Source organism: Prionailurus bengalensis, chromosome D3 (genome assembly GCF_016509475.1).
Source record: "Prionailurus bengalensis isolate Pbe53 chromosome D3, Fcat_Pben_1.1_paternal_pri, whole genome shotgun sequence".
NCBI lineage: Eukaryota > Metazoa > Chordata > Mammalia > Carnivora > Felidae > Prionailurus > Prionailurus bengalensis.
The window spans coordinates 29,153,089-29,214,036 of NC_057356.1; the positions used below are offsets into that span (position 1 = coordinate 29,153,089).

Here is a 60,948-nt window from a genome sequence, read left to right on the forward strand (position 1 = left end):
TCTCCAAGAAGCAAGACTCAAAAACTGACATTCCTCCGAAGACGGACCTGGAAGAGAAGACCCCAGCTGCTGCCCTGTTTCACAACAGCAAGCGGGACCAAGCCCCAGGGGTGCAGGGGCAGGCCAAGTAAGGGCTCACCTGTACCCTGTGGGCCCAGCGTTGCATTTAGTAGGTTCACATTCTGGAACCAGCCAGCTGCCTTGCCCTTCCAAATGGGTCAGTCTCCAGGGTGAAAGCAGACTCACTCCAGGCAGGCCCATCTGGCGGGCAATGCCCTGTGCTGACCTGAGCCCACACGAAGGTGCCAACAGCAGCCCAGAAACTAATTTCTCACAGAAATGAAACAAAGTAACTTGGCCTTCACATTAGTTTGCTTCTCACCAAGACAACAAGCAAAAGAACAACAGTAAGTTGGGTTCCTGGGCTCACCCTGGGAAATGTGCTTGGCCTCCGCAAGGCACAGAGCCAGCAGGCCAGAGCAAGACCAGGGTTGACACCTGTTTCTGGGACTTCCTGGAAAGCAGCAGTGAACCCGGACTTTGCATCCGAAGAGACCCTGTTGTCCCCTGGGTAGTTCAGCCAGCAGGACGGGGTCCTGCTTCTCTGCACGGTCCTTCCTTAGAGTCCCTCTCAACCAGCCCCACAGGTGTGGGGTCAGGACTGAGGGCAGTCACACAGCTTGAACCACATCTGACCCTCAGTGCACCTTGAGGGGAGAGGAAGGGATACGCCCAGGTCACAGCTGGCACCAGAGATGGCCCCCCACCCCCGCCACCTGGTGTCTGGAGCACCCTGGCCAGCAGAAGGGAACCAGACCCCGACGAGGCTGTGTAGACACACCCTTCTTCCCCACACCAGCCACACACTGGTGTGGATGCCGCCCTCAAGAGAGGTGGTGGGTGGTTAGACCAATCCTGGCAGGCTAGCTCTGGGCTGCTGTAGTGCCTGTTCCAGAGATGAAGAAGTGGAGACGTCCAGTGCAGCAGCCCCCTGGGTGGCAGGCAGCCAGCACAAGGGCAAGCAGCCCCCCGTGATGAATCTGCCCCTGCACCTGCGCAAGCCCACCACGCTTCAGCAATGCGAAGTGGTCATCCGCCAGCTGTGGAACGCCAACCTCCTGCAGGCCCAAGAGGTGAGGCTCAGGCAGCGGGGACCCCAGTGCCTCCGCAGACCCCGCCCACTGCCCCTCTTCTCCCTGCCTTCCAGCTGCAGCACCTCAAGGCCCTCCTGGAAGGGAACCTGAGGAGGCCCAAGGCTGCATCTGAGGAGGCCGGCCCCAGCTCTCCCAAGTGAGTGATTCGGCGTGGCCCCCACCGCATCCCAGTGAGGTCTGCTCTTTTGGGGCTCACTACCGACTCCTCTTTCACCAGGGACCAGGAGGCCCTTCACCAGGGAGCCATGCAGCTCCCCAAGGTCCCCACCAAGGGCATCCCCAAGAAATGGTGAGTCCCACCGGCAGGGGGAGGGTGGGGTGGCCTGAGCCCAGTACATAAGGGGCAGGGACAGCTCAGTGCCTTGCCTGGGGCCCTGCTGCCAGCCAAGTCTCCGCTCCTGCTCCCGGGGGCACCTGTAGTGACCTCCCTCTGCCCTACCAGCCTGATTCTGAGCCCTATGCCCGTGGCAGAGCGCCCCATCCTGCCCGCGCTGAAGCAGACCTTGAAGAGTAACTTTGCTGAGCGGCAGAAAAGGCTGCAGGTGGTGCAGCGCCGGCGGCTGCACCGCTCTGTCCTTTGAGGCGGGCGGCACGTGTCGGCGTCTGCATGCCAGGTCAGGGCCAGGCCAATGCCCTACAGCTGGAGACGCTAACCCTCTCTAGATAGCACTTCAAAAGAATTCGACCACGTTTAGGCCGCACGAAATTCCAGATAAGCAAAGTTCATGGCAGATAAAGTACTTGGTTGCTCTCAGAACCGAGACACTATTTTCTTGCTCGGTATTTTGCTATTCTGCATTTACACAAAAACACATTAAATAAGTATTACCCTACCTGTTGAAGACTGGAAATAAAGCTCGTTTCTCCACTTGTGAACCTCATCCCTCACCGCTATCTGACATGGCTGCCCTGCCCTGTGCCCCCAGCTCTGCTCCCTGCGGTGGGAGGGGCCCACTGGGGCAGTCACCAGGACTTGTCCAGGGCCTGGTGGGTGCCCTGCGCCACGGGCAGGCACAGCATGCACCCTTCTTTGAGTGCAGGGGGTTTCCTGGCCCTTGGCTGGGCTGGGACTGCCTTCCAGGCACAAGGGCAAGTCCCGTCACCCTGCCACAGCGCCGTCCAGCCTCCATACTGACAATCCCAGCTAACGAGCCATCCTACCGAGCTGCCTTCTGCTGTGGAGGGCCACGGCCATGGGAGAATGGTCCTCTCCAGGGCGCTAGGGTCCCACCCTGAGATTCCCACCCAAGAGCTTCACCACCCCTTTACTCAGCAGAACCGGAGCTTCCTATGTCTCATGGGTGTGGTCAGTTTTAGTGTCGACCCTCCCCTGGCAGGACAGGGCTACTGGCCCCACTGGCCATTTCCTCAGTGCTGATCTCTGCCTCTTCTTTGGGCAGCAGGAGCTTTGCCAGAAACCTCGGGGTAAACCAGGATGAGGCACTGATACTGTCAAAAAAGGGTGAACTAAGGTCTGGGCATCCACGGCCATCTCCAAGGTGAGGAATCTGGCTCGGCCCTGAAAGCATACCTTACTGGATAGTGGTCCCAGACTTGTGGGAGGGGACACAGTGACAAACTCATGACAAACACAGGAATAATAAATTTATTATAAGAACCACAGATGACACGGTAGTGCACATACAAAAGGGGAAGCTTCTCATGGCCAGAGGGCTGATGCCCTGTCAGGGAGCTTTCACTCTCTGGAGCAGCTCTGATGACGCCAGGTCCTGAGGATGCTGCCCTGACCCAAGAACAGGCCCAAGTGCCCAGTGAGTGGGCACGGTGCCGGGTACAGGATCCACTCAGGTGTCCCTGCTCCCTAGGCACCCCACAGTGCTGAGCAGACCCCCATGGCTTAAAGGGAGAATGCCATGAGGTATGAGTCCCAGGTGATGGCAGGGGATTCGCAACTGCCTGCTGGCCGACTTTCCTTCTGAGACGCAGCCAGCGGCCCTTGGATCCAGGAGCTTCCCAGTGGCGTGCCCCCCACGGCAATGGTGGAAGGGTCTGAACCCAAACCCGTGACCAGAGAATTCCGTGTGTGTTTTCAGGGTTTCCTATGCTCTCCATGTTCCCCTACAGAAACAAAAAGTTTTCTGGCACACACACAAGAGGCTCTAACGAGACCTGGAGTTCTCCCCCAGGCTGCTGAGGAAGGACATGGGCCCTGGAGAAGCCAAGGGGACAGCAGCCCAAGGAGGAGCACACAGGGCTGAGGCATGTCCGACTCCCGGGGGGGAGTGGAGGTGGGGGGAATCCCAACCCCACCACGAAGCAGCCAGCTCCACAGCCACCTGCCTAGTCATGTACAAGTATGGGAAAATGTTTGGCAGGTCCCCAAGGCAGAAGATAAAAGCAGGAAAGCTAATCTAAGCCCAGGTTCTCTAAGGGAGCCAACACCTAGAAATGTCCAACGTGAGGTGCATGTCCGCTGTGGCCCTGACAAGGTTGCCGGCTATCCCCGTGGTCCCCAGTGGGTGGGTGGCTAGGTGGCGGAGAGGCAGGCCTGGTGGATGCTCTGCACCCAGGTGTTGAGCAGGGCTGTGACCGAGTGCTTGTCCGGGAGCTGCAGCAGCCTCGAGGTCATGCACCGGTGCACTGACTGCAGGAAGGGGTTGGCGTCTGCAACAGAGCAACGGGCCATGAGTGCTGCTGTGACCTCCGCGGGGACAGCCAGTGCTGGGCCTGACCCTGGGCTGCACAAGCAACTCTTTATGAAAGGCCGCCCCACAGACACAGGGCTGGCGTCTGGGGCATCAAAGCCAGTCAACATGACCAGGATGCCATCTCCCGCACACAGTGGGGCGGCCAACACGGTCCCCTCCCAGGCCCATGCATCAGTGGAGAACTGGAATGTGAACAGGTCTGGAGCCCAGGGCTTTCTCTCAGGGACAGCCTTGGGATCCCAGCGCTATGCACCAGCTCTGCACTGCAGGGGGACTGGCCACCATCAACAGGGGTCTCTCTGGGCCTCTGGTTTGAAGCCATGTCACCCAGGTGGGTCTCCATAAACCCAAGCTCCTTCTGTACTCCCGTAACAGCCTTGCAGAGGCCCACAAAGGCGGTTGGACCTGCTCGCCTCTCTCTCACTACAGGTGACCGCCCTGCAGACACAGGATGGACCCCTTTCTTCCCAAGTGACTTCTGGGCAACCCACTCCTGCCCACAAAGGGGCAGCAGAGAAAGGGGAGGAGGGGCCTCAGCTGCGAGGCACAGAGCAAATCTCGGTTGCCCTGAGCTGATGCCCCCTACCAGGGTCCCTAGATGGCAGCCATGAGGCCTCCCCAACGCTGTCCTCTTGGCTCACCGTACTGCCACTGCCTGTCAATCCACAGTGGGCTCTGGGCGGGGTAGTCGGCAGGCACACTGAGCTCCAGCGGCAGCACGCTTGGGAGATCCTTGTCATCTGCAACACATGTGTCTATGCCTGTGACCTGGCCCAGGCTGCCCTGCCTCATAGCCCTGCTCTAAACAGGGCTCTTCATATCCCAAAAGGTTCTGGTGAGGCTTGCTGCAGTCTGGAGGTCACTCTGATTCCCACTTCCACATCTCCCTAAGGCCTCAGGCAAGCACAGCCATATCTGGTTGGGAGGGAGGGGCTTCCCTGGCAGGCCGGTGAGAGGTAAGAGTCTGTGGGCTCAGGGCTCTGCCCTCAGAGCACCTCCTGGGCCAGGTATGTGTGAGGATCCAGGAGGACACAGGGATGGTGGGCTTCAGGGTGTGGTGTGAGCATGCCTGTTTATGGGAGGCCAAGTGCCTGTCCACATGGATCATGCGGGCCTGTGCTGGGCCTGCTCTAGGGCCTTGGGCTGTAGCTCAGGACTCACTCTCCCATAGCACCAGCCCCGCCCGCCCTCCCCTGTACGCACCCAACTTGCATATCAGGTGGACGGTGCCGTTGTTACTGCAGTGAGATGGGTCCAAGTTCACCAAGAACTTAGGGTCTAATCTGGCCACCTCCCCCTGGAGCACGTTAGGAATGCTCTGCCGTTCATCGTCTTCAAACCTACGCTTCCGAGTGCATACCACCGGGGCCCTGGAAGAGACCACCACGGTCACCACACCACACTAGGCTGTGGCCCGTGGCCCACGGCCCACCACCCACTGCGAGGCTGAACCCTGGACTGTACGTACGTAATGGGTGGGCCGTGGATGGCCGTCATGGCTGGCACGAATGTACGGTACAGGGAATGGTTGAAGACAGGTGAGCGGATATTGGCCAGGACGGCATCCAGGAGTGGCTGGCACAGGTACTGCTGCTTGGTTGGCGGCACCGGGGGTGGTGGGGGCGTGGGCTGTGACAGGATGGGCAGTGGGGACGTCAGCAGCCCACTCTTGGGGAGGCTTTCCAGACCCTGAAGTCCTTATCCTTCACAGCCAGACTTCTGTGGCTTCCCCACAACCTCTGCCCCCCTGGAGACAAATACAGCTGATCCTGGATACATTCTCCTGCCTTCTGCAGCCTTGACCTTCCCCAGAGTTCCCTTCCCCCAGGGCTTGGACTGGGGCTGGGCAGGGCTGGCTGGAGGCCTGATGGTGGAGATGGGCATACAAGAAAGCCCATGCACCTGGGGGCTGCAGAAAGCACCCCAGGACCACAGCCACAGGGTGACTTCTCCCATGTTCCCACATATACTCTCCTTCCGCACAGCAGACCTGACCTGGCAAAAGACTCCTGGGCAAGGTCCCCAGGCTGAGCAGCATGGCCCCTCTGCCCACTCCTGACTGTGAAGGCTTCTCTCAGCTTGTGGTTCTGAATTCTCCCCACAGATGCCTGTGGCCCTTTGAATACCACCAGGCCATGGTGCCTCACTCACCACTGCCATGTCATTCTTGAGCTTCTCCAGGGCAATCTCACACTTCTGGAGTGTTTTCAGGGGGCACCTATGGGGAGAGGGGATGTGACTGATTCTGGGTGCTCAAGGATGAGGTGTCAGCGGCTCTTGAGCACTCATCCCAACCGCTCCCTGACTAGCTTGTCCTGGTGTGCATGGAACCAGCCTTGGCCACCAGAACCCTCCACAGGAGCCCCAGTCATTGAACTATTCCTAGACCCAGAGTATAAGGCAAGATGGTCCCACGTCCAGGAGCTGTCCGGTCCTGCTCATCAGAAGAGGGCATAAAGGTGATGGGTCAGGGGGAGAGACAGAGGCCAGGTCCCTGCCCCAAGCCCTAGAGTCCCAAAGAGGGATTGAGCCTAGAGGCTTGAGTGCTGCCCAGCTCCAATACATCTAGTTCTGCAGTTTCTAGCATTTTGCACGGTAAATAGAACAGAGAAGATCTTCTAGAAGGGAGCATAGCCAAACTGATGCAGAAATAGGGACAGAACCCAAAGGCCAGTCCATGTGCACAGTTCTGCAGAGCTGGCCCGTCTCTGGCGTTCAGAGCAGCACAGCTGGCAGCTGGGGGCAGGGCACGTGTGCCATGTTGTGAACCAGGGCTCCAATGCCTTACAAGTCCTTCTCAAGGCGATGTCTTGTTTCATTTTCACAGCCAACCCGGGTGAGCCATAGTCACTCCTTTTGCAACGGAGTAAATGAGATGCAGTCATTTGCCCAACGCCACTGGGAAGTCAGGGGCAGGGCAGGGGCTGGATACTGGCAAAGACAAGGGGCCAAGGGCTTGGAGGCACCTGTGGAGGCCCGAGACCCCTTCTCTAAACTCCGTCTCACCACCAAAGCCCTACAATCCCAAAGAGGGATCGAGCCTAGAGGCTTGAGTGCCGCCCAGCTCCAATACATCTAGTTCTGCAGTTTCTGGTGTCCTGCTCAGATACTCAGTGTAGCTAAGTCTGAGTTCCACCCCAGGCCTGAATGGAGGGTCACAGTGCCACTGTGGCTTTATTTCCACTCCTGACTGGGGGATACCGTTGTGGTCTCATCTCTGACTCATGCCTGGGTTCTTCATTGGCTGAGAGAGAATTGCCTCAGAGGACACTTAGCTCACTGTTCACTGATGTTTGGATTTGAAGGTTCAGTACTTACCCACCTCACCCCCTGGTCTGTTCTGCTTGCAGGTGGATATTGGTGCTGGAAGTTTCACTCGTTGGCTTTGAGGGAGATTAAGACTCCTTTTCATTCAGTTGTGGGTTTTTTTTTTTATTTTTAGGGGAGAGGGGCAAAGGGAGAGAGAGAGAATGAGAGAGAGAGAGAGAGAGAGAGAGAGAGAGAGAGAGAATCTTAGGCAGGCTCCATGCTAAGCATGGAGCCTGATGCAGGGCTCAATCCCACGACCCTGAGATCATGACCTGAGCTGAAATCAAGAGTCAAATGCTCAACCATCTGAGCCACCGAGGCATCTCAATGGTGCCTTTTTAATATAGAAAATTCAGGGCACCTGGGCGGCTCAGTTGGTTAAGTGTCTGACTCTTGCTTTTGGCTCAGGTCATGATCTCATGGTTCATGAGATCAAGCCCCATGTTGGTCTCTGCATTGAAAGGAGGGAGCCTGCTTAGGATTCTCTCTCTGTCCCTCTGTGTCCCCCTCCCCTGCTCGCTCGCTCTCTCTCTCTCAAAATAAATAAACTTAAAAATATATAGAGAAAATTATATAAGCAGTAAAACATTAAGGAGAGAATCCCCAAACACGTTATTAAACTGAAGTCTAGTCACAAATCACTGCTTATTCTAACCCTCATTTATTTAAAACCAGATTTGTGTCAAAGTCTTTCCAGAGACGTTTTTACAGTTCCAATCCTTCAGGCTTGGGACAACTGATGCTTCCTTCTTCTTATTGCTTATTGCTTCCTTCTGCCTGCCCAGTTTCTACAGCTCCAAAGCCAGAGAGTAGCATGCCTTGACCATCTTCCGCTTGCTCTGAGAATTCCTGTCAGCACTGGATTCCATCGTTAAAAAAAAAAAAAAAGGAATTATATATGAAACTTCTGCAAAAATACATGCTTATTCAATATAATGTATGGTTATTAACAGAAGCTTTTAGCATAACAGAAACACCACAGACTTTGGAATCAGGCCTGGGACCAAATCCTGAGTCCATCAACATGGGATCTTCTGAATTGGAGAGCAACACCTGTCTAGATGCAATGTTCCGTTTTCCTATTCCTTGACTGTTATTAGTCTAATCTCCCTAGCCTAGATCTTCTCAGTTTTAAGGGAAATACTTCGGGGCACCTGAGTGGCTCAGCTCGTTGAGCATCTGACTTCGGCTCACGAAGTCTGACTTGCATCTCACGGTTTGTGAGTTCGAGCCCGGCGTCGGGCTCTGGGCTGACAGCTCAGAGCCTGGAGCCTGCTTCGGATTCCGTGTCTCCTTCTCTCTCTGCCCATCCCCTGCTTGTGCTCTGTCTCTCTGTCTCTCAAAAATAAATAACTGTAAGGGACATACTTCTAAATCCTTACAGTTCTTGTAAAACCATTCCCAGGGCTCAGCCTAGTCTTTCTGTGAAATGAGGCTAAAATCTCTCACCCAGAATGATTGTGAAGATGGGATGAGGTAGCAAACCCCACAGAAAAGGCCTATGTAGAGAAAGACACTATTGGTGCTAGTATCCTTCCCTTCACTCCCCGTGTCTTTTCATTTGTTATTGAGGAATAACGTTTATGCTGAAAAGTGCACATGGATTGGAGTGTGAATTTCCACAAACAGCACAGACCTATGCAACCAACCCGCAGGTCAAGAAATCACAGACTCCAAGGAGCTCCCCGGAGCCCCTTCCCTTCCCTATTTTCATAGTTTGGGGACTAATGACATTGTCATCCATAGGAGAGAAGCTGCCCTAAGGATTTTCTCCAAAACCTTGTGTGTACCAGCAAAAACCAGCGAAGTTCTCAGAAGGTGGTAATGTATTGCCTTGTAATGGGTTTCTCCTCAGGATATCCAAGTGGACAGAGAGTTTGATGACCTCGCTATCTCAGTGAAGGTAATTCTTCCAGCACTTTATATCAAGACTGCTGCCCACAGAGTGGAGTACAAAAGACTTGCCTCCAGTCTACACCCCGTCCCTACTGGCGTCTGTCCCTAAGTGACTGTGGTATGTGGCTTCCTCTCACATTGGCCACTTCAACTTCCATGTGGAGAGTTCTTGGCCTCATGATGCTTTATTATCACTTGAGTCTGCAGTGAGTCCCCATGTCAGCTGGGTGGTAAGTCCTGTGGAGCCTGTCTTCATGATGATTCAGACACTTGTACCCTCCTCTCCATCCCATGGCCTCTGTTAACGCAGAGCATTAATGCAGCCTTCCTTTGCTCACGCTAATTTCCGTAACATGAACTTGTGCTGTGTGCTACATGTTGAGCTGGGTATGGGGTCAAAGATCTCCAAAGTTCCTGCCTTGGTGACTTCAAGAGACCATGAAAATATAAGGTGGTGTGTGACTGGCATTCCCAAACTCAACTTGCCAGAGCGCAAACTGACACAAGGTTTTTGGAAGGTTTTATGTACCAAGAGCCTTAAAACTGCCTATGCCCTTTGATTCAATGGTCTGACTAATCTGCTCTTCAGAAATAACCAGAGGTGCATAAAAATATTGATGCCCAGGGGTGCCTCAGTGGCTCAGTAGGTTCATGTGTTCGAGCCCCGCATCGGGCTCTGTGCTAAAAGCTCAGAGCCTGGAGCCTGCTTCAGATTCTGTGTCTCCCTCCCTCTCTGCTCCTCCCTCACTCGTGCTCTCTCTCTCTCTCACACAAAAATAAATAAATATTTTTAAAAGTTTCACAAAAAAATATTGATGCCCAAAAATGCTCACTGAAAGGCTGTTTATAATATGAAAATTGGAAATAATCTAGATGCCCAATAACAGGGGACTGATTAACTAAGAATTGGAACTCTGCAAATATTAAAAGCCAAGTGTTCAAAGAACATTGAACAATTTAACAGTTTATGAAAAAGCACATGGTTAATGTTAAGTGAGAAAGTCAGGATTGAAAAAAAATCACATGGTTTGTCTGGCAATTCCTTAAAAGGTTGAACCTGTAGTTTATCACAGACCCAGCAATTCGTGTCATAGAGAAATGAAAACATGTGTTCACAGCAGCTTTATTCATAATATCCACAAAGTACAAATGTCCACCAACTGATGAATGGGTAAATAAAATATGGTATAGGGGCACCTGGGTGGCTCAGTCAGTTGAGCAACTGCCTTTTGATTTCGGCTTAGGTCATGAGCTCACGAACCTGGGGATGGAGCCCTGCATCAGGCTCTGTGCTGTGCGTTGGTGGAGCAGAGCCTGCCTCGGAGTCTCTCTCTCCCTCTCTCCCTTGCTCTTTCTTTCTCTCAAAATGAATAAAATAAACATTAAAAAATAAAATAAAAATGGTATGCCCATACAATGGAATATTATTTGGCCATAAAAAGAAATGAAATTTGAGGTGATGATAGCATTCTAAACTTGCTTGTGGTAATGGCTGCACAACTCTGTGAATATACCAAAAGTAACTGGACATTTTAAATAGACGAATTGTAGAGTATGTGAACTGTATCTCAATAAAGCTGTTTACAAGAAACAGGAGTGAAGGATCATGCAACCACAGGAATGTATCATGTAACAGGAGGAATGTGTCATGCTACAACATGAATGAACCTTGAAAACATGATGCTGTGAAAGAAGCCATTCACAAAAGACCACATATTGTATGATTCTGTTTATAGGAAATGTCCAGAATAGGTAAATCTACCAAGACAGAAAGTAGATCAGAAGTTGCCTAGGGCTGGGGCGCCTGTGTGGCTCAGTGGGTCGAACATCTGACTCTTGATTTCAGCTGATTGTGATCCCAGGGGATTGAGTCCTGTGTCCTGTGTCTGCATGCTGAGCATGGAGCCTTCTTGGTATTCTCTCACTCACTTGCTCTGCTCCTGCTCTCTCTCTCTCTCTCTCTCTCTCTCTCTCTGTCTGTCTCTCAAATAAAATTTAAAAGAAGTTGCCTAGGGCTAGGGAGATGGGAGGGACTGGAGGTTGGCAGCAAAAGAGCATGGGTTTCTTTGGAGATGATAAAAATGTTCTAAAATGGATTGTGAAGGGGCACCTGGGTGGCTCAGTCAGTTATGCATCCAACTCTTGATTTTGGCTCAGGTCGTGATCTCACGGTTTGTGGGTTTGAGCCCTGCTTCAGGCTCCCCGCTTACAGTGTGAAGCCTGCTTGTGATTCTCTCTCTCTCTCTCTCTCTCTCTCTCTCTCTCTCTCTCCACCCCTCCACCACTCATGCTCTCTCCAAATAAATAAATAAACTTAAACAAATAAGTCAACTACTCTAACTTTTCAAATGGATTGTGGTGATAGTTGCACAACTCTGTGAATATACTGCAAACCACTGGATTGTACACCAGTTTAAATGGGTGAGTTGTGGGGCACCTGGCTGGCTCAGTTGGTAGAGCATGTGATTTGATTTCAGGGTTGTGGGTTTGAGCCCCACATTGGGTGTAGAGATTGCTTACAAACAAAAAAACATATTTTTTAAAAAATGAGTGAATTGTATGGTATGTGGATTATATCTCAAGAAAGTTGTTACTAAACAAAAAATCATATTGTTGGATCCAATTTTGTAAAACCCATGTATAAGTATATACACAGGGGAAAAAAAACTAAGAACACCTTGACATATTAATAATGTTTAGCTATAAGGTGTGGGTTTGGGGATGATTTTTATTTTCCTTATGTTATTCTTCATTTCCTACACTTTCTACTCTGAGTATGTGTTACTTTTAAAACCAGAAAAAATAAATAGTACTTTAAAATGTGATACAGGCTACAATTCAGTTATGTATGTGGAATGATTGGAGCCGTGAGGGTGGAGGAGGGTGCTATAGACTGAATTGGGTCCCCCTGCCAAATTCCTACGTTGAAGCCCTAACCCCCAATGCGACTGTATTTGGAAATAGGAGGCAATTAAGGTTACATGAGGTCATAAAGGTGGGACCCTGATCTGATAGGATTAGTGTCCTTGTAAGAAGAGACACCGAGAGCTTGCTCTCTCCTCCCACCCCTATAGGCAGACACAGCAAGAAGGGAGCCTTCTGCAATCAGGAAGAGAGCCCTCGTAGAAACCAACCCTTCCAGAACTTGACCTTGCATTACTCTCCTAGCCTTTAGAACCGCCAGAAAATAAACTTCCGTTACTTATGCTACCCAGTCCATGGTGTTCTGTTATGGCAGGTGACCTAAGATAGAAGGATTCACTCTCTTGGAGGGAAGAAGCAGGGAGGGTTTCTCCTGGTTTCCCTGGCTCTCCGTTGACCTCCTTCCATCTCCCTCCTCCCTGCTGCCAAAGCTATCTTTCTTTCAACGTTTATTTATTTTGGGGACAGAGAGAGACAGAGCATGAACGGGGAGGGGCAGAGAGAGAGGGAGACACAGAATCGGAAACAGGCTCCAGGCTCCGAGCCATCAGCCCAGAGCCTGAAGCGGGGCTCGAACTCACGGACCGCGAGATCGTGACCTGGCTGAAGTCCGACGCTTAACCGACTCTGCCACCCAGGCGCCCCCAAAGCTATCTTTCTAAGGGCCGACCTAATCATACTCTCCAAATGTTCCCAAGGCCTACAGAAAAAGTCCAGCTCCTCTACCTGCTGTGTGCCCCTGCAGGGGCAGAGTTCCCCGCTCTTCTGTAAGAAGTTAAGGGTCTGCTCCAACATGCTCTAGGGAATCACCAGAAAGGATGTTGCATTCTGGTGATAAGTTTGGGGTTATGCCAGAATTCCTTTTACCCTGCTTTTCTCAGAAATAAATACACAGTGGATCCCAAAGAAATTTAAGTCAGTCTTTACAGAATGGAAGAATCAGGTGATTGTACCAAAGTTCCCCCAAATGGACACTGCACTCTAACCCAGCCTTGGCGGGGGGAGCCTGGGGTATAGCCTCCAACTCCCTTGTCCCCAGAAACTCAGAAATCCCCAGATTAAAGAAGTAATCAAATCCTGCCTGGTTCCTGGGCGCTGGATGGCAAAGGCCTTTCTGCACCGGAGAAAGGGTGGACAAGAAAGCCGGGTGCAGATTTTGGGTATGAAGCTGGCATCCATCTTGTTGGTTGTTAGTCTATCTCAAGTCTCTTGAGATAGAACACACCTCCGTGGACCAGATGAAGCCACTTGAAGTAACAAAGTAACATCTGTGAACATGACTTCATGAGCCTCCAATCAACAGCGTCCACCTTCTCAGGAGACCCCCCCCCCCCGGGCCCCCGGCCTGCCCCCAACTTTCCCCGTAAAACCCCTCGTTTATAAGCCATCAGGAAGTTCGGGACGTTGAACACTGGTTTTACGTTCTCCTGGGTGGTGCCACACCAACGAATAGCCTATCTTCAAGGCAAAAACTTGGTGCAAGTCTTTTATTGGCTTGCGAAGCACGGGAGAGCAGCTCTCCTTTGCATTGGTTACAGGTAGATGGTGGGCAGGCCTTGAGAGGGTGTCTCGTTTGCAAAGACCGGAATCACGAGCAGACAGGTGAGTGGGCCTGGGCCTCCAAGCAAGAAGGCAGCACAAGCTTGACGTGAAGCCACGCGCACATTGAGGGCTTACGTGCACGAAAATGTGCTACGTCCCACGCAGAGAAAACCGTGACCACTCCCACCTAACATCCGAGGATGCATCAGAATGCTCGGCTTTGGCTAGGCCACAGCCTTCCCGCCAAAGCCATATCCAATCAGAAAGCACCATACTCCGCAAGTCAAGTAACGTCCAATCAGAAGCGGGATTCCAGGCCTAGGTCCGCCCCGAGGCACTGAGGACCAATGGGCACCTGGGCAGCGGCGGGCCAATCCCGGGCCGGGTGCACCGCGCAGGAGCGGCAGTTGGGCGCGTGGCGTCGGTGGCAGCGGTTGAGGTCTGGTAACAGCGTTGGGCAGCAGCTGAACTCACCATGGTGAGGCCCCCCCCCCCCCCCCCCCCCCCCCGGCCACTCTCGGTTCATAGAGGCCCAGGCAGGAGGGAGGATGAAGCCCGCCACATGAGGCCCCTGGGTGGGGCAAGACTGGGACAAATCCTAGGACCGGGGCACTGTATGTGTGTGTGTGTGTGTGTGGTGGGGGGGGGGGGGGGAGTTGAGATCGGGGGATAGAGGGGGCTGGGCTGGGCACGGGAGGCCCAGGGCTGCCCGGACGAACAGATGATAGTCCTCTCGCTTGTTCTCTGGGTGTGCGAACCCTGAGGGCAGCGGCAACCTGCGTCGTGGTAATGTCCCGGATGAAGGGGGGTCGGCAGGTGCAGATGTCTTCTCGAAAATTGTAACTTTATGAGCCAGGTTGGAAGCTGGGTGACCTTGACTTGTTGGGTGGCCTTGACTCAGTCTCTGAGGACAGCCGTTATGTTGAGTTCCTGAGGCCTGGAAGGTGGTTCTCAAACGTTGGGGTCCCAGGACATCCCTAGAGTATGTATGTATGTATGTATGTTAACGTATGTTTATTTTTGAGAGAGAGAGACACACACACAGCACAAGTGGGGGAGGGGCAGAGAGAGAGGGAGACACAGAATCCCAAGCAGGCTCCAGGTTCTAAGCTGTCAGCACAGAGCCCAACGTGGCATTCGAACTCATGTGATATGAGATCATGACCTGAGCTGAAGTCCAACACTTAACCGACTGAGCCACCCAGGTGCCCCTACAGTATTTATTTTTTTATAGAGTTTATTTGAGAGAGAGAGAGAGAGAGAAAGAGTGCAAGTGGGGGAGGGGCGAGGGAGAGGGAGAGAGAGAATCCCAAGCAGGCTCTGCACTGCCAGCCCAATGAGCTCAACTCAACAAACCATGAGATCATGACCTGATGGGGAAGCAAGAGTCATGCTTAACCATCTTAGCCACCCAGGCACTCCATGGACATCTCTACAGTGTAACAAATTAGGACTCCAAAAAGCCTTTGTTTCTGTGGGTTATCTCCATAGTCATTTGCCATGTTAGAAATTTTAAAAATATTTATTTACTTTCAGACAACATGCTAACATAAACACCAGATATCCAAGTTGCAATAGCCATAGTTTGTCGGCTCTTGCAAGGAAAATAACATTCTGTGAAAAAAGCTAGTTCAGTTGGCAACTGAAAGCACACAAGCGCTATTTCTTCAAACAGCTGTATTTCAGCAGGTGCACAAGTGCTTTATGGATACTTTCCGTTTTATCACAGTACTTGAGGGTGGATGTTTTATAAAATAATCATTTTTTGCTTCATCATGAATATCCTGAAATGAAATTGCCCTTTTTTTTTTTTTTTTTTTGGTCTTTTTACCGTGAGTGCATAAGGGTGAAGAATCTAACGAACACTGGTATAGTTTGGTGCCACTACCTTGATTTGTACTAGGGCATTAAGAGTTTTACCCACTTTTTTTTTTAAGTTTATTGTTTTGAGAGAGAGAGCGTGAGAGAATCCCAGGCAGGCTCTGCACTGTCAGTGCGGAGCCCAGTGCGGGGCTTAAACTCATAAATGGTAAGATCATGACCTGAGCTGAAGTTGGATGCTTAATTGACTGAGGCACCCAAGCACCCCAGTTTTACCCACTGTTTGATTATGCACCATCAGTGGACACGGTGAAATGTGAACACGGTGAAAAGGGCTGGTTATCTCAGTAGTCCTACTGTGAAATGGCTTTAATTTCCAATTACCCTGAAGAGGTCTGTGGATCTCTAGTGGCCTGAGAAGGCCAGTGATTACTTTGAGGACTGTTAGCGGGTAGGGGATCAGCAGAAACAATTGACAGGAGGAAGAGAGCAGAAAGGTCTGCGCATTTGCTGTCTGGAAGCTGAAGCTTCTGGGTACATAGGGAACAAAGTAACCTGCCAAGAATATGAAGAGAGCAGTTGGACTGGAGCTTGAAAAGAAAGAGGATGAAGATAAGGCTGAGTAAAGTAAGGTAAAATTTTAATGATCCAGGTGAGGTTGGTGATGAATTTTTAATGGCTTTCTATTGAAAGCTAGGAATGATTTTTCTGACTGCTTTTCGTTAGTTCCATTGGATAATCAGATGGAAGTGGCCTTGCAGATCATGTAGCACACCAGCCCCCATTTTGTAAAAGAAAAACCTGAGGGATTTTCTCAGGGTACAGAGCTTCCTGTGATCATACTAGGGCTGAGTCCGTAGAAAACTAAATCAGGCATCCTGTGAAGCATAGGCTGCCTGGATTTAAGTAAGGCAAAATGAATAATACTGATCTGTAAATGGTGTGATTGTGTGGATTCCAAAAGACTTCCCAGAGTGTTGATGAATTTCTTCTCTGAAGGAGTGCATTCCTTGTCATTGGAGAAGTTCTTTCTGCAACTGAATAGTTCCTTCTGGGATGGATTCTTAGGGTATTGTGGCGTTACGTGAATCTCTATGCCCCTAATTGGAGAGTTGGTGTTTGTGTGATAAGAAACGGGACTTCGGGGGCACCTGGCTCAGGCGGTTAAGCGTCCGACTTCAGCTCGGGTCATGCTCTCACGGTCTGTGGTTCGAGCCCCGTGTCGGACTCTGTGCTGACAGCTCAGAGCCTGGAGCCTGCTTCGGCTTCTGTCTCCTTCTCTCTCTGTCCCTCCCCTGCTCGTGCTGTCTCTCCATAATAAACAAACCTTAAAAATAAAAAAAAATTGCCTGCCAAACTTAAAAACAGGACTTCAAGTTCTTGGTATTGTATATTAGGATTTAGGGTAGGTGGGACACCTTGAATTTTATTTGATCTCCTCTATGTATTTGTAAGGATAAGGTGTCTAAAATAGAACAAATGATTAATGACTGTACAGTTATGTTTATGGCAGGAAAGATAGGATACAGTCAAAATAGGTACTTTGAGTCTAAGGAAACCACCAAAGGACAGTGTAGTGTCCTACCGTTTGTGATGTCTGGTTGCCATTAACTCCTAGCCTTGAGGTGAAGGGAGTGGTCGCTAGAAGCTGAGAAGGTGGCTTTATCAAGAACACTGACCGCTGAAAGTTTGTGGCCTTGATAAACACACTCAGGGAGCCCATGGCAGTCCGGCAGGGTGGGAGCCAGGAAGTGAGCACCCTGACCACACTGTCCTCTAACCTCGCAGTCTCTTGCTGATGCCTGCCTTGGCTAATGCAACCAGAAGCCAGGTGCAAGGAAGCCCCTTTAATGCAGTCCAGATGGGTCAGCCTCCCTGAGCACAGCCCTGGGTGGAGAAAATAGAGGGTAGCTGTAGATGGGTAGATGGATGGCACACATATGGTGACCACGGGCACCTCGGCCATGGTGACCTGTGTCCAAGTCCACTCTTCCTTCCCTGATCTGTTACTTGTTACATTCTCTTTGGACAGGACACCATCAGAAACTAATCGCTATACTCTTTCGAGAATAACTGTGGCTGTATGGTGACTGTGGCTGTATGTGACTGTATGGTGTGGCGTTTATCATGGACATTACGTGTATGGTAGCAAACACTTCTGTGTAGGGGCTAAGTCCGGCACTTAGGAGCTAGGGTGGTTTAGAGCACCTCAGTTTTCATAGGGACTTGAAAAGGGTCACGTAAGCCTTCTGGGAAAGGTCTGGGAAAGCCATCGACAATGTGAAATACATGTAGATGTGTGTGTTAATATGGTTTCCATGCCATATAGCGTTGGTTCCCTTGAAGACAAGGGGATCTCAACGTTTGTGTTCTGGTTCCCAGCGCGAGTGCATCTCTATCCACGTGGGGCAGGCAGGTGTCCAGATCGGCAATGCCTGCTGGGAACTGTACTGCCTTGAACATGGAATTCAGCCCGATGGTCAGATGCCAAGCGACAAAACCATCGGTGGTGGGGATGACTCGTTCAACACGTTCTTCAGCGAGACTGGGGCTGGCAAGCATGTGCCCAGAGCGGTGTTTGTGGACCTGGAGCCCACCGTGGTCGGTAGGTACTCGGGCACTTGGGCGGCTTTCCTGGGAGAGTGGGAGAGCCTCCCTGAAGCCCCCTCCATGCCCTCTGTGCTCCTTTGAATCCTTTCTGCAGAAAGGACGGGGTGTACAAGTACACGCCTGTGGCTACATCAGGTGAGAAACTGAGGCTCCTAAGTTAGCAGAACCTGACGTACAGGAAAAACATAGGCTGGTAATAGATTCACTCGTGGCCGCCTCAGCCCCAGGCAGGTGGTTGTGTAGACTCCACCTGCGGGGTGCCCAGGCACTGGTCCCTCCTTAACGCTGCGCACACCAAAATGCTGCTGCGTGAGAACCTTGACCTGCATCTGACAGAAAGGTAAGTAGAGAACATTCGTTGGCTTCCTCCGGATTAGAAGGCTGAAGTGGTTGCCAGGGAGAGCTGCAAGGAGAGAGCACCTTTCAGTGGCCACCCAGGGGAAGACAGGATGTCACCCTAAAGCCTGTGAGAGGCAGGCCACAGAGGGTGCCCTGATGGGACTGGCCGGCCAAGGTCATGCTGACCTGGTGACTGTCTGGTATGTAAGCGATTTTTTAGTTACACTCTTTGAGGTAGCTGTGGGTAGGAGGACATACGTATGCACGTGCAGAATCACCTGTGTGCGGGTGTGAGTGGTTTCCCTTCTTTGAGGACCAGTCAGATTGGACTTTGTACCTCCACTTGACTTTACCTGCTGAGCCATAGATTGCTGTTGTGGTCTGCGTACGACGCAGAGACGTTTTCTACGAGACCCTGATGCTGCCGACCCGCGAGGAACGGCACGTGCTTGGTAGAGCCCGACGGTCCCCAAACCCACCCCTCCTGGTGAGTCGACAACAGGCTTGAAGCCCTGCGGCCCACGTGTCCTCTTTGTAGATGAAGTGCGCACAGGGACCTACAGGCAGCTCTTCCACCCAGAGCAGCTGATCACCGGGAAGGAGGACGCAGCCAATAATTACGCCAGAGGCCACTATACCATCGGCAGGGAGATCGTCGACCTGGTCCTGGACCGGATCCGAAAACTGGTAAGGGGGTGCCGAGAAGGCTTCCTGTGGACGTTGCCCCGGACGGGAGGGTGTGCAGGGAGGGTGTGCCAGGAGGTCGCTCTGGCCAAACCCCAGGCCAGAATCTTGAGTCCACGTTCCCTTCACGTGTGGCTTCGGTGCGTCCGTACATCTCTAACGTCTGCCTTGCTTTGCTCCTGAGCGTCCTGCACGTGCGCTGTGGACGATTTGAATGTGTGATCATCCCGCAGAGGCAAAGAAGCGAGCGTGGCTTGTCGGAGGTCGGCGGTGTGGCTTCCGCAGGCACTGACTCACGGTCTCTGGTTTCTCTCAGGCGGATCTGTGCACGGGGCTGCAGGGCTTCCTCATCTTCCACAGTTTCGGGGGCGGCACCGGCTCTGGGTTTGCGTCCCTGCTCATGGAGCGGCTGTCGGTGGACTACGGCAAGAAGTCCAAGCTGGAGTTTGCCATCTACCCGGCCCCCCAGGTGTCCACGGCCGTGGTGGAGCCCTACAACTCCATCCTGACCACCCACACGACCCTGGAGCATTCTGACTGTGCCTTCATGGTGGACAACGAAGCCATCTACGACATATGTCGGCGCAACCTGGATATCGAGCGGCCCACGTACACCAACCTTAATCGTCTGATCGGGCAGATCGTGTCCTCCATCACGGCCTCCCTGCGATTTGATGGGGCCCTGAACGTGGACTTGACGGAATTCCAGACCAACCTGGTCCCCTACCCCCGCATCCACTTCCCCCTGGCCACCTACGCCCCGGTCATCTCAGCTGAGAAGGCGTACCACGAGCAGCTGTCTGTGGCCGAGATCACCAATGCCTGTTTTGAGCCGGCTAACCAGATGGTCAAGTGTGACCCTCGGCACGGCAAGTATATGGCCTGCTGCATGTTGTACAGGGGGGACGTGGTCCCGAAAGATGTCAACGCAGCCATCGCCACCATCAAGACCAAGCGCACCATCCAGTTTGTGGATTGGTGCCCAACTGGATTTAAGGTAGGACTGGGTGATGTTGAGTGGTGTTACCGGTCAGCAGGCAGCCGACCAAGCACAGCATGCCCTTTGTAGGGGATGCCCTGTTCCATGGCAGCCAGCCCCTTGGTCATAAATCAGTGAGCCGGAGTGATAATTTATTCAGTGGTGCCATTTGAACTCCCTTCCTGAGTTATCACATTGTGTATCTGCGTGAGAATTTTCTGTTTTAACAGAACAGAAAGTTTTTGGAAGGATTTTTGTTGCCGCTTCCGGGTGAAAGAATTAGTGTGGGAAAAATAGTTTGGACTTAGAAATGTAGCAGTTTTCAAGGGCATTTTGATAATTGATGTGGATATTTGAAATTGGAGTATCACTGTAAACATCAGTGTTCCTAAATCCCACGTCATTCTTCAGGCATAAGGAAATTAAACCAAATCTAAATGTCCCACGCAGCATTTGATTTAACGAAAAATGGTCATGGATGTTTCTGGAAGAAATGGCAACATACTCATTTCTCTGTTAGTAAGATTGGCAAGTTTGGGCAGAGGCTGCCTCCAACACAGTTTGTGCCAGTCTTCCATCTGATACAGAAGAGGAAACTTGCTGTAGCTCTTCAGCTTTGTCCAGTACTTGGACGCTAAGCTGTCGATGCTTTCCATCTGGGAAAACGTTGCTTCCCTCTGCCTTGCTTTCCATGCCGCCTAGCTGGCTCAGACCTTACTGCTTCTGGTGGGCTTGCTGCAGCGGGTCCTTCACTAGCCCTTCCTATTCTGGGTTCAGGGATCGGCACAGTTGGCAGACCAGCCACGTAGAGTTTTATGTGGACACACCCACACCTGTTCATTGGTGTCTTGTTGTGGCTGCTTTTGTGCTCCAAAGAGAGAATTAAGTAATTGTGACAGAGACCATGTGGCCCAGCCAGCCTAGAATATGTGCTGCCTTGCTCTTTTTTTTGTTAACACTTATTTTCATTTTTGAGACAGAGAGAGACAGAGCATGAACGGGGGAGGGTCAGAGAGAGAGGGAGACACAGAATCTGAAACAGGCTCCAGGTTCCGAGCTGTCAGCACAGAGCCCGACACGGGGCTCGAACTCACAGGCCGTGAGATCGCGACCTGAGCTGAAGTTGCACACCTTAACCAACTGAGCCACCCAGGCGTCCCTGTCTTGCTCCTTATAGACAAAGTTTGCCGACCCCAGCTCTAACTGACCCTGTGTATTCCTGCCCAAACCTCTGGTCGTGGTGTCTCCTGGTTTGGAAACTTAGAATGCCTCCCCTTTTGGACCCAGCCCTCGAATATCACCCCCTTTCTCCTACTTAGCACACACATAGGCCACCTCCTGTTGCAGTAGTAGCAACAGTCCTAGGACCTGAGGGTGTGCCTGTCGCCCTGTTATGCACAGGCTGGCTCATTTGGTAGGAGACCGGGGGTATGATCTCCCCTGGTGATACAACCATAGTACTCTGAATCGAGTGGAAAAGGTTTCAGCTACAGAAATGAATCCCCATCTTGTAGAAGCCTATGGGGAAAATAACATGAGCAATACAAAGCAGCGTCCCCTTTTAGAAGAAGCAGCCCTGTTACCTGAGCACCTGTCACGTGTCTCAGTTGCTGGGACACAGCCCTTCAGGCAACTTGGGACTGAGCCGGGAGCCAGGGCTCCTTTTCCCCAGTTTTCCTGGTCTGGAAACCGGCACCCTGCTCACCTGACACCTTGCCTGGCACAAAGAAGGCACCTGCATGTCTTTTGTTTCCATGAAAGCAGCTACCATTTCTGGGTTTGACAGAAGTTGCACAGACTGTTTTCTTCCCCTTCTCTGGCAGGTGGGCATCAACTACCAACCCCCCACCGTCGTCCCCGGAGGGGACCTGGCCAGGGTGCAGCGGGCCGTGTGCATGCTGAGCAACACTACCGCCATTGCCGAGGCCTGGGCCCGCCTAGACCATAAGTTTGACCTCATGTATGCAAAGCGAGCCTTTGTGCACTGGTACGTGGGGGAAGGCATGGAGGAAGGGGAGTTCTCCGAGGCCCGGGAGGACCTGGCAGCTCTGGAGAAAGATTATGAAGAGGTGGGTGTGGATTCCGTGGAAGCAGAGGCTGAAGAAGGGGAAGAATACTGAATGAGTGCCTCTGGCAACCATCCTTTTGTTTCATCCCCATGATAACATTACAAGATATGTTTATCTATTAAAGTTTGTATATTGAATCATCATGTCCTTTGTGCTTTTGCCATAATTCCCGATCTAGACACCTGCCTTTTCCAGGTGGATTTCCAGGGGAAAAACATGTTTCCTCTCAAAAAATTAAGCATGTCTGTATGTCTAGTTACCACTTTAACCCTAGAAAGAAAGTTTCAAAAGGCGTGGCTGAAGGAATTAGGAAGAATGCTTTGGTTACTTTAAATTTAGGCATTTCTTAAATCATTCACCCATTCTTGATGTTCTTTGAAGAATGGAATAGTAATTTGGTTGTCTTCTAAATTGTGGAGTGCTACTTTCACCCAGTCTTGTGGGAGGGTCCAGGGAGGCAGCCCCGCCCCAGTGCAAACTTATTTACTGTGAGGCTCTCATTCCTTGAAGTTTTTTGTTTTCACCTCTAACTCAGCCGCGTGCCTGTCAGGAGGAACTGTAACAGGGCTCTCTGCCCATCACCGCCCACCCATGGCACCTCTCCCGGAGTAAGCTATGGGCACTGAATTTGTCGGGTTATATTGATCACGTATTCTGGCCCCTTTTTCTAGTTGGGAGTTTCCTTTTTGCAGTCTAGCCTTTCCCGGGCTGCCAGCGTGGATCCCGGGACCCTGCCGGTTTCTCGCTGCCGCGCCAGCCGACCCATACACTACGGGGACTCTGCGCCAACGACTGGGGCGCCGCTCCTTCGGTGCCGAGGTGTTGACCGCCAAGAGTTTGGCCTGAAAAGCCAAAAGCCCGAGTGTACTACCGCGCAGGCGCTCAGGGACGGTGGGACGACGCAGACCTGGCAGCAACATTACGCTCCCGCCACTTCCGGTGCCCGCCTCGCCCCGCCCCTGGGTCGAGTGCCTCGCTCTTCCGAGTCTCTATGGTATCAACTTCCACCGCGCTCCACTCCTCGCGAGACTTCGGCGGCGCAGCAATGGCGAGATCGTGAGTGCCGCTGACGGGAGTCAGGAGAACGGGCTGGGACGGGGCTCGGGCGAGATCGGGCCGGGGGAGACCCGGCAGGCTAGGGCCGCCAGGAGCGGATCGGCGGCTGGGGGCGCGAGGCCTCCCGGGCCTGGAGAGCCGCCCACGACCAAGCTCCCGCCTCTTCCCCAGATGCCGCGTCACTGCTCCGCCGCCGGCTGCTGCACAAGGGACACGCGCGAGACGCGCAACCGCGGCATCTCTTTCCACAGGTCAGCGCGCGTGCGTGCTGGCACGCGAAGGCTCACGTGTGCCTGCGCCGGTTTTACCCTCTTCGTGGAGCCACGATTGCGCATGCGCTTTCCTCTGGTTGGCGCGATGCTTGTATTTGTAGGGGGGAGAGGGGCGGGGCGGGTGCGACTGAGCCTAGGTGGGAGAGGAAGCATGGGAGGTCCACCAGCCTGCGTCCCTCCGCTTTCTGACTCTCACCTGCCAGGTGACGCTAAGGAAGTTGCTTTCCTCGAGGCCTCAGTTTCCTCATCTGGACCTTGGTGGGAGGTGTTTACCTGGCAGGGTTGAAGGGAGGTCTGGTGGTGGCGTGTGTATGACCAGTCCTTGCCGTCTGGAGTGCTTGAGCAGCTTCAGCCCAGACACCCTGGTGCTTACTGGTTTGTGGCTCCGCAGACTTCCCAAGAAGGACAACCCGAGGCGAGGCTTGTGGCTGGCCAACTGCCAGCGGCTGGACCCCAGCGGCCAGGGCCTGTGGGACCCGGCTTCCGAGTACATCTACTTCTGCTCCAAGCACTTCGAGGAGAACTGCTTTGAGCTGGTGGGAATCAGGTGAGCCTCTGTGGCAGTGGTCACTGGGGCAGGGTTTGAAGCATCAGAGTAGTCGGCCGATTGGGGCAGCTGTACGGCCAGATGAGGACGATCCTGAAGCCACTGGCTGGAGCCCAGGCCAACCTGGTTACGCGGTGTGGCTGCTTTTTCCCAGCTTTGCACCTCGGTGACAGTAAGACCCACCCCCTCAGGGTAACTGTGCTAGAGACAGGAGAGGAAAACATTAGCTTTTTCAAAGGCTATTCTTTAGAACCCCAGTCCTCCCACCAAATCCACAATGAAATTATTCTTTTAAAAAAAATTTTTTTTTTTTAATGTTTATTTGTGAGAGAAAGAGAGAGAGAGACAGAGCGTGAGCAGGGGAGGGGCAGAGAGAGAGGGAGACAAAGAATCCGAAGCAGGCTCCAGGTTCTGTCAACACAGAGCCCTGGTGCGGGGCCCAAGCTCTCGGACTGTGAGATCATGACATGAGCTGAAGGCAGATGCTTAACCAACTGAGCCACCCAGGTGCTCCCACAATGAAATTATTCGTTTTGGCTGGTCAGCCTAGTTCTAGTACAGTCTTTTTTTACACGTCTAATTTTGAAGAGCCCTGCAGGAAAGAGATTTGTGTAATTCTACCTAAAGTGGAATTCCCTAAACTAAGTGCTGGCAACATGCCTACCCACCTCCCACTGTGCTAGCATGGGAGAGCCTGATCTGGGGTGCTGGGGGCATGCTAGCTCTGTGCCCTGCAGCTGGCCCTGGGGGGCAATGCTTATTGTCCACCTCATCCAGGCTGTTTTTCCCCACAGCGGGTATCACAGGCTGAAGGAGGGGGCAGTTCCCACGATATTTGAGTCCTTCTCCAAGTTACGCCGGACAACCAAGACCAAGGGGCACAGTTACCCACCTGGCCCCCCCGATGTCAGCCGGCTCCGGCGATGCAGGAAGCGGTATGTGCTGTGGGTGGACGGTGCCCCATTCCCACCCCAAATCTGAGAGACTGGGCTTTAGGATGTGTGCCAGCAGTCTTGCTGGACAGGGTTCTAAACCAGTGGAGTAGACTAGGGTGGGCCGGTGAAGTAGAGTCTGGCAAGGCCTTGGCCTGGCCTATTAGTGTCTCTCTCTCTCTCTCTCTCTTTTCTCTCAGCTGCTCTGAGGGCCGTGGGCCCACGACTCCATTTTCTCCACCACCACCTGCTGATGTCGCCTGCTTTCCTGTGGAAGAGGCCTCAGCACCTGCTGCTTTGCCTGCCTCCCCCACTGGGAGGCTGGAGGCTGGCCTCAGCAGCCCCTTCTCAGACCTCTTGGGGCCCCTGGGTGCCCAGGCAGATGAAGCAGGCTGCAGTGCCCAGCCCTCGCCGGAGCGGGAGCCAGAGCGGCAGCCATCCCCCCTTGAGCCACGGCCTGTCTCCCCCTCAGCCTACATGCTTCGTCTCCCACCCCCAGCTGGAGCCTATATCCAGAATGAGCACAGCTACCAGGTGGGCAGTGCCCTGCTCTGGAAACGGCGGGCTGAGGCTGCACTCGATGCCCTGGACAAGGCCCAGCGCCAGCTGCAGGCTTGCAAGCGGCGAGAGCAGCGGCTGCGGCTGCGGCTGAGCAAGCTGCAGCAAGAGCGGGCACGGGAGAAGCGGGCACAGGCAGATGCCCGCCAGACTCTGAAGGAGCATGTGCAGGACTTTGCCATGCAGCTGAGCAACAGCATGGCTTGAGTGAGGGGCTGCTGGGCCCGGAGCTGACTTGAGAGGTTGCCTCTTAGGGCTTCAGCCTCTTCCCCCCTTAGAATCCACCTGGAGAAGGACCCCATCTGAGCTGTGTCCACCAGACCTGCCAGATGCCATAATAAAGTGGATTCTAGGAGGCCCTGCTATCTGGCTCAGCTAGGGGCTGGGGCCCCTCCCCAATTATCCAAGCTCTCAGCGGTGAAGAACAGAAAATCCAGCTTTTTGCCCACCCACCTCATGCAACTCCAGTCCCCACAGGGTTTTGAGGGACAGGATGGTGTGAGCAGAGGCCAGCAACAGGGCCAGGCACCCTCTCCTTGGTACCTGAAACAGCCCAGACAAAAGTAGTCTAGTCCCTTTGAAAACATTTCTGAAACCCAGGCCAGAGTCAGTCTCTTTACAAGGACACCTGCATGGCTTTTATCCACTAGCCTAATCTGCCCAGCAGTCAGTAGGGTACAACATCTGAACCCCAGCCTGCAGACCAGCCACCCACTTACACTGGGCCTGGCTCATCTGAAAAACGGACAAAGATGGCAATTTCTGACCTAGTGCTACTATGATTGGCAAGTAGTAAGGGCCCAGCAAGTGACACTTCTAGTCCCCGGAGGTGTGAGAAGAGGTGGGGGAAACTTGGAGGCAGGCATGAAGACAGCAATCCTGGCCTCAACTGGAGTCCCCATTTTTCTTCAAGCTGACTGGAAAGTAGGCTTCCCTGAGTCTGTGATTGTGGCAAACAGTTCAGTGTGCAGGGTGATTAACTGCACACATGACCTCCCTGCTGGCCGTGGCTACAGTAGCCCCAAGAGCATAGCTGAATTCTCTCTAGTCCTGGAAAGTGCCACACAATGCTGTGAAATTGGCTTTCTAGGCTCCTTGGTGTGTAACTTCATTTATTCATATCATGTCTGGAAGAAAAAGTCAAACGACCAGTTACAAGGGTCCACTGTAGAGCAGGGTTTGCAGTTGTTCACCAAGGCTCATCTTGTGCCAGGCCATTTCCTAGCTTGCCGGCAGCCTTGTGGATGGACTCCTCTTGCCTAAGGATGCCCACCTGGGACCAGGGCTCCCTGTCCAACTACGTGGCACCATCTGGGGCTCTTCAGCAAGGGCCAAGGAGTGGCAAGTGCCATTGCATGGGGACGCAACTGGAGGGAGGAGACAAGGGGGACTGTTTCCCCCCAACGTGGCTTCCTGGCAGCCAGGGCAGAAGGGTCCCCGGGGTTCTTGTTCCCAGAGAGGAGGCAGAAGTGCCTGTTGTATTAGAGTGGACTCACAAAGGGCCTTCTGTTGGGGGGCAGGAAAGGACATGGTGCCCAATCCTTTAGCTTCCCAGCCTAGGCAGGAGCAAGGCGGCCTTGGGACTTCAGGATTTCTGCTGCAACCCCTCACCCCTCCCCACCCCATATCCCTGGGTATCCCTAGATGTGGCTGGGAGTTGCTGACACGGATAGAAGACCGGATGGGATTGGCCAGTCTCAAGCACTTGGGCCACATGATCCATCCCCAGCTCAGGGACAGCTGAGGGCCGGAGTCCACCCCTGGGGCCTGTACCCATGAGGTGTAATAGGTAGCACTACTATGGTCTTAATGGCATGTCTATGACAAAGAATAAATACTTAGGGACAGATGAGGACCTGGGGGGGGGGGGCACTTTCACTGACGTCTCCCTGGCACAACTGGGGACTCCTGATGTGCACACAGTGGAGTGGGATCCTGCAGCCCCTCTGGAAGCCAAGGCCCAGTTCGGCATCAGGGCCCTTCACAAAATTCGTCCTGAGTCAGATTTCATCTGCCTGTTACTATTGTCCACCCACAAGCTCTGGATGACAGTAGGGGCCCTTAGAGCAACCCCAGTGAAGGTGAGGGGGTACTATGTAGCCCACATCAGAAGGGTCTCGGGGCAATAGGATCCAGTGGCCAGACCCACAAGCCATACACAGTCCCTGCTGGATGGGCAGCCTCAAACCAGCTCCACAATGGGCTCTCCCCACTGCTGGGCCCTGGCTTCCCACCCACACCTCCAACTGAGGAGAGGGTGCCACCCAGGGGGTCTGTTTTAACATCACTCCCTGTGGGACTTGTCCTTAGCAGTGAAATGGGGCATCCAGAGCCCCCCATGTCCTCTTTCCCTCCGGAGACTCTGGGCACCCTGCCCCTCGGCTGGCAGGTCCAACCACTCCACCTGAGGCCTGAGCGTGGCCAGCATAGTCTGCAGTGGGCAGGGCAGGAACAGGCATGGTTATTCTCCTCAAGTGGGCCAGCACCACATGGGGCCTCATATGTCAGCTCCAAGCTCTGCGCACTGCTTGTCAGAGATGTGGGAGGCCAGGGAGTCTATGATGTCAAGAAGCAGCTGTTGGCTCAGCGAGCGCAGTGTGGGCAGCTTGGACACCTGTAGGAGGCAACCAAAAGGCCCAAACAGGATGGAACCGGATTCCCATGAGGGCCAGAGTGGGCTCCAGAGTCTCGCAGGAGCTCAACCAAGCCAGGGCACAGGCTGACTCCAAATGGCCAGTGGGTGGGTACTCTGCTTGGCTAACCCCAGGGACCACTGCTGCAGGAGATGAGCAGATTCCACGTACCCCCACCCCACACCTGGCCAAGGCTAACGCGGGCAGAAGTGGGTCCTAAAGATGGGTTGGCAGTGAGTGCTGGGCTGGGAGGGCCCTGACCTTGGTGAACTGGTGCACAATGATGTGCAGGCAGTGCCGCTTCATGTCCAGTGCTTGCGTCTTGTCAGCTGCCTCCAGGATCTGGAACAGCAGGTTCCTTGAGGTGCTGCCCCATCCCTCCCCCACCCGCCCAGGTTCAGGAAGGCCCATGAGCACCCGCCGAGCTACCTGCAGTACATTCTGTACTGTCACGTTCATCTCCAGGTTCTGCTTGCAGTACGCCTGCAGCCGGTTGTTGTAGAAACCGTAATAGTAGGGAGCCGCAAACAGGTAGCTGGGGGCTGGTTAAGGAGCTGCCAGCCAAAGGAGCTCGTCCTCCCACCACCTGTGCATCTCCCCTGGGAGGGTGCAGCTGGAGCCCCGCGTGCACCAGGGGCAGAGGAAGCCTGAGACTGTGGCTGCCTCCTCCTGTGTGCTCAGAACAAGGAAACCGCCCCCCACCCCCACCCCAAGGGACCAGCACAAGGGCTCCAATCCAGGCAGGACACTGACTTGCTCTCTACACGGACTCTGAAGCCCTATTCAAGATCCAAAGAAAACCCAAAATCCTCTCCCAGGAAAATACCCATATGCAGAACTGTGACTTCACAGAGCCCTGAAAGGCATCTTGCACCCATGTGCAGGCCCCCATGAAGTGACATGACCAGGAATCACTCCACGGTGATCTACTCACCTATAACACAGGACCACTTCCTCTGGGCAGTTGTGACAGTCAAGAACCCACCCATCCCTCCCGGCTGCCAACCTCTCTGTGCCTGCTGACCAACTGCTGGGAGAGCATTAGGTACCAGGAAATCCTCAGGAAATCGCTAGGCCAGAACCCACCCACGAGGCTCCAAAGCTGCCTAAGTTGGGGACTCGGGCCTCCAGAGGTGACCTGGGAGCACCCATGGCAGGGAGGATGCAGGGAGTCCTCGGGCGGCATGTTGACCTCGCCGTAGTAGATGTAGCGCAGCATGGACTCAAAGGCCTGCCTGCTGGGCACCATCTCCCCGATGGAGATGTTCACCTGCCCGTCCTCGGGCATGAAGGACCGGAACATGGCCTCAAAGTAGCTGCAGACAGGGGCATTCGAGTCCTGGCTCTCGGCAAACAGAAGCTGTGCCCAGGACTGCCCTGCCCTGCCCTGCAGCCACACCCCCACCCACCTGGAGCGAGCGGCCAGGATGGCCTTGTGGGCCGGTCTTGGGTGCCCATCCAGCAGCAGAGTGATGTCACAGAACTCTGCACCTGCCCCCTCCAGGTATGCCTTCATGTCCTGGATCAGAGATGTGCCTGGTAGGGAGGGCAGGGGTTGGTGTAGAGGGACCCCGAGCAGATGCCTCCTGCCCCTCTGCAGACTCAGCCATCGGATTTGGGCCTCAGGGCCCCAGGCACTGCTTCCTGGACATCTGCCCATGCTGCTGCCCTGAACAAACGTCTCCCAGGCCAGAAGGCTCACTCTGGCCCTTGAGGCACTAACAGGCCCTGTTACCTTCTCCCCTCAGCCCCAAACACGGCCCTTAGGCCTGCCCAACCCCCAGAGTCTGATCTCCCCAACTCAGCCCACTGAACCCTCCTCCCTACCCTTATGCTTAAGCCCCCTCTGGGTCTGGCAAGCACTGTGTCCCTCCTTGTGTCACCCAGGGCCAATGGCCAGATGCAGCACAGACCCCAGGGAGAGTCAGGGGATGAAGGAGATTGTGATGTCCCTTCCCGGACTAGGTGGGCACAGGGAGCTACCAGGAATGTCTAAAGTCTTTGGACTGAGCTTACCTCTCACTAGGCCCCAAAGGGTGGGCATGCCTAGAAAAGAAGCTTGCAACTAGTCACTGACCCTGAGCACACTGCTCGCAACAGAGCTGTCAAACCTGGTGTCAGTCAGGGCAGGTACCCTCACTAGAGAGGGACCCGTGCCCACCTCTGGAAACGGGCTCAGGAGATTCTCCACCCTCAGGCACACAGCTGTGGTAGGATGCCCCATAGGTCAGGGGCTCTTCCTTCCAATGAGCCTGACCTGCCTCCCTGTCTGCCCATGCAGGAGCCCCAGGAGCGCTCTGGGCACCCCCGGTACCCACACCCCACCCTGAGGGCCTGGCAGGTACTTCCATGGCTCCCAGGTCTCCACCCAGGATGAATACCATCCCGTTCTGCTGCCTCAGGGATGGGGACTGGATCCCTACCAATGTCCACGGGCTGCTCTGAGGGAGCACGGGGAGGTGGCTGCTGCTTCCGCCGCACAATCTCCACGATCAGTGGGGAAGAGAGGCGTTCAAACTCCTTCATCATGATCACCTGATTGAAGTGGGACTCCTTCACCACGAAGTTCAGGCAATGCTCCTGGGACACACAAGCCGGAGCAGGCAAGCAGGGTCAGGCCTTGGCCGATGGGGCAGCAGCCTGGGCAGGAGGACTTGGGCCGGGGCAGGGAACAGGGGGCTTGTGGCAGGGGTCAGCAGCCTGGGGTAGGGTTTGACAACGGGGTATGGGGGCCCTGTGGTGAGAGTTGGCAGCCTGGGGTGCGGGTTGGCAGCAGCAGGGCAGGGGCAGCAGCTTGCAGCGGGGGTCAGTAGCCTGGGGTTGGTGTTGGCAGCAGGGGACGGGGGCCTGTGGTAGGCGGGGTGGGCCATGCACACCGGCCCGCACCTTCAGCTGGCCCAGCTGCAGCCTGGTGGCACTCTCACACACAACCAGCACGTTCTGCAAGTCCACGGAGGCCTCGATGTACTGTCGGCACAGCTGCTCCAGGCGGCACAACTGGAAGCTCAGTGCCAACTTGTAGACATCCATGATGAGCAGCACATCCTCCACGTGGCCTGCATCCAAGAGCTCCCTGAACCTCAGAGTCATGGAGAGAGGGAGAAGGTGCGGGGCAGGGCGGAGGGGAGGACAGGGTCCAGGGCTTCTTTCAGAGGAGTGTGGGTCTGGGTCATCAGGCAACTCAACCACACCAGTGGACATGAGTGGTGGTGGCCGCCAGGCCTCAGTCTGTGCGCCTGTCCACCCTGTTCCCACCCCCAGCGCACCTTTCCGCGGGTACTTGATCTTGTCCGTGTACAGGAACTGCATGAGCACTTCAAAGGGCCGGGCCTCGGCCTCGCGGATGGCCACGTGCAGCAGGGGCGGCCGGGCCCCCCCCACAGCTGCACCAGGGTCCTCCCTGGAAGCGGGGGCTGCCTCCTCCTCCAGCTTCTATAGGGAGAGGAAGGGGAGCTCAGGGGCACCCCACAGATGCCACTGTCCTGGCAGGAGGGACTGGGCAGCACCTCACCTGGGCTAGCCGTTCCCGTGCCTGCATGATCTTCCTGCGGAGCCAGCGGCTCCGAGCGGTGACAATGGCCACATGGCCCTGCACACACTCCTCCTTCTGGAGCAAGAATGACACCTTGGTGGGGAGCACAGAACCCTCATCCTGGCCGGGATGGAGGCCCAGACAGCCAGGTAAGGGCTCTAGGACTCCAGGCACAAGAGGTAGGCCAGCAGTGCCTCAGGGCACAGCCTCCACCCTGCAGTACAGGGGACAGGCTGGGCATAGGGAGGGCACCCACCTCGCCCAACACAAACTCCACGTCGCAGAACTGGCGGCTCTCCCACAGCCTCCCGTAGTCCTCATGCAGTGTGCACTTGGGGTAACAAGAGAACTGTGGGAGGAGACCCAGTGTTGCCCAGGGAAGCCAGCACTGGCCCAGGCTCTGCCTCCCTCTAAGCCACACTGCCCAGCCCAGCTCAGCCCAGCTCCCTCCACTGGCCCAAGCCTGCTCCCCGGCCTCCACTGGCTCCACTATGAGCCCCCAATGTTGCCCCACCCACCCCACCCTGCAGAGGTTCCTCAGACTGCCCTCAGCCTAGAGTTCCCCACCCTGTCTTCCAGACTCCTCGGGAAGGCTGCCATCCCACTAGACCCCTGGCTCTGGTCCCCTTGGACAAGTCCCACCCCTACCTACGGGGCCTCAGTTTCCATCATCTGGGACCCATCCACCCTGGCTGGCTCCCCTGCAGTCGGTCCATGAGCCCCACCTGGAACCTGTACATCTCCCCACTGCGGATATTATTGTCCACGGTGCCCCCGAAGATGTACATGGCGTCCGAGATCACAGCAGCTGCGTGGAAGAGCCTTCCGCTTGGCAGCTGGGTGGAGGTGGGGAGGGGAGGAGATAAGTGACCCTAACAAGTACTTCTCTAAGCCTCAGTCTCCCTATCTGTGAGAGAGGCTGACCACAGGACTGGCATCAGGGAGTGATGGAGAGGAGCGAGGGCGCCAACCCTCACCTCTGAGGCCGGCGGGGCAGGCGGCTTGGCTGTGGTGGTGCCAAAGTCCAGGCCAAACACATCTCGGGACTTCTTGAAGCCACCCCGCTCCTCAGAGGCCAGGGCAGGCGCCTCCTCAGAAGCAGATGCTCGCTCTGGCACCTCAGCCCCACCGACCTGGAGGGGAGAGACATGCGGGCATGGGACCAGTCAGCAAGGGCCAGGCAAGGCACCACAGACCAGCCTCCTGCTGACCCTGTTCAAGAGTGAGAGCGCTCTGGGGACAGGTTTGGGAGGGGAAAGAGCCACAGGATGAGGGAGCTCGCAGCATGGCTGAGAAGGGGAGCCAGCAGCAGTCAGGGTGGACGTTCTGGGAGAACATCCTCAGCACCATGCAGATATGATGGGAAGTGAAATGTTAAAAGCCTGTAGGCTGCAAGATGGAGAACAAGGGCCCAGGGCCTAGGGTCTGGTCAAGCAGGCGTCCAGGGATGAGGGCCTCAGTCATCCGGGCTTTGCTCCTGCTGGCCATCTAGAGCCCTCTGAGGCTGTGAGGAGCTGCAGGGTGGTGGGAGCAGGTAAATCAGGCCTCCCAGCCCTCAGGCCTGGGCAACCCTGGCCACCTGTGCCTGGAAGCACTCACCTCACTGTCTGAGCTGGGCTGGACAACCTCCCAGGTCTGGAAGTCCACATCATAGCAGTGCAGCTCATTGGGCAGTGTGTTGTCTGCTGCACCCCCAAACACGTAGAGGTGGCGGTCAAAGGCCACCATGGTGTGCCCATAGCGCCGCTGCGGGGGTGGTGGGGAGCCACGGAGTAGGTGCTCGGTGGGGATGCGTGTCCACCTAAGGGCACATGACAGTAAACTAGTGCCAGAGTGGGGGCTCCTGCTCCCCCACGGCCTCCACCTGGGTTCTGAGGCCTCCCCACAGCAGGACCAGCTGGAAGTGCCCTGAAGCCCCTGGGGAGACCAGCCGGGTCAAGGGAGGGCATGCACTGCAGGGCATCCCCTTTTGCTCTGGCACCAGCTCTGCCTAGGTCCACTCAGCCCACCATGGGGTCCTGCCCGAGTCCTTTTCTGTCTCCCAGCTATAAACCAGGCAGCAGTGGCAGGCAGGAGGGGTGGCCAGCCTTTGTATGGTGAGGCAATTCCACTCTCTGGGGGAATGGAGATATGTCCACCACTCCAACATGTGGGATGATCCCCCACAGCCAAGGCCTTGCTCCTGGGAGCCACCAGGACCCCACCTCCCAATGCTGCTCCTACATTCTCTACCCTCCCAGGAATCCCCAACAGCTTCCAACGTATCCTCTTTGGAACCCAAACAGATCCTGGCCAGGTGGGCCATGCCATCTGGCTCCATGCTGACCCCTGCACCTGGCACATGCTGGGCTTGACAGGTGCCCCTGCTGCGGGGAGGTTGTCCAGCATGCAGGAGACCTGCCTGGGCAAAGCCCATCTCCAGGTGGCAGGGGTCCTGAATGCCCATCTGGGAATGGGGTAGGGCAGAGGTGCTCTGTAAGGACCCCAGTGCTAAGTGCCTCACACCAGCAGCCCTCTGTGGCCCCATGGGGAATGGGCCCTATGTGATGCCCACACCACAGGATCTGCCCACCTATGCACAGCCTAAAGGCCAGGGTGTGTTCACTCTCACCTCTGTGTGTGTGGGAGCAAAGGGCACAGGCATGACACTGGGCAGGTGGCTGTCTGGGGGCTGGGAGCAGGCCAGCCCGAGGAAGGCAGCACCACACTGACTCCACCCCGTGGGACTCCTCTGCTGCCAGTGGCCCCCAGGATCTCCTAACACCCAGCCTGGGCTGGTGCTGGTGGCCATACCTCCCCTGGTTTTCTTCCTACCCCTGTCCACTCTGCCCCCAGCTGCAGCTCTGCCCCCCATCTCTGGCCTGGGTCCCCCACCCCACAGCCCTCTGCTCCCTCAATGCACCTTCCTCAGCCCCCACATCCCTGAACAGTCCTCAGGCCCTGCGTCTCCTCCAATACCTGTACCTCCTTGAGCACCCTTCCCAGATTAGCCACTTGTCCACCTATCCAGAGCCTGCATATCTGCCCTTCAACCCCTCCCCACATCTGAGCCTTCTTGGCCTCTACTTCCAAGGCCTCTCACCTCACCAGGTCTGTTCCTATTGGTGCTGAGCCCTCTTTGCTGCCCACTGCTGTAAGCACCAAGGCCAGTATGGAGAGGCAGGCTGGCTCAAGCCTGGCTGCCCTCATGAGAGCCACAGGAGAGCTGGGTGGGTGTCAGCGGGATTCCCTCTGCCTCAGATGCCTTGACCTTCCTCCTTCTGAATGGACAGTGCTGGGCTCCAGGGCAACTCCAAGTCCCCTCCTGAGCCTCCCTGGCTTACAGCGAAGCTCCCTGTTCCCTCCCCTCCATTCACTCCCAGAGCCAAGACCCAGTCTGTGCCACCTCCAGAGCTCAGTCCCCATCACGAGGGCTGGTCAAGGACAGCATAGGCTGGACGCTCTCAGGGCCTGAGCACCCCTCCAGGTTTCTTCCATCGTATGAGATCTATTCCAGCCACATTTGTTACTGGTGACACTGACCAGGCCGTCTGCGGGGCAGGAGCCGTCCTTCACACTGGACAGAGAGAGAGGCCAGCTGAGCCCCATCTTGCTGAGCTGTAGCCACACACTAAGGAGCCTGCTTGCACAGTCTGTATGAAGGCACCTGCACCTCCTTGTTCTGGAAGGGTAACTTGCCCTGCTGTGTCGGAAACTCACAAGGACAGCTCCAGACACAGATGTGGGTGCCACCACCAGAACACTCACGTCTTGTCCTTGAATTCAAACTGGAAGAGGTTGTTGGTTATCTTGGCTCCGCTCTGCCCTGAGAACACAAACATCTTGTCCCGGCACACGGCCACTGGGAAGTTGCAGCAGGATGGCGGGATCTCACCGCTCTGCGCTACCTGGGGTAGGGAAGGCAGCTCAGCCCGAGCCCTCATGGGACCGGGTTCACAGGGTCGAGACTTACTTACACTGCTGAACTGGGACTACTTTCATTCTTGAAACTTCTGTGAATGAGGGTTCATAGATTAAGTTCTATGGAACAGCTTAAAGCCCCACCTCATCCACCTAAATGGGCCCAGTTTTTAACAACTGGGGCTAAAAATCATCACCATGGGGGAAAGAAACTCCAGGGGAAAGAATGGAGCAGATGGACAGATTGCCCAGAAACAGCAGGGAGCAGGACACCAGACAGCATGCTGAACTCGCTGTGTTCAAATGAGGGTGGATTCTACCTAAGTGGCACCAGTCACCAGGACACGCTGCCATTTGAAGCACAGAGGATTTAGTCACTAGGTGAGTGCTGCTGGAATTGGGCAGGAAGTCAGCAGGGAGGGTGAGGCTGAGGACAGGCTAGGATTTGGCAAAGAGAACAAAGCAGCCCCTCCCCTGCCCCACCTCTGCCCCCCCATTGCCCCTCCCCTCCCTGCCGGCCCCACCCTGGCCCCCCAAGCCCCTGCCTTCCCTGCCTGCCCCAGGCCCCCAAACCCCTCACCTCCTCCCAGCATGTGAGCTCCCGGTCCTGGAGGCCAATGGTCCACATGTCATTCAACCTGCATTAGGACAGAGGGGTCAGGATCTGCACAGCTGGAGCTGGTGGCAGGGTGGGCCTGGCCGGGAGAGATGGCTCCAGGGAGGAAGCACACATCACGCAGGACTCTGATCAGGGGCCTATGGAGTAGCCATGAGGTGGGGGCTTCAGCGTCAGGGCCGGGGGGGATGCACTGAATCCCTGCTAGGTATCCCCCCAGCCCAGACAGGAACACATGGTCTTAAGCACAACGTCTAGCCAGTGTAGCAGGGTCAGTCCCACTCGGCAGACCCCCGGGGCCCAGAGAGGACAACACATGCAGAAACCACCACTAACATCGCATCCCTTGGAGCGTTTGTTTCAAAAAAAAATTTTTTTTTTTTTTTTAGTGATTTCCATACCCAACCTGGGGCTCGAACTCACGACTCCAAGATTGAGACTCACATACTCTTCTAACTGAGCCAGCCAGGTGCCCCACCTCTTGGAGTTTCTATAATGCTGAAGTCTTGGGGAATGATCACATGCTACTTTTGTAATCAGAAAAATGCAGCACATCCTCAGATAGCTGCACAAAAATGGGCCAGGCTTGCCACCTCCTCAGTCGGGTTGGGCAAGAGCTCCACTCAGTTGCCCCTCACCTCCATCCTACCCATCTTCTTCCCCTCAGTCCTTTCTGTTTTCAGTTTATCTATTTTGAGAGGGCAAGAGCGCACATGCACACACATGTACGAGTGGGGGAGGAGCAGAGAAAAAGGGAGAGATGAACCCAAGTGGGCTCCGTACTGACAGTGAGATCATGATCTGAGCCAAAATCAAGTCAGATGCTTAACTGACTGAGCCACCCAGGCACCCCAGCCCCCCACCCCGTCCCTCCTGTCCACAACGCTACCCTCTTGAGAAACCCCCACCTGAGCCCTCCCATGCCAGGAAGGCCCGCTCTGGGCCTTGGTACACTTACAGGGCTGCTCAGGGGCCGGGTGCACGGGCTGGGCACCACCTACCTGGCATTGCCATCATAACCAGCAAAGATCCACAGCTTGTCACTGTATACCGTGGCGCCATGGGCAGACCTAGCGACCGGCAACCTGTAGTGTGATGAGGGAGGGTGTGAGGAGCGAGGCCGCCCAGCACAGACCTGAACCTCGTGGCCCCATAACACCAGCCGGGACCCCAGGGCCACTGTGCCTACATTTGCTGACACCGGGGCTCTGGGATGCCATCTGGGTGTCATAAGGCTGAGCTCATGAGGCAGGGCAGTGGGATAAGGAATTCAGATGCCCACAGGGTAAAGCCCTCTCCCAGCCACCACCAGAATATCAAAGGGGGATGCTTGCAAAACAGGAGAGACGCGCCCATCAGCAGTACATCAGGGTCCCTTCTGCTCTCTGAAAGGAGAGAATCTAAGAGCAGGGCAAGGGCCTCAAACAGGCACAGCTGGAAATGAGCAGAGCTCAGGCCTCTCTGAGTCACAGGCTCTTCTTCTGTAATGCTATAGGGGCCACATCCCAGGCCGGCTGCCACCATGGACCCAATGCGGTAGCCACTCGATCAACCCTGAAAGGTTTCAGCAAAGTCTCTCACCGTCCTTCAATTTTCCACTCTGTCCACTGGCCAGTTGCAAACTTATATTCAAAGAGGTCGTTTTTATTCTTCAAGTTAGAATTGGAATAAATGTCCCCAGTGTAGCCCCCTGGGTAGAGAGAGGGAGAAACTGTCACACCCAAAGGCAGCATCTCAGAGTCTCTAAACCCCAGGAGATGGGGGCAGAATCTGGCCTCACTTAAGATGTATTCTGGGACTCCCTCCATAAACTTTGGGGAACACCTACTGTGTGCCTGACTGTGTTAGGCTCTGGGGACACATAAATGAGCAGAACCCTGTGCTCTGCTCCTGGTGGGGTGACAGAGGAGGGAGGAGAGCCACCTTCCAGCCCAGTCACAGAGGCAGACAATTCTAAACCTGGGAAATTGGGACAGTTAGGGAAAGGGGCACGTAGGGCCACAGGGGCCCTTGAGAGGCCCCCAAACCAGTGCAGGAACTCAAGACTCAAGCAGAGAAAGACAAGGCATGGACAGAGAGAAGTTGGCCATGCACAGCATGTGAGCCCCAGGCCTGGGGCAGGACAACGGTGCTGTGAGCCCAGAAGAGGGCACAGTGCCCAGGAGAGAAGAGGCAGCTCACCAAATACAAACATGCTGCTCCCGTAGACAACGGCTGAGTGGTGGTAGCGGGGGGCTGGTGGAGTGCCTGTGGTGAAGGCCCTGGTTGGGGGGAAACGGAGAGTGGGTGTCAGCAGGGGTCAGATGTGCAGTCCATGCCACACAGGGCAGCCCCTGCCACCTCCCTGATTCCTTTCGTTTTTGTGTTTTGTAGGTAATACCTATGTCATTATATAGAAACGTATAATTAAAGTTGCCAATAAGGAAAAAACACAAAACCAGAATTAAGACTTGTATATAATCCCTTTGCCAGAAACTACCCTTTATACCTTGAGGCCACCACCCTCCCACCCCGTCACCTTTCCTATTCATGTTTATGCCTCCGAGTAATTTATGAAAATGGAATCATGTGGTAGATATGTTGTAATATCTGCTTTTTCAGCTTAACAGTAAAATGTGACTAGGTCTTCCTGCCACTCTCCAATCAGCTATACTTGTGTTCTTACAGCTGCACTGTGTTCCACAGAGGTAGTCCATGCATTTTATTTATGGAATTAAAAACCCATTTATACTGCTTCCCTGGGGCTGCTCCTTTTCAGACTTTTATGCTTAAGCAATTATTAGTAAAGGACTGTAAAGTCTTTAGAGTGATTTTAAACATTAATCTGTAACTATTGGTTATATTATAAAACTAAGTGTGAGAGGAACAATAACAAATTTCTTTGGCAATATCAGCACTACCTAGGTCTCCTGGGCAGAGGGTGGGTGGCACACAATGATGCCACCCTGGTTTTCCAGGCTTGGCAGGTATGGGTCCTGGGCCTGGACATCCTCCTCCATCAAATGGGGGTGGTGACACCCCCCCCTCCCCAGAGGACTGCTAGGGCCTGAGGGCTGCACACACAGCTCCTGCAGAGTGAGGCACCCAGGGGATTCAGAGGGTCTGTGCTCCTGCACGAGCAGATGGTAGAGCTCAGAATACCCAGTATCTTCTAATCCTGGGATCCCTTTCTCCCCCTCAGCTGTGAGCTTCCCCCTGGGTAGGGCTGGACTGGAGGAGATGGGCACAAATATGCAGTGCTCAGAGAGGGCAAATGTCTTGCCCAAGGCTGCAGAGGGGCGAGGGCCATCCGTGGCAGGAAGCCAGAGCTCTCGTATTGCCCACTACCCATGTGGGGTCTCCGGGCAGAAGACGGGCCCCACAGTGTCAGTCCTGAAAAGACCCAGCAGCCGTTCCCCACCCCCACCCATGTTGGCTCCCAGGGCAGCCGCTGGCCCAGGAAACAGGCCCAGTGACTGAAGGGCTCTCTGGAGGCAGAATTTGAGGACCAGCAACCAGACCAAACAGATCCCCTTACCTAACAGGATTCAGAATAATCAATCCAAGTCGTGGACTAGAAAAGAAACCCGGGAGAGAGAGGGAAAGACTAAGGACCACAGCTGTCTCCTTGCAGTTTCTCCCTAGCTCTCCCCAGCATGACCCTACTGGCAATCAGGGCCCAGCATGGTGCTACGGACCTCTAGGGGAAAGAGGGGGACCTGGGGCCCGGAGACCACGTACCTACACCAGGAGCAATCCTTCACATCAAACCGCAGGAGATCGTTGAGCATGGTCTTCCTAAAAGACAGCCAGGGAGAAGTGGGGTCAGTCCTGGTCTGCTCTCCAGGACCCAGGAGATGGACATTGCGGCCCAGGGATGGGGGTGGGGACTGTTGTGGGGACCCAACCAGGGCTAGGGATTCCCTAGGGAATCCAGCTGATTCCCAAGGGACCAGAGTGATGACCACAAAGAAAGCTGGGGAGCTTTCCCTGCAGGTACCAGGCTGCCAGGGACCCGCCTGCCTGGGGTCAGGTCCAAAGTCTGATCCCAGCTACCCAGCAGCTGGCTTGAGGGTTCACACCTCACCCCAGGCTCGAGAACCCCTCCTCCCACTCCCATGTCTCAGCACCTCTTTCTTGGAGGCTGTGCCACCACAATGCAGAGCTTCCCAGGGGAGGCCCCTTTCCTCCTCTCTGATATTCCTTCCACCTCTTTATTGCAAAGCTAGTGTAACTACATTAAAGATGCACAATAAAATGGAAAACAAATCCACTGGCCACCCACTAAGACCTGCAAGTTACTGCCCAGCCTTTGTCAGTAAGAAGGAAGAAGGGAGTCAACCAATAGGAGCCCAGCACCCAGGCCTGTATGGGGCACCCCCTGCACCCTTCCCTCAATCTGCACCAGGGGACTGCACACTCCACCTGTCTCTACAAAAGAGGAAGCAGCCTGGGAGATAAAGGGCCTGCCTGAGGCCATGCAGCCTGGAAGCCAGGAGCTGGGAAGCGGAGATGTGACTGTAATTTTTCCCCTCTCCCATTTGCCCCTCCTTGCCCTCTCCTACCCCTCTCAGATTCTGCAGGAGGCTTTCTTTCTTTTTTTCTTTCTTTCTTTCCTTCTTTTTAAATTTTTAACGTTTATTCATTTTTGAGAGAGAGAGAGAGAGAGAGAGAGAGGGAGACAAAGTGTGAGTGGGGGAGGGGCAAAGAGAGCCAGAGACACAGAATTTGAAGCAGGCTCTAGGCTCCAAGCTGTCAGCACAGAGCCTGACATGAAGCTCGAACCCAAGAACTGTGAGATCATGACCTGAGCCGAAGTTGGACGCTTAACCAACTGAGCCACCCAAGTGCCCCTATTTCTTTCTTTTTTAAAAGTTTATTTTTATTTTTGAGAGAGAGAGCAAGCACAAGCAGAGCAAGTGGAAGAGGGCAGGGGGAGGGGCAGAGAGAGAGGGGACAGAGGATCCAAAGTGGGCTCTGTGCTGACAGCAGAGAGCCAGATGAGGGGCTTGAACTCACACACCGTGAGATCATGACCTGAGCCAAAGTTGCTTAAGGGACCAAGCCACCCAGGCAGTGCCATCTTTCTTTGTACTCAATCTTTACAAAGTTGCAACCAGAGTGAGACAAATCCTGTTTCTTAATGCCACATTATAGCAAAGATATTTCTACTTATTGCTACACAGTTACCATGCCAACCCTACCTGCTATAGAACACTCCTGGGAATGTTCCCACCCACTGCCCTGGACTGGACATCAGGCCTTTTCTGGTTTGGGGGATTCTCATAAAGCCTGCAGTGAACACCTGTGAGCCTTTTCCTATTTCATCCTGTCATGTGACACACATTTACTGAATTGTTTGGGTGCTGGGTTCAGGTCTCTCCCCAGTGGAGGAGACAGGTAACAAACAAAAATAACTCTGAGTAATCTATGTGGTCTGTACTCTTACCATGGAGCCAGTAAGAGGTGCAGAAGGGGACGGGAGGGCCACAGTCCAGTTGACCCAGGCAGTCAGGAAGGCCTCCCTCACAGTATGTTCGGAAGAGAGGCAGGAAGGGTTGGGAAGGAGGGAACAGCCAGTACAAGGGCCTGAGCAGGAGGATGCTTGGTTCAATCAGAACACAGCAAGGCAGTGATGTAGCCCAGTGTAAAACAAAGGCAGAGGAGCAGGGCAGGCACAAGTGTATAGGGCCTCTCAGACTGCCAGGACAGTTTGGGCTTTTACTCAGAGAGAGGGGAGCCATCCCAGGATTATGTGCTCAGGAGGCACACACTGAGACTTGCATTTCAAATGGATCCCTCTGGCTGCTCATAGGGAAACAGGCTGTGGGGGAGACAGGCTAGAAGCCAGGGCCCCGCCCAAGGAAACCATTCTGCCTAGTCTGCAGGTACTCATGGGGTCCTTGTACCCTACTAGCTCCAGGTCAGCCCCCGCAGAGGGAGTCCTGAAGGACCAAGGCTGCAGAACCAACCAGAGGCCAGTCCTTCTGGGCTTCAGGCCAAGTCCTGTGGTTGAGAGGCAGGGACAAACTCATGGGCAGAATCGGTCATGTGCAAACACCGCACCTTCAGTACAGCAAAACCTGTCCTGAGTCTTTCACAGGTTTGTGCTCACTGACCCTCAGGAGCAGGGCATATAGCCACCCCATATACAAAGGAGGAGACCAGATTAGTGGTCTTAACAAACCTGCCTGAGCTCAAAGCCACAAAGCTCTGACTTGAACTGAGCCTGGTCTATCCGGGAGACCAAGCTTCAGCCCCACATCTAGCAGGTTCCCAAGCCTCCCAGACCCCTGGTGAGCATCCCTGGCCTTTCCTGATGACATAAATGAATTAATGGAGGAGGGATGCCCTGCCCAAACTCCAGGTCTGGTGCCACTCTGTACTCCCCCACCTCTGGGTCATTCATTGCCCAGGCGGATCCCTCCGATTGGAACCCTCTTCCTCTTTTCCCTGAGTCACTCCTACTTATCTTTCAGGTCATCAACCCCTCCAGATTGGGCTTCCCTGCCCAGATCAGAGCCCCTTTTCCTCTGCAAGCATGGCCTGCTATGCCCACACCCAGTACTTAACATGGCCCAGCCCATGATAAGAGCTAAAATAGCTCTTTCCCTCTGGGAATGGGTCTTAAGGAAACACCACCAGAAGAAAGCAGCTGCACAAACCAAAGGTTTACCTCAGCCATTATCTCTCACCAAAGGAGACCAACCACAACTTAACTGGGAACAGTTCATAGGATGGAGGTGTGCCCACGAACAAAAACATCAGGTCGGTGTCAGGAAAGTTGTTTCCCAGGAATTTACGGCAGGTGGGAAAACCTTTCCAAAAAGTGGAAAATATGAGAAATAAATAAAACTGTGTCCTCCAAACACTGCCATGTGAGCATGAGGATAAGGCCCAAAAAGGAGTTCAGTGAAGGGAAAAGTGCCTGGTGAGAGCGACTGCCAGGGTGGATGTGTTTCTTTCAAGGTTGTTTCCACCCAGAACAAAAGGAACATTTCTGTGTCCCAAGCATGTGCTATCCACTGAATGCTGTGCTGAGGACCTTGAGGCCAGGTAACCTCAAAGACGGAGAAAGTGAGACGGAGTGATTAGCTAACCCTGTCCGAACCACCATGTTCCTCCCTCCCTGGTCCAAACACCCTCATGTTCATACTCACTCACCCATTGTCTCCACCAAATACATAAATGGCATCTTTATAGGCCACCACTGTGTGCTTGCTGCGCCTGGAAAGAAAGAATGGGTGGGTGGCAGTGAGTCCAGGACCTTCCTGGGGGCACCCAAGGAATGAGACTAAGCACCCGGGCTGGTGCAGAAATTAGGTAACACCTCTCAACTTCCAAGATTGATAGAGATCCCTAAATTCCACCTGTACCCCAAGACCCTGTATATGGGAACCAAAGACATTGCCCTGGGACTCTCTGGACTCCGCACCCCACTGCAGAGCCCCCGGGACCCCAGCTCCAGACCCACAAACACAGCTTAACTCTAGTACCTGCCCCAGGCCACGCTGCTCCAGGACTCCCTCAGGACCCCCTCCCATGGCCTGGACATCATCCTGGACACCACCACTTCGTCCCCACCCCCCATCACCAGATCGCTCCTGGACACCACGCCCCGGTCTCGGTCCCTGGACCCCGCCCAAGACCTCCTCAGACACCCCCCTACTCCAAGACCCCTGAACTCCGCCGTACCGGGCCCCCACAAACTCGTCGCAGGGCGGGAGGCGCCGCCAACGATGCACTGTCTCGAAGGGCCCGAAGTTGAGTGTCAGGTACTCAACACTGTCCGAGCAGCTGTGGTCAAAGTCCACGCTCGGAGCTACCTTGGACCGTGCGCTGCCTGCCAGGGCCCCGGCTCCGATCGGGCCCCCCGAACCCCCCGGCCCAGCCATCCCGGGTCCACGCCGGCTCGGCCACTGGGTCCGCGGGACGTGAGGCCACCGCCCCGGGCGGGACTACGTTTCCCGGCGAGCACTGTGCCAACCGCACCACACTTCCGGCCGGCGCCGCACTCCCGCCTGCACGCGCTTCCCGGCCAGCTTAGCGCTCCTCCTGACTCCGCGGGCCAGCACAGCCTCCGGGAACCGGCCCTGCAGAGAGCGTGTAACCCCCTGGGAATCATTTACCGCCAAGTACGCGCGCCCAGTTCCCCCTTCCAGTGAGGGCGGCGTCTAGTCCCCAGCCCTTTCTGGACTGCACTGCCCCGCCGCAGGCCCGACCCACACCGCCTGGAGATAGGCCACACTTCCCGGCATGCCCTGCTTGCGCGGGTCTCGGCCTTGATCGTCCGCCGCTCCCGGATCCCGGGTGGAGGGTTCCGGTCTCACAGCGGCCTAGGAGGGAGCACGACTATCTCCTTCCGTTTTGCTGTCTCATTTCTGGCCCCGGCGTCTCGCCCTCAACATTCCCCTTGGCTAGGAGGCAGAGTAGCACAGAGGCTCTAGATCCTCGTCCCTAGTTAATAGCAGAGCCTCATTTTCTTTACCTTCGAAATGGGGGTTCCTGAAGCTCTGGCTGCCATGAAAAGCATGGATTGTCTCAGGACCCAGCCCCTACAGCCCCAAGTAGGCACATGCCCCTAAACTGCCAAGTGCGAGCTGCCTCTGACCCCTGAAGAAGCACTTCCCATCTCAAACCTTTGGCATGTGCTGTCCCTTCTACCTGGAGTGCCATTCTTTGAAAATCCAGATCCAACACACTGGTTAGAGAAGCTTTTCCTAACCTTAGGGGTAGCATCAGTTGCTACCTCCTCTGAGTGCTCATAGGCCAAACTTCCTTGGTGTGGTTGTGCTTTCTCCATGAGTATCTGTCCGATTACAATGGAAGTCACACAGATATGCAAACGTGTGCGTTTTAATTTTAAGATAATATCTAATATGCTGCAGGGTCCTGTAGGGAACCAGTCTCAAGAAAGGGAGAAGAGGACAAGCCTGTCCTGCCTCCATTGTCAGCCATCAGTGGCAGCTGAGGCCTTGGGGGGTAAGCATCTCCTGGAGGCAGCAGAAGCCTCTCTGGAGGTGAGCCAGGCAACCGAAGGCAAGCACTGGGAAGGCTCAGGTTCTGCCCTGGGGGATCCTGGGAAATTGGAGGTTGGCACCTGCCCCCAAGGCTTGGCCTCTGTCCCTGGTGCCCCAGCGTGCCTGCCCAAGTCTGCTGCATGCGAGCTCAGGATCCTTTCCCTGTGAGCCAGGACATGTCGCCGGTCCTGCAGGAATGAGGGGAGGAGGAGTCAGGGTAGAGGACAGAGGGTTCCCCACTTGGCACCATGAACAGCTGATTGCTGAGGACAGCAGGGGGCCTGCTCTGTGCCAGGCCCTGGTGCCCAGCAGGAATGGGTACTTAGGCATAGAGGGAAAGACCATGGGGTACAGGCTCTGGGCTTAGGTGGGAAAGGCTCAGAATGGTCAACAGGAAGGACAGAGAACCACGTACTTGCTGTGCAGCACAAACAGCCTTTTCGAAGGCAAGAGAGAGAGATAGAGAGAAGGCCAGGAAGAGAGCATGTCATTCATCATGTTCCCTCTTGGTTCTCCATTGTTTCCAGCCTGAGGCCTACCCCTGTCCCGTGGCCTCCAGGATTTCCCCAGTCCCTGGGCAGGGGGAGGGGGCCTCTCTGCAGGCAGTTTAAGCCTACAGGGTGACTCCCATTGGCACCAGCCTGGGGTGAGGGGAATAGCTGACATCCAGTGTCTCCCAGACACCAAAAAAACCACCCAACAACTCTATGTAGGGTGTCCCCAGAGGCATCACTAGCTGCCTTTACCCCCCTAGCTTCTGCCAGTCTCAGTACAACCATGTCCTGTTGGGTGTCCCATGCCAGGTAACTGCCTAAGCAATGGTTTTGACCAAGGGCTTTGCCCCTCCCCACAGCACTGGGCCTGCCCTGGGACAACAGCTTTTCCCCCTTCTATCCCCCAAGAACACAAATAACCAGCCCATTCACAAAGCACAACCCTTGTCCCAACCACCCCATAGTCCTGATGCTCCATAGACTGATGTGGACCAAGAATAGAGGGAAGGCTCTGTAGGGCTATGGGGGTGGCTGGCTACCAAGGACCAGTCCCTTAGGGGACCTCCCCCCCCCCCCATATCTCTGAAGCCCACACTCACTCCACCTCCCGCTTCCGGATGGCACGGCCTGAGGCTAGCACCTCAGCCACCTTGGACACGATTGGATCGTAATTCATGCTGGCCACAGCAATCACCTCATCGCCTCTGCAGGGACAGAGTAACTGAGCCTGAGGACTGCCCAGCAGTGGCCTCTCTTCTTAGAGACCCTGATGTACTCCTCTTCAACTGGGGCCCAGGGAGTGATCTTACCCAGGACAACAGAAATATTCTGAGCACCCAGCCCTCCCTGCTTTGCTTGGCCCAGCATGGGCTTTAGGATCCTGCCAGAGGCCCACTGAGGTTCCAGTCTTTCTCCTCAGTGGAGTTCAGAGCTGAGCTCCAGTCCTGGGATCACCACTCTCTCTCTCTACCTGTGTGATTTTCCTCAGCGTCAAAGCAGGAGTCAACACCCACCTCAAATTGCTGTCCTGAAGATAAAATGTCCTGTCTCAGTGCGTGGCTGCTGGAGTTATTACTGCCCCACCTCCTCACATTCCCTTGGTGGGTCTCCTGCCTAGCTGCCTCCCTTGGCCACTTGGTCCATCTTTCAGGTAAGTCCCCTCCTCTGGAGCAGAGCTCCTCTGGGATGAGTTCCCCTTCCCGACCGAGCTCCCGCTGCTTCGGTGGCTGCCACGTTCCACCCAGTTGCTCTCACTTGGTGTAAAAAGCCACGAACTTGAGCTCTTCCAGATCCCCCTGGATGATGACGTCGTCGAAGCCTTCTCCGTACCCTGTGGGCCGTACAGGAGGGGATGGGGCTCCCCAGGGTCAGCGTCCTGTGGCCTCCTAAATCCCCCCTGAATACCCCACCAGGCCTTGCTCCCTTTGTCCTTTTAGGTGGTCCTTTTAGTCCACCCCTAATCAGTTTTCACTCTTCCTACAGCTGACGCGGCCCCGCCCCTAGGATGCTCATAGCCCCGCCCTAACTTCCAAGCTCCACCTCTGCGCTCCGCACACACCTTAGCCACACCCCTAAACGCACTTGGCCCCGCCCCTGCCCGGGCCAACTGTTACCAGCGTAGCGCAGGCTCTTGCCAAACATGGCTGTCCACAGGTAGGGCACGGTGCTGATCTCCGCCTCCTGCGCCAGCATATTCTGGGCCGCCACGCGCCCTGTAAGACTCAGGGTCATGAGATCCCCGACCCTAGCCCCGGCCACCCCTACACTGCCTGCCAGGGCTCTCTGGGGACCTCTGACATGTGGAACTACTCCTCCTTGCGTTCCCAGAGGTGAACAGGTGCATCATGGCTCAGCTCATTGCCCACACTCAATTGCAGAGGAGACACCTGGCTCAAAGCCAGTCACTTAGATTGCTTCTCTAGAGAATTTGAATGAAGTGCCCCACATCTAGAAGGTCTGTTTCCTGGCGTTGTTGGGCTGCCTCCATTTCAGGTGTGCACCCAGACAATAATCGGACACATCAGGTCTGAAGAATGGGACACAAGTGCCCAGGGAAGTAGGGATGACAGCCACACCCAGGGCCCCAGAGAATAGCGTGGGTGGCTTCTCAGTTCATATTCCCAGGCCCCACTGGACCCTGTAGTTGGAGGGCTATGAGAGCCTCCTAGACCCTCCCAGTTAAACCTTAATTGTACTTGGCTGATGAGTGGTCTTTGGTTCCTTAAAACCAGCACCAACTTTAGACCTTGAACCTGAGCAGATATTGGTACCAGGAGTGGGATTTCAGGCAGCAGATGCTCAGATAATGTGAAGTGAGAGAGGAGAGGTGAGTGCAGGGAGTCTGGTGGTCCTCCCCACGAGGCAGCTAACTTGCTTGCTTGTACCTACATCTTAGGGACTCAGACCAGGTGTTCACAGTAAATGAGGCTTCAGGGGCATGGTGACCACCAAGTGTGTGTGTGTGTGTGGTGGGGGAGCTATTCCTCATAGAGCACGACAGTTTTCCACTGAGCGCAAGTTTCCAGGCCCAAATGGCTGCCTCCCAGGGGCCTGCATGAAACAACTGTGTTCACAGAGCCAGTCGAGTGGCCCAAGGGAGACAGAAGCACTGAGTGGGAAGGTGGCCCGTGTCTTACTAAATCCCTTTCTCTCTCCCTGGGTGACTGCACAGGTTGGTGAGGATGAAAGGAAAGGAGGGGCTGGTGGAAGGATGGGGTGGGACACTGTGGCTAGTTGGGTGGGGTGTCCTGAGGGCACTGGAGGGGCGTCTGTGGATGGGCCACAGGGCTTGCTCTGTCAGGTAGCTTTTTTTTTGCCTTTTTTTTTTTTTTTAAGTCAGCTTCATGCCCAGTGAGGAGCTTAACATGGTGCTTGAACTCACAACCCTGAGATCAACACCCTGAGATCAAGACCTGAGCTGAAATCAAGAGTCAGATGCTTAACTGACTGAGCCACCCAGGCTCCCTGTCATCTGGCTTGATCACCTGGAGGAGGCTCCCAGACAGGCCACCACAAAACCTTGAATGTCTAACCCAGAGACTGGGACCCAAGGCCAGCAACTGAGGAATGGGCCTGGGGGAAGCTGAGACCCTGGGCATCCTCCCATCCCCCATCCTGCCACAGGGCTGGCCATACCCTGGGCATGAGCCATCTGCCAATGTGGGATGTTCACTTTCCGATTGTTTCTCCAGGCGAGGGGGAAAGTGACAGCATCGCCAGCTGCAAACACGCCCGGAACGTTGGTCTGCATCATCTGTGGGGAGAGGGCCCAGCGCTCTGTGGGTGGCACAGCGGCCTTGACTTGGACATGCCACTACCCCCGGCCCAGCACCCTGCCTGCCCCCGCCACCACCATCCCCCAGCCCCACCTTGTTGACAGGGATGAAGCCTCGGGAATCCAGATTGATGCTGCTCTGCCTCAGGAAGCCCGTGGCAGGCACTGCACCTGACAAGACAGGGGCCACCATGTCCATTCCCTGGTCCCTCCCTTCTCCCACCTCATTGTCCTCCATGACCCATACCCTTCACTCACCACAATTCAGCCCCAGACCATTCATCCAATGGGCTGCCCATCCTGCAGCCTTCATGCATCCTGTCCCCTCTGCCTGGACCCTCACAGACCCTGTGCCTCCCATGCGGCCTCATGTATCACCTCCTCTGAGAAATTCCATGAAGCCCCTGGTAGGGTCAGCATGCCATACCTTCCCAGCCCCTAGGCTGCCACCTCCCAGCTCTGTCCTTTCCCAAACTGGCACCTCAACTGGAGCAGTTTGAGGCTTGTTTGTGTTCTGCAGCCCACATGGGGCAGGCTGTGGAGTCGAGTATTTGTGGGCAGCAGTCACTGGGGGCATCCTCCATGCCAAGCCCTGGCTAAATGTGGAACACCCATTCCCTGATAGCCTGGTGAAGTGGGTATGGTTGGGGTACCCATTTTACAGATGTGAAAACCAAGGCCCAGGGAGGGGAAGAGACTGGCCCAAGGCCATTCTGGAGCATGTGCAGGTGCTCATTTGCACCTGCCTGCCCACTCACTCACCAATGCCCACAACACAGACGTCAGCCCGCACAACCTTGCTGCTCTTCAGCACGACCTCCTTCAGCTGTGGGGAGGGGGCGGGTTAGCAGGTAGGCCCAGCTCCTGGGAACAGGGGAGAAGGGGCAGAAAGAAGGGCCCACCTTTCCCTCCTGGGCCCGCAGCTCAGACACCTCTGTCTGCATGTAGAACTTGACCCGGTTGTTCTCAAACATCTGTCAGGGAAGGTGGGCAAGAAGGCCATGGATGAGAGCATAGCCAGGGGCTGGGCTGGGTGCCTGGAGTTCTGACAGCCCAGGTGCCGAGAGTCAGAGTGGGCTTACTTTCATGAGGGCACGACCGACACGTTCCCCCAAAAATCTCCTGAAGGGCGTCTCCTCCAGCTCCACCACGGACACTGAGTGGGCCTTTTCAGTCAGATAAGCAGCCACCTCCATCCCTAAGGGGTGGTGCATGGTAGTCTAGCACCCTGCACCCTGGGACCAGCCATGACAGCCTGACCACTGCCCCCACCAGCCCCGGCTGCTCACCCAGGAAGCCAGCTCCCACGACCACTGCGTTGCGGCCCCGGGCTAGCCTCACCACACGATTGGCATCTTCAGGTGTCCGGATGGTGAACACGTTCTCCACCTCTTTGCCTTTGCAGCTCAGCATCTTAGGGCTGAGGTGTGGCCAGCATCAGTGAGGGGCTCCCGGCACCCAATCCCTCGCATGCTGGCTGGTGCCCTGCCAAGTGCCAATAGGGTACAAGGGGGAGACACCCTCCTACCTGCTCCCTGGTGCGAGAAGCAGCTTGCTGTACTCCAGCTTGAAGCCATCCTTGAACACAACCTTCTTGTTTCTCACGTCCACCGTAACCACCTGCAACCCCCGCCGGGCAGAGTGTGGGCCTGGCCGTGGACTTGGGCCTGGTTGCCCCTCCGAGCTCCTGCCAGACCCTCTGAACAGGAGGTTCCACAGGCACTGTTCCTGCCACCTGGATGGTCCTCTTTCCCTCACCTGGCTTCTCCTTACTGTTTAAGGTTCTGACATCACCTTCCCCTCAAAGCCATCCTTATGCTCTCCGGCCCCAGCTCTGAACAGATTTCTGCATGTGCCCACAATCCTGACTGGAAGAATATCCAGTGCTGCCTTCCAGGCCTGGAGCACCCCTGGGAGGGCCTAGACATCAGGGCCAAGAGGGCAGAACACCTCCCCCCACCACACACACCTCCAGGGGCCTGCATGTCCTCACATCATTTGTGGTTCTAAGTCTTCCCCAGACTTGTTTCTTAGTCTTGGCCCCATACCTGGGCCTCGGTGAGCACCTCGATGCCATAGGCTCGGAAGAACTCCTTGGGCCTCAGGGCCAGCTGCTCAGGCTGTGCATCCAGGGACTGCAGGAGATAGCTATCTTGAGATAAGGCCAGGTGGCCAGTGTTCCATTTTGCAATGGAGGACCCGATGCCTAGGGAGGGTAGGGCTGGGCCCAGGTCACAAAGGGGCTGCAGAATGGAATTCACCAAACCCACATCTTTATAGGGTACCACAGACAGGCCTGGCCTGAGCAGAGAGGCAGCTGGTCAGACCCCCAAGGGGTGACAAGCAAGGCGCTGAGAGGGCCTGACTGTGCCCAGAGAGCTAGGGGTCTGGGGCCTGCCTGGGCTCCCATTTGCCCCTCCTCCCACCTTGCTGAGCTTAGGCCGGTCATAGGGGAGGTGCCGGTCCAGTGTGCACAAGACGATCCTGTCTGAGAACCCCTCCTGCCGCAGTGTCTCTGCACATACCAAGCCAGCTGCACCTGAGGGGATGGTGCTGTGGGTTAAGGGATCACCTCTCCCCCACCCTGCCCTACCCCTCATAACCTCACCACCAACCTGCGCCTACAATCAGCACGTTGGTGCTGCTGCTGTGGCCAGCACTTGGAGAGATACACTTGGCCATCACTTTGGTTCTTCGCTGTAGCTGCAAGGCCTGGGGATGTCCGGAGAGCAAGAGGCAGCTGGGAGCTGGAGTCATGGAATGGCATCCTCCCTATGCCATCATCCCAGCAGGCCAGGTCCTGCTGCTGCAGTCCAGCCTCATCCCCACTGCACAGTTTTCACTCTGTCCCCAGCCACAGGGCCTTTGCACATGCTGATCCCTGGGCCAAGATGCCCTCCTCACTTCTCCTTTTTGCCTGAGCCCAAGCCACGCCCTCACCTGCTTACTGGCTCGGACGTACACCTTCTCCTTCTCAATCTTCACCTGCAAGGGCTGTGTTGCTCAGGACCAGGTTTTGGGGGGCTCCATCCCCTGCCCTGCATCCCCAGGCTCCCACCCTACTGCCCCCCTGGCCCCACCTGGAATTTGTGCAGACTGTCCAGGCCAGGGAAATCCTCTAGGTCACCGGTGCCGATGTTGAAGCAGGCACCATGCCAGGGGCAGCGCACCCGGCCACGGGACAGCACACCTAAGGGAAGCAGTGCTGGGCTGGGGCCACAGGCAACAGCTCCCCTCCCCTGCATTCCAGCAGCTGCTCACCCCTCCCCACAGCTCAGGAGACCCCCACTAATAGATGAGACCCTGGAGGTCCAGGGAAGAGCCAAGCCAGCCTGTGATGGTGCAGTGGCCAAGCACCCTTCAGGGAGGTCCCACCCCACCTCCTGTGTGTACTGGGACAGCTCACCTTTCACCAGGGGTGCACCATAGTGTGGACACTTGTGGCCCAGAGCGTGGAACTCCCCGTTGTCCTTCACCAGCAACACTTTCCCCCAGCCCAGCTCTACTTCCCGCATCCTGGGGAGGGGCTGCACTCAGACATCAGGCCAGACACCAGGCACCACCTCTGGTGGGCACCTCTTCCCAGAGTCTAGCTTTCTGGGGAGCAGGCCCAGACCAGGAGAGGCCACACTGGTGGTGGCTGGCGCAGGTGCTCGTCAAGGGCTCCCTCCAGGCCTCCCAGCCCACCCCATCCATGGCCTGCACCATGCCTTCCCATCTTGGGCCCTCTGACTGCTCCCTGCCCCACTAGACCCAGCACCCACTGGCCATTCTCAAGGTCCTTGACATGGCAGATGGCGGCCTCCACACAGTCCTGAGCACCAGGGTACGGGTGAGGGGCGGGCAGGCGTTCCTCAGTGTGGAAGTGGCGGGCTGTGCCATTGCCCTGGTAGGCCCGAGGGCTGCCCTTCCCGCTGGCTGACAGCTCCTCCTTGCCCCGCTCCTTCTCAGGCAGCACCACCTCGATCTTGAGCTCCACTGTAGGGTAGACAGGGCAGCACTGTGAGTTTCCAGCCCTGCCCACCTCCTTGCCCACGCCACAGGCTCTGGGCAGGCTGGTCCCTTTGAGTTTGAGTTCTCTCCTGTGCCTCCACCTCTCCAGAAAGCCATCTGCAACATCAGCAAAGAGCCTTAAAACAGGCAAGAAGCAGGGGCACCTGGTTGGCTTAGTTGGTTAATTACCCGACTCTTGATCTCGGCTCAGGTCATGATCTCACAGTTCATGAGTTCGAGCCCACACTCACAGTTCATAAGTGCCGAGCTTGCTTGGGATTCTCTCTCTCTCCCTCCCTCTCTTTCTCCCTCCCTCTCTCTGACCCTCCCCCGCTCAGGAGCAAGCACAATCGTGTGTGCACGCCTGCACGCGTGCTCTCTCTCTAAATAAATAAACTTAAATTTTTTTTTTTCATTAAAAAAAAAAAAACAACAGGCTAGAAGCAGAACAGAGGCAGCAGGAGGTGAGCTGGGTTGGCTTGATTTCATTCCTGCATGTTTTCTTTTTCAGTAACAAATTAGTGAGGGGCCCACAAATGGAGCTCCTTTGACCCTGAAATTGCCTTTTCTCTAAGAATTTATGTGGGGGGAAGAACCCTGGTGGCCTGAATCCTGCTCTGATTCCAACTGCACGGTCCCTGATGGAGAAGGACATCCCTAAAGGATCAGGGGCATGTTTAGGGTCTGACTCCAGGGAGAACAGGGCGTTCAAACCTGGGTATGGCTCATTTTCCAGCCAGTGAATCTGGGTAATGGGAAACCAAGGCTTTGTTGTTCTGTTTGCAATGTTCCCATAGGTTTGAGATTTTTTTTTTAATTAAAAAAAAAGTGTACACACTGTATTTTCAACTTCTTAAAATAGCTATGCTCACCAGTTTAAGAATCCATCATTTGCCAAGCACTGGTTTTTCAACACCTTCATGTGCAAGGGTGTGGGGCCTTGGGGGTGAACTGTACCCAAAGGGATGGGTGCACAGGGACTGTACAGAGGGGCGTGGGGCCCACCTTGAAGCTTCTGTGGGCCAGATGCTTCCCCAGAGTGCCTGTGGCGACTACTCTAAGCAGTCAGTTAGCCGGAGACTGTCATTTTCTTCTGTATATTTCTCTGCATTTTCTAAATTCCCTACAATGTGCCTGGGGTATTTTTCTAATTAGAAGGAAACAATAAACAGAATTTTTAGCAGCAATAATCTGGCCTCCTGGGCTGAGTGATGGAAGCTAAGCCCCTGGCACAGCATGGGCCCAATGAGGAAGCAGGAGTCCAAGGAGTCCCAAGTCCCAAGGCACCAGAGCCTCCAGCCCTCTCCCCTTTTCACCTCTTCTCCCCTCCACCCCAGACCTGATACTCCAGAAATAAACAGAGTCACACCTCTGGGCCTTTGCCTAGGCAGTTCCTTGGTCTGGGTTGCCATTCTTCCCTGCCCTGGCTCACTGCTGCCCATCCACTTGAACAGCTCAGGTGATGCCTCCTCTGGCTGCCCACTCCCTGCGTGTCCCTCCTCTCTTGCAGAGCTAATCCCCCACTGGCTTGAAGCCTGGGAAGGTAGAACCCCTCCCCCTCCTTATCCTCAAGTCCCAGCCCCTAGCCTGGCCCAGGCATGGGAGGGGAGGGAAGGAGAAGGGGGGTGGTTGAGGTCCCTCCATGATTCCAGCTGGGCAGGAAGGGAGCACACCACCAAGCTGAAGCTGTTGTATCAGGTGGGAGAAGGGGGAGGGGGGCGGGTTTAGGGTGGGGTAGGTTCTGTGCCTCCATTTCCATACTTTATGTAATAATGTTAGAATGTTTTGAGAAGAATCAAAAAGGAAAATACTCCTGGACTCAGCTGACACCAGCTATGTGAACTGTAGAGAGGGAGCTCACAGGAACAGCCTGGCAGGGGCCCAGATAACAACCAAGCCAGGCTGTTTTCATCCTCCACCTCCTTCCAGAAGGCTCCAAGGAGCTCGCTGACGCAGTCTAATGGGAAGCCATTAAGTCAGGAACAGTAGTGTAAAGGTGGATGGAGAGGGTGTCTCTGCTCACCCATAAAGCCAGATCAACCCTAGCAAATGATTCCCAGGTGCCCATGTGACCATGGGCTCCTGCCTTAGCCCCTTTGGACTGCAGATGCCTTCATTATAAAACAGAGAACAGTGCCTACCTCTTTGGTGATAGTCAATGCTGAAGGATTTAATATATGTAACCCAGAGCAGAAGCTCAACAGATAAAGCTGGGTAGTAGCATTTTATTGGTGAGATCTGAGCTTCCTGACAGCCATGGCAAAAAGGGAAAGCTGTTAGGTAGCACTTGTGCCCTATTAAAAGGCAAGTGACCAGATGCCAAGAGAGCTGTACTTCCTCCTAGTTCTGAGCTTAGTGTGGGTCTGGCCTGGAATACTTCCTATCAGGAACACAGAGCCAATGGAACACAAGGAATACAGAGTGAGCTCAGGAAATGTGTGCTGATGTGCTCCAAGTCAGAGTCAAGCAAGATAGAAGGTGAAGAATTTGCACAAAGACCTTGGGCTTGCTGTGGTCTCCCTATAGCCCCTGCTGACCCCAGCTGAACTTCTATGGCCCAAATGCTCTCACTCCCACACCCTGAAATTCCCTGAGCCTCACCCCTGACCTGCCCAGTGTTGAGTGCCTGGGGTCTAAAATCGTGCCCTTCTGCCATAGCTCCACAGGGGAGTCCTGGAAGCAGGGAACCTAGCTCCTAAAAGAGGGGATAGTAACATTCTGCACAGCCTCCTATGTGCCAGGCCCTGTGCTAAGTGCAATAGTCTGCATGAGGGGGTGGAGGTGGGGGGCAAAACGGTTAGCCCCACTTACACATGAGAACACAGCAGCACAGAGAGGTGAAGTCACCTCCCCAAGGCCACACAGCCAGGAAGGGGCAGGGCTGAATTTAGGCTCAAGAATGCAAGTTCTTACCACTGCCTCTAGGGGGGTGAGAATGGCCAGCTCCTGAACTGGGAGCTTGGGGCCAGGGGCCTCAGGTAGGCCAGCCTGTTGAGGCCCTTTACAAGAAACTGCAGATGGCACCCTCTGCTTTTGGCTTCCTGCCAGCCCAGTAGTCTTATAGGAGCCGGATTTGGGACCAGCTAGCATTTTTCTGCCCACTTCGGATGGAGGAAGGCTGAGGTCAAGACAGTGGACATCATTTGCTCAAGTCATACATGGAAGCAGGAAGGGTGGTAGGATCAGGCCCAGGGCTGGGTACCCACAGCATAGGCATGGGGGGAGGGAGAGCTGGCTCCTGAGGCAGATGAATGGGGTGTTCCTCTGCCTGGCAGGGCATCAAAGGTCTCCTCTTGCCCCAAGTTCTCCCTCAGACCCAGGAAAGGGAGAATAGGCTCATGTGTTCCAAGGTAATGGAGCTGATGGGTATCAGGTAAGGGGAGCTGGGGCGAGCTGGTTGGGGCAGGGTGGCCTGGGTGGCAGGTGGGCGGGGGCACTGACTAGACACTAGAGAAGCTAGTAACATGCCTCCATTCTTTTGCCTTCCTGAGTGTTGTGAAGAGAGAAGAGGGAACATAGGGGCTGGAGAGAGAGCCCAACAGACAGGGGTCTCCATGGAGAGCAGACCTGGGCCTCCCTTAGCATCTGTGAGGCCCCCACCTCTGGCCAGAACTTCTTGGGCCAGGCAGGGCAGGATTTCATGCACAAATGGGGAAATTCGGCCCAAGGTCACACAGGACATCAGAAGAGGTGAACACTCCACCCTCATGGCAACTTTGAGAGATCAGGCTCATTTTGTAGAGAGGGAAACTGAGGCTCAGAGAGGTAACTTGCATGCCCTGGGTCACATAGTGGCTGAGGATGTCCTCAGAGTCCCTCTTCCCCAACCCTAGGGGACACTGCCCCCCTCCCCTCCCCCAGGGTAGGAGGAACGGGTAACTTCTACTTTTCAAGAAAGATTCAGCTGCTATTCCCACCACAAACACCCAAATCCCCAAATAAAGAGGGGGACCCATTGGAGGGGATCCAAGAGAATGGCTCCAGGCCCCCCCTCCCTCCAGCCTTCAGGGAATTAACATTCGAAGCCGGCTGCCGCCCGGCCTGACCTACTTCAGAGGCAGAGGGGGGAGGGGGAGGAGGAAGGATGTGGCTGGAGAAGGGAGGAGGGAGGAGGAGGGAGGGGAGAATGAGGCAAGAAGAGAGGAGGTACCTGGCTTGGGCTTGGAGAAGCACCCACCCATGGCGAGTGGCCCACAGATGAGTGGGGGGCAGGTGCACAGATGGCTGTGGGAGTCCTAGGGTGCCCCCGGTGGGGCTGGACCCCCTGTGGCCCTTAAAGATGCTGGAGCTGCCATCCCAGCAGGAGCTGCCTCCAGGACCTGCAGGGGAGACAGAGGCATCTGTAGGGACCAGGGCTTTGATGGGGAATGTGAGTAGAGATACAGAGAGATAGAGACAGACTAGGGGAGGGGCTTCTGGAGGACAAGCACATTTGAGCTAGGAACCAGGTAGGGGACCTTGGTGGCACCTCCCCTTTGAGGCCTCACTCTCCCCTCCCATCTTTGCTGTGCCTACTGCCTGGGGAGCCCCTCTGCTCCAACCTCAGCCATTCTTTTAGGTGTAGCTGCCTTGTCCAGTAAATCCTGATTTCTGCAACCCACTCAAAATCCAGCAGCTAGGGAGGCCACAATGTCTGGGGTCAAACCCCAGGGCACCTTGGGCAGATCAGAGCCTTCCTGGTCCAGGGGTTTCTCTTTCCTGCAGTGGGGGTAATGTTTAGTTTTCTCAGGCCCTGGCCCCCACCCGGCTGGCAGCCCCTGGATACCCACCTCCTCCAGGGACAGCCACAGCTTCTTCTTCCTGGCCCAGCCCAGAGGTGGACCGGCCCTGGAAGGCAGGGCGTGGGGTGGGGCAGGGGTCCAAGAGGCTGCCCAGCCTCTGCTCCTCCTCCTAGTGTGAGTTAGGCCAGGAGAGACTGGGGGCGCGTGTCAGGGGGTGGGGCGGGGGTGGGCTGGGCCAGGCTACTTGTCCCCAGGGAAACCCAGCTCCATGGTGAATAGAAGTGGGCGGCCAGCCCAGGCCTGATGGGGTTGGGGGAAAGGGAGGCCAGGCACACAGCCCAGGCCCAGCAGTCATGAGCTCCCACCCTGTGCACCTCCCCCCTTCACAAATGTCCTCCAGGCCTACGGTGCTGAGATCACATCCAACAGCAGATGAGGAAACTGAGGGGCCAAGGGCTTGCCAAGGTCAGGCAGCAGGCAGGGCCATCCGGGTGGCCTCCCACTTCCCTCCCACCTTGGTTAGTTTCAAGATAGGAGGGGACCCAGGAAGCCCCCATATCACCCTGCAAGCCACAAAGCCATGGGGAGAGGTCACCTGGTCAGCAAAGAGATCCCTGCAGCCAAAGTCCTCAAGGCCACAGGGTGGGCCTTCTGGAAGATTCAGCTTACAGACTGGACTTTGGAAGGCCTGGGACAAAGCTGCCCTGTTTACAAATGATCTTCCCCCAGTCCATCCAACTGTCATCCTTTCTGTTTTCCCTGGAAGTTCTTCCTGAAGTCTAACTGGAGGTGGGGCTGGCACCTATTTGCTCTTGCCCAGATCCCTGCAAGGGCTTTGAGTGGGTGCCTGAGAGCAAGGGGGGCAAGAAGACAGGAGGAAAAGTTGGGAAGGACAATCTACTGCCTGGCATCTGATGTAACCTGCACTAGAGGCACCCATTACAATTCAGGAGGTGGTGGTACTTAAAGGCCACCTGGGCATACCGATGCCCTTTAACCCTCTCATCACCAAGGCAAGTCTGTAAGATTTGGCTACCACCTGCCCCACCTGTCCTCTCCCTGGGCACAAGGGGGCCCCTCCCCAGATCCTGGCTTCTCCTCTGGCTCAGCCATACCTACCTCCTTCCTGCCTGGCCTAGGCTTCATCTGCTGGGCCACAGATGTCAGAAAACGTGGAACTTTCACTTGCTGCCAGTTACCTGTCTAGGCTGTTTCTCCCTTCCCAGGTGCCCAGGTGTCTCAGATCCTCCAGGGCCTTGGGCCTGGAAACAGACTTGCTGGGGATTGAACCTTCCGCAGGCCTACCTTGTGCAGGCTGGCTTGGAGCCCTGCTGCCTCAAGGGCAAAGGTTCTTGCAGCTGGAGGGGGCCCTGCACCCCCCCCCCCCCCGCCAAGATTTTGTGGAGTGCTGTCCCTTGCCTACAAACTACCCAATGCTGAAAAGTTGTAACAGTGCCCAAGTGCTAACTATCCACCAGGAGCCTGTGTCCTGGTTCACAGGGACACCACCCTCCCCTAAGCCAGTGCAGGCTAGACAGAAACAGCAGTGGGGAGGTTGCTGTCCAGTTGGGGCCCTCAGTGCCTTCCAGCGTTCCTTGGGATGGAATTCAAGTTTGCCCTCACCTGCTCCCCTGCCGGGCTCAGGCGCAAAACTCCCGTGCACTCTCCCTGCCTTTGCACGTGCAGTTCCCTCTATCTGGGAAGATCTTTCCTGCAGCCTTCCCGCTGGTCCAGGTGCCCTCACCAAACCGGACGGCCCAGGAAGGGGGACGGGTACACCGCAGGGCCCCGCGGCAAGCGAGGAAGGGCCTGGCGGGGGAGGAGAGAAGGAACAGAGGCGCTCCAGCCTCCAGCATGTCTCTTCTCCCCGACTGCAGACCTCAGCCCCCAACGCGCCGGCCCGGGGTCCAAGATCTGAGAGCGCGCGCGAGCTAGCCCAGGTCGCGGGGACTGTGGAGCCGGGACCCGGCAGCCGAGCCGGGATGGCGGGGACAGAGGTCTGGGGCCTGGGGTCCCCGGGGCGGGCACTCACCTGGGTTCGGTGCGGGCCTCCGTTCTGGAGCCGCTCGGGGCCGCGGCCGCCTGGGGGGAGGGTGGGGGGGGGGAGGAGCGGGCGGGGGCGGGGCCGGCGCTGCGGCGACACTGCGGCCGGGAAGCCCGCGGCGCCCAGCACCGCCCCGCCGGGTCCCTGCTGGTAGTTGGGGGTCGGTTCCAGGTCAGGGGTCAGGCCGGTGGCTTCAGAGTCCTCACAGAGGGTCGCGGGGTATGGGGAGGCATTCGGGGGCCCTTCTGGCCATGGACGCCGCCGGCGGGGCTTGGGTTCCCAGGGATCCTCTGGACCTTAGAGGGGCGCATAGCTGGGCAGCGCACCGGATCTGATTCTTGCTTCTTTTCTTTCTTTCCTAAGTCTTCGAATCGTGGGCGGCGGAGTGACGTGGGGAGTGGGAGTTGAATCACCCGGAGTAAGCTCCCCAAGAAGGAAAATCCAAATCACTTCCCACTACCCCATAGGTAACCTGACTCCCTTGGGAGGCTCAGTCTCCTTGGTCTGCCTTCTCCCTACACTTAATACGGTCTATTTTAAATTACATTCTATTACATTTTCTTTTTCCCATCTGTCATTATATCAGGAGAACTTCCTGGATTCCTATAAATCATAATGCCCCCTGACGGTATGTCCCCTCTTCCAGGAAGCCCTCCCTGACCAGCCTCCCCAGACTGGGACTTGATCAGGCCCTGATATCCTGGCTCCTGGTTACCTCCTGTTTCACTGTCCTGACTGTCCTGATCTTCGCATTGTGTTCAGGTAGAGCTTGTACCTCCCGCAAACTGGAACTCAGTGACTATGTGGGAAATGAATGAATGACAATTTCTGGGGAAGTGATGTCACATCTATCATTAAACACATCAGGGCCCATCAACTCTGTGTCTTATTAGTGCTCCTTTAGTGGCTCGTGTTGGGTTCTCTTTTTTTTTTTTTTTTTTTTTTTTTTTGCCACCTCTCCCCTTTTTGGACTTTGCTTTCCTGTAAGGACAAAAACAACAGCAGTAACAGTCACCTATGCCAGGCAGATACAGCCTTCAGAGAACGTCCTTTATTTATGTCCCACCCTGCCCAGGGGGACAAGCAACACTCTCCCTCATTTTACAGATGGGGGAATTCAGAAGGCTAAGTCTCACCCAGGGGCAGGACCAGGGCCTGCATGGGTCACACTTATGCAGGTGGGTGAGGGGCTGAGGCCTGGAGGAGAAATGTGGCAGGGCAAGACCATAACATCTGGCTCGGAAAATATCCAATGGGATGTTAGCAAAGAGGGAAATGGAACCCCAGGCTGAGATGTAGTAAGGTGACCTGAAGTGGCTGAGAGACCCCTAGACCCAGCAGACACCCCAAAGGCAGGGAGGGGGTTGCCAAGGTTTGAGAAGT

General features: G+C 55.3%; 6 protein-coding genes and 1 long non-coding RNA gene across 27 annotated transcripts in view; 4 read left to right on the forward strand and 3 right to left on the reverse strand.

The window, feature by feature from the left end:
- The window catches only part of LOC122470490 (coiled-coil domain-containing protein 74B-like), a 5,780-nt gene extending 3,750 nt beyond the window's left edge, over positions 1-2,030 (forward strand). For 2 of the 5 annotated variants that reach the window (XM_043558170.1, XM_043558173.1), the window contains 5 exons: positions 1-127; positions 923-1,133; positions 1,208-1,290; positions 1,372-1,443; positions 1,597-2,030. The exon at positions 1-127 is cut by the window's left edge and continues 36 nt beyond it. In XM_043558170.1, the coding sequence (XP_043414105.1) occupies positions 1-127; positions 923-1,133; positions 1,208-1,290; positions 1,372-1,443; positions 1,597-1,735 (632 nt within the window). In that variant the 3' untranslated portion in view covers positions 1,736-2,030. The remainder of the gene's footprint in view (positions 128-922; positions 1,134-1,207; positions 1,291-1,371; positions 1,444-1,596) is intronic. The other 3 variants (XM_043558171.1, XM_043558172.1, XM_043558175.1) reach the window with 3 other exon arrangements.
- A 712-nt stretch (positions 2,031-2,742) lies between these two features.
- Positions 2,743-6,801, reverse strand: LOC122470492 (mediator of RNA polymerase II transcription subunit 15-like). Of its 2 annotated transcripts, XM_043558176.1 has the most exons (5): positions 5,975-6,801; positions 5,292-5,452; positions 5,027-5,193; positions 4,465-4,563; positions 2,743-3,779 (listed from the first exon to the last, which is right to left on the reverse strand). In XM_043558176.1, the coding sequence occupies exons 1-5, from the start codon at positions 5,981-5,983 to the stop codon at positions 3,643-3,645; spliced, it is 573 nt and encodes a 190-aa protein (XP_043414111.1). In that variant the 5' UTR covers positions 5,984-6,801; the 3' UTR covers positions 2,743-3,642. The 2 variants fall into 2 exon arrangements, with proteins under 2 accessions (XP_043414111.1, XP_043414112.1); XM_043558177.1 differs by lacking the exon at positions 4,465-4,563.
- Positions 6,802-13,850: 7,049 nt separating this feature from the next.
- On the forward strand, positions 13,851-22,137 carry LOC122470496 (tubulin alpha-3 chain). The gene is made up of 5 exons (XM_043558193.1): positions 13,851-13,970; positions 17,696-17,918; positions 18,801-18,949; positions 19,263-19,943; positions 21,749-22,137. Exons 1-5 carry the CDS (start codon positions 13,968-13,970, stop codon positions 22,043-22,045), a joined length of 1,353 nt encoding a protein of 450 aa, XP_043414128.1. The 5' UTR covers positions 13,851-13,967; the 3' UTR covers positions 22,046-22,137.
- A 790-nt stretch (positions 22,138-22,927) lies between these two features.
- THAP7 (THAP domain containing 7) lies at positions 22,928-25,715 on the forward strand. 2 transcript variants are annotated; one of them, XM_043558194.1, is made up of 5 exons: positions 22,928-23,050; positions 23,222-23,301; positions 23,714-23,869; positions 24,664-24,804; positions 25,002-25,715. In XM_043558194.1, the coding sequence occupies exons 2-5, from the start codon at positions 23,222-23,224 to the stop codon at positions 25,564-25,566; spliced, it is 942 nt and encodes a 313-aa protein (XP_043414129.1). In that variant the 5' UTR covers positions 22,928-23,050; the 3' UTR covers positions 25,567-25,715. The 2 variants fall into 2 exon arrangements, with proteins under 2 accessions (XP_043414129.1, XP_043414130.1); XM_043558195.1 differs by lacking the exon at positions 23,714-23,869 and having other exon boundaries at positions 22,930-23,050.
- A 739-nt stretch (positions 25,716-26,454) lies between these two features.
- LZTR1 (leucine zipper like transcription regulator 1) lies at positions 26,455-44,354 on the reverse strand. Of its 7 annotated transcripts, none has more exons than XM_043558181.1 (21): positions 43,715-44,343; positions 43,184-43,246; positions 39,761-39,817; positions 38,222-38,301; positions 37,622-37,730; positions 37,042-37,125; positions 36,005-36,062; positions 35,272-35,411; positions 33,124-33,325; positions 32,502-32,657; positions 32,250-32,360; positions 31,781-31,873; positions 31,504-31,599; positions 31,259-31,424; positions 30,879-31,048; positions 30,416-30,527; positions 29,402-29,528; positions 29,159-29,308; positions 28,422-28,527; positions 28,254-28,334; positions 26,455-27,973 (listed from the first exon to the last, which is right to left on the reverse strand). In XM_043558181.1, exons 1-21 carry the CDS (start codon positions 43,912-43,914, stop codon positions 27,857-27,859), a joined length of 2,478 nt encoding a protein of 825 aa, XP_043414116.1. In that variant the 5' UTR covers positions 43,915-44,343; the 3' UTR covers positions 26,455-27,856. The 7 variants fall into 7 exon arrangements, with proteins under 7 accessions (XP_043414116.1, XP_043414115.1, XP_043414114.1 ...); XM_043558180.1 differs by having other exon boundaries at positions 30,416-30,572; positions 43,715-44,336; XM_043558179.1 differs by having other exon boundaries at positions 29,159-29,528; positions 30,416-30,572; positions 43,715-44,352.
- A 505-nt stretch (positions 44,355-44,859) lies between these two features.
- AIFM3 (apoptosis inducing factor mitochondria associated 3) lies at positions 44,860-59,628 on the reverse strand. 9 transcript variants are annotated; one of them, XM_043558185.1, is made up of 22 exons: positions 59,145-59,256; positions 57,570-58,368; positions 56,951-57,119; positions 52,572-52,785; positions 52,214-52,323; positions 51,888-51,997; positions 51,748-51,792; positions 51,423-51,519; positions 51,234-51,346; positions 50,856-50,942; positions 50,336-50,427; positions 50,097-50,227; positions 49,890-50,005; positions 49,710-49,781; positions 49,570-49,633; positions 48,902-48,978; positions 48,669-48,786; positions 47,147-47,245; positions 46,788-46,863; positions 46,133-46,237; positions 45,455-45,475; positions 44,860-45,227 (listed from the first exon to the last, which is right to left on the reverse strand). In XM_043558185.1, the coding sequence occupies exons 3-22, from the start codon at positions 56,979-56,981 to the stop codon at positions 45,188-45,190; spliced, it is 1,818 nt and encodes a 605-aa protein (XP_043414120.1). In that variant the 5' UTR covers positions 56,982-57,119; positions 57,570-58,368; positions 59,145-59,256; the 3' UTR covers positions 44,860-45,187. The 9 variants fall into 9 exon arrangements, 7 of the variants coding, with proteins under 7 accessions (XP_043414120.1, XP_043414121.1, XP_043414123.1 ...); XM_043558186.1 differs by lacking the exons at positions 57,570-58,368; positions 59,145-59,256 and adding an exon at positions 59,554-59,628; XM_043558188.1 differs by lacking the exon at positions 57,570-58,368 and having other exon boundaries at positions 59,145-59,320.
- Positions 59,401-60,442, forward strand: LOC122470499. The gene is made up of 3 exons (XR_006293924.1): positions 59,401-59,518; positions 59,929-60,032; positions 60,212-60,442. It is a non-coding gene; the product is annotated as an uncharacterized LOC122470499 (long non-coding RNA).
- The last annotated feature ends 506 nt before the right edge of the window (positions 60,443-60,948 follow it).

Excerpts from the sequence above, each read along its gene's own strand:
- LOC122470492 (XM_043558176.1), bottom strand. Across the intron at positions 5,194-5,291 it reads ATCCACGGCCCACCCATTAC|GGCCCCGGTGGTATGCACTC; the intron begins GTACGTACAGTC and ends GGTCTCTTCCAG. Across the intron at positions 3,780-4,464 it reads TGACAGGCAGTGGCAGTACG|ACGCCAACCCCTTCCTGCAG; the intron begins GTGAGCCAAGAG and ends GCTCTGTTGCAG.
- LOC122470496 (XM_043558193.1), top strand. Across the intron at positions 17,919-18,800 it reads CCTGGAGCCCACCGTGGTCG|ATGAAGTGCGCACAGGGACC; the intron begins GTAGGTACTCGG and ends TCCTCTTTGTAG. Across the intron at positions 18,950-19,262 it reads TGGACCGGATCCGAAAACTG|GCGGATCTGTGCACGGGGCT; the intron begins GTAAGGGGGTGC and ends GGTTTCTCTCAG.
- THAP7 (XM_043558194.1), top strand. The coding sequence starts at position 23,222 with ATGCCGCGTCACTGCTCCGCCGCCGGCTGCTGCACAAGGGACACGCGC. Across the intron at positions 23,302-23,713 it reads CGCGGCATCTCTTTCCACAG|ACTTCCCAAGAAGGACAACC; the intron begins GTCAGCGCGCGT and ends GTGGCTCCGCAG. Across the intron at positions 23,870-24,663 it reads TTTGAGCTGGTGGGAATCAG|CGGGTATCACAGGCTGAAGG; the intron begins GTGAGCCTCTGT and ends TTTTCCCCACAG.
- LZTR1 (XM_043558178.1), bottom strand. The coding sequence starts at position 43,914 with ATGGCTGGGCCGGGGGGTTCGGGGGGCCCGATCGGAGCCGGGGCCCTG. Across the intron at positions 31,425-31,503 it reads CACGGGAACGGCTAGCCCAG|AAGCTGGAGGAGGAGGCAGC; the intron begins GTGAGGTGCTGC and ends CTCTCCCTATAG. Across the intron at positions 28,528-29,158 it reads ATGCCGCCCGAGGACTCCCT|CTACCTGTTTGCGGCTCCCT; the intron begins GCATCCTCCCTG and ends ACCAGCCCCCAG.
- AIFM3 (XM_043558186.1), bottom strand. The coding sequence starts at position 56,981 with ATGGGTGGGTGCTTCTCCAAGCCCAAGCCAG. Across the intron at positions 51,793-51,887 it reads ACAGTCTGCACAAATTCCAG|GTGAAGATTGAGAAGGAGAA; the intron begins GTGGGGCCAGGG and ends CAGCCCTTGCAG. Across the intron at positions 51,520-51,747 it reads ACGTCCGAGCCAGTAAGCAG|GCCTTGCAGCTACAGCGAAG; the intron begins GTGAGGGCGTGG and ends GGACATCCCCAG.